Source organism: Amborella trichopoda, chromosome 2 (genome assembly GCF_054954075.1).
Source record: "Amborella trichopoda isolate Santa Cruz 75 chromosome 2, AtrichopodaSantaCruz75HAP2 v2.0, whole genome shotgun sequence".
NCBI lineage: Eukaryota > Viridiplantae > Streptophyta > Magnoliopsida > Amborellales > Amborellaceae > Amborella > Amborella trichopoda.
Genome location: NC_142337.1, coordinates 68,140,102 through 68,211,174, shown reverse-complemented (window position 1 = coordinate 68,211,174; position 71,073 = coordinate 68,140,102). Strand labels below are relative to the sequence as shown.

At 34.1% G+C, this 71,073-nt stretch overlaps 5 protein-coding genes and 1 long non-coding RNA gene across 15 annotated transcripts; 3 read left to right on the top strand and 3 right to left on the bottom strand.

Moving 5' to 3' along the window:
* Positions 1–10,384: 10,384 nt before the first annotated feature.
* On the top strand, positions 10,385–18,170 carry LOC18430090 (pto-interacting protein 1). Of its 4 annotated transcripts, none has more exons than XM_020664871.2 (9): positions 10,385–10,469; positions 11,022–11,158; positions 11,723–11,812; positions 13,914–14,164; positions 14,256–14,382; positions 15,545–15,818; positions 16,388–16,520; positions 16,631–16,717; positions 17,793–18,170. In XM_020664871.2, the coding sequence occupies exons 3-9, from the start codon at positions 11,728–11,730 to the stop codon at positions 17,922–17,924; spliced, it is 1,089 nt and encodes a 362-aa protein (XP_020520530.1). In that variant the 5' UTR covers positions 10,385–10,469; positions 11,022–11,158; positions 11,723–11,727; the 3' UTR covers positions 17,925–18,170. The 4 variants fall into 4 exon arrangements, with proteins under 4 accessions (XP_020520530.1, XP_006840315.1, XP_020520531.1 ...); XM_006840252.4 differs by having other exon boundaries at positions 11,698–11,812; XM_088859745.1 differs by lacking the exon at positions 10,385–10,469 and adding an exon at positions 10,545–10,779.
* A 2,016-nt stretch (positions 18,171–20,186) lies between these two features.
* On the bottom strand, positions 20,187–25,644 carry LOC18430091 (putative receptor-like protein kinase At2g42960). 2 transcript variants are annotated; one of them, XM_088859743.1, is made up of 8 exons: positions 25,229–25,644; positions 23,441–24,085; positions 23,208–23,312; positions 22,783–22,905; positions 22,499–22,669; positions 22,246–22,375; positions 21,206–21,415; positions 20,187–20,724 (listed from the first exon to the last, which is right to left on the bottom strand). In XM_088859743.1, exons 2-8 carry the CDS (start codon positions 24,082–24,084, stop codon positions 20,593–20,595), a joined length of 1,515 nt encoding a protein of 504 aa, XP_088715869.1. In that variant the 5' UTR covers position 24,085; positions 25,229–25,644; the 3' UTR covers positions 20,187–20,592. The 2 variants fall into 2 exon arrangements, with proteins under 2 accessions (XP_088715869.1, XP_088715870.1); XM_088859744.1 differs by lacking the exons at positions 20,187–20,724; positions 21,206–21,415; positions 22,246–22,375 and having other exon boundaries at positions 22,495–22,669.
* Positions 25,645–44,456: 18,812 nt separating this feature from the next.
* Positions 44,457–51,347, top strand: HASPIN (Protein kinase superfamily protein). 5 transcript variants are annotated; one of them, XR_016050315.1, is made up of 14 exons: positions 44,457–44,705; positions 44,987–45,188; positions 45,489–45,585; positions 46,686–47,110; positions 47,431–47,557; positions 47,649–47,746; positions 47,862–47,973; positions 48,111–48,203; positions 48,300–48,391; positions 48,475–48,605; positions 49,433–49,503; positions 49,582–49,634; positions 50,779–50,845; positions 50,969–51,347. XR_016050315.1 is itself a non-coding variant. In XM_011623643.3 (14 exons), exons 1-14 carry the CDS (start codon positions 44,690–44,692, stop codon positions 51,107–51,109), a joined length of 1,695 nt encoding a protein of 564 aa, XP_011621945.2. In that variant the 5' UTR covers positions 44,457–44,689; the 3' UTR covers positions 51,110–51,347. The 5 variants fall into 5 exon arrangements, 3 of the variants coding, with proteins under 3 accessions (XP_011621945.2, XP_020520416.1, XP_088715868.1); XR_016050314.1 differs by having other exon boundaries at positions 46,677–47,110; XM_011623643.3 differs by having other exon boundaries at positions 48,300–48,361.
* Positions 51,348–61,701: 10,354 nt separating this feature from the next.
* LOC148783451 (uncharacterized) lies at positions 61,702–64,198 on the bottom strand. The gene is made up of 2 exons (XR_016050313.1): positions 62,229–64,198; positions 61,702–62,089 (listed from the first exon to the last, which is right to left on the bottom strand). It is a non-coding gene; the product is annotated as an uncharacterized LOC148783451 (long non-coding RNA).
* On the top strand, positions 62,335–65,086 carry LOC18430093 (uncharacterized). The gene is made up of 4 exons (XM_011623552.3): positions 62,335–62,509; positions 62,765–64,246; positions 64,552–64,588; positions 64,677–65,086. Exons 1-4 carry the CDS (start codon positions 62,446–62,448, stop codon positions 64,825–64,827), a joined length of 1,734 nt encoding a protein of 577 aa, XP_011621854.1. The 5' UTR covers positions 62,335–62,445; the 3' UTR covers positions 64,828–65,086.
* A 101-nt stretch (positions 65,087–65,187) lies between these two features.
* Positions 65,188–70,670, bottom strand: LOC18430094 (nuclear envelope-associated protein 2). Of its 2 annotated transcripts, XM_020664782.2 has the most exons (5): positions 70,304–70,670; positions 70,087–70,194; positions 67,056–67,517; positions 66,837–66,938; positions 65,188–65,596 (listed from the first exon to the last, which is right to left on the bottom strand). In XM_020664782.2, the coding sequence occupies exons 1-5, from the start codon at positions 70,475–70,477 to the stop codon at positions 65,429–65,431; spliced, it is 1,014 nt and encodes a 337-aa protein (XP_020520441.1). In that variant the 5' UTR covers positions 70,478–70,670; the 3' UTR covers positions 65,188–65,428. The 2 variants fall into 2 exon arrangements, with proteins under 2 accessions (XP_020520441.1, XP_020520440.1); XM_020664781.2 differs by having other exon boundaries at positions 66,837–67,517.
* Positions 70,671–71,073: the final 403 nt, after the last annotated feature.

Genomic DNA, 71,073 nt, shown 5'->3' with positions numbered 1-71,073 from the left:
TTGCCACCGTGGGTACCCATTCCTGTACTTGCCACTAGTACAGGGTCCTGTTCTCAAAATAGTTCAAAACAATATTAGTTTTTGGTTAAGTTGGGGTTTGTATAAGGTGCCGTAAGATGTAGTTCCAATGTTGAAAAGTTTAAAATTTGATATTAACCCTAATTATGATAACTTGAAAATTGATATTAACCTTAATTATAAAATAAAAAATACCAAAATCAAATAGATCGAGTTGATCTATAAACACTTAAATTTAAGTGGTCAAAAAAAATAATTTGTTATAAGATGCACTATTACGAGGATTTAAAATTCTTTTTTTTTCCTTTATATTCATATATTTCGAGATTGAGATGATCAAGTTGAAGGTTTTCCAACTTTGAAACACACTTTTCTTTTTGAAGTGTACCTTACTTCCAACCTTCAATAAACTTTTTCCTTTTGGTAAACATCAATTATCAACTACAAAAGCATTAGTATGAAAATGTTTTACATGTTTTTCTTTTCCAGTTCTTCAAAAAATGTCCAAAAAATCCTATGATTGTTAACACTAATATGGTCGCATTTATTAAATGAGATACGATATATTATAATTTTTCAAAAGTTTGTTTATGGTATATTTGGCTTGTGCAAAAGTGTTTGTGCCCAATTCCATATTACACAAACATAGACAAACGCCAGGCGTTGGATTAAAATTGATGTTTTCTATTTTTTTACTTGCATTTAATGGATAAAAAACCCTGCTTGTTCAAGATTCCAAATTCCCAGTATGGGGCACTTCGAGAGTATTTTAACAAAGGTTGTATCACATAAGACAATTTATTTTTGGTACATAAAGGTCACAACCATCTATTGCCATCAAATGTGAAATCTGACATCCTAGTTATATCACAAATTTTGTAAAATTTTATTTTAAACTTTGAATTCAGTCAATGAGACCCCCCAACTACGCTATTTCACATTCAGCCATCAAATGCGAGCACTTTGATGGTATATTAGTTGGTTTGACCACCTTGGTGATTTTTTTTGGTGGTTTGACCATTTTGATGTTTTCTTTCTTGAATCTATTGTATTTTGGATAAGGGTGAGGTCCGTATAAAGTTGAGGCCCTAAATAATCAAAATAAGGCGCACCTTCAAATAGCAATCGAAAGATGTCGTTTTAGTGCCAAAAATATTTAGGATGGCTTAAGAATTTATTTTCGTTTCTAATTATAAAATTTAAAGCTTAAAAATAGTGCAGATCAATCAGATTGATGAACACTTAATTATATTAAAAATTGACAATCTAGATAATGTATTACAAGATGCTCTATTCCAAGACTTAGATTCCATTTTTTTTGACCCATGTATCCCAAGGTCAAGATGATTGGATTTGAGGATTTTTAGCATCGAGTAAACTTTTTCCAGTGATTTTTTTCAGGTGTGCCTTAATTTGATTGTATAGAGCATCAACCTTATATAAGTTTTTTTTTTTTTCTTAGGATAACAATTGAATGAGAACTCCAAAATGTCAGAAAAAATTATTAGATCGTGCCCAATAAAATAAACAATATAGATGGCTAGAAGGGGCCCATAAACAAGAATATCTCACAAAGTTTGCCTTCACTTTCCCTAAAGAAGAATAATGATGAGCATATTAAAGCATTCTACCTTTCGAAATCGTCAAAATGAACAATAATTCCAACTTTTGAATGGCCAATTAAGAGAGTCAAAGCCTATCATTTTTTTTTTGTTTATTATCTCTCTCCATTTCTCTAAATTCCCAGCACCAGTTCCTTAATTGTATATTTCTTATTTGTTTCTGACTGCCCTTTTTTTGTATTCCACCACTTATTTAATTGGTGGGTTTAAACATTTAATCGTAGTCTTGTTACTCTCAATAATGCCCTAATTATCGAGCTAAAGCCCAAACCCAAATAATTTTTTGATTTTTTTTTTTTTCCCATCGTGTGTTTTAGTTTCTTTGTGAATCATATTTCTCTTCTTTTTTTGAATGTTAAATCATATTTCCTGTTTACATCATCATCATCATCATAATATTTTTCCAATTAATTGGAGTCGGCTACACGAATCATATAGGTTAATGATTCATGATAAGTTTTGGTAAAATTTTATGTTGGCTATCCACCTAACACAACCCCTTTAGCCCGGTATGGGATAGGTTAATAAAAAAATTAAAATCCTCATCCTTCTTAGAAAGCTATCCATCAAAGAAAAAAGTGAGAACTTTTACCAAATACAAGGTTTGATATGTTCTACACATTCAATATATATTTATGTGAGGGAATTATGTTACTAAATACTCAATAATGAATTCTAAAATTTTGATATAAAAGAGATTAGTGGGTGACAAAGATTAGGTTGTTCAAGTAATATAGTTTTCTTTCCTTCCAAAAATAATTCTTAAAAGGGTAGAGTTTAGGTGTATTGTGGACGGGCCTATTACAATTAGTACACTACTACAGCCTCCTAAAATTCATTTTAGATATAGATTTTGGATTCAAATTTTTACATGTCTACCATCTAGACCACCACGATTATGAATATAAACTAAAAAAATGATATATTTTGCATTTTTTTTTTTGGACCAGTAATTTTAATTCTTCAGAGATCATCATATCTGCATTGTTTTACTTAATTTAAATTTTATCTACAGTGATTTGGGATGTGTTTTGGGTCCTAAATCTCTCAAATTGTTTACCCAACTTAAAATCGATATGTTAAAAATAAAAGACACCAATCGTATCTTTATGGATCTAATAAAAATAGGTGCGGTCTGTATAAGGCCGAGGCTCTAAACAATCGAAGTAAATGCCCATACCCATTTTTTCAAATAGTGTAGGAGTTAGTTTTTTGAAAGTGTTAATGGGGTGGTGTCAGTGCGAAAGGAAACTACAACATGGTGACTACAGTGAGAAGGTGCTATCACTACAACCCCAACCGCTTTCCCAATATTGTTTTTTTTTTTTTGCTCCAAATTGAGCTTAGAGATTAGGAAAGACGGTCTGAAATGTTTTAGATAAGAAAAATAATAATAATATATCTTTGAGGGGGTAGGTCAATTAATTACATGGTCTAGCAAGACCACCTTATAAGCGCCATTCCATAAATTCACAAATTTCTTTCATTAAAATCTATAAATTTGTATGCACCCATGCCTAGACTTAGGAGTGCACATAAAAAAAACTCATCCGGCTGCCGCCCAAGTTTAATCCCATGAACATGTCAAATGATGTGTTTGGTTTCCTAATTGGTGTATTAAGAAAGACTTGTGAAATTAAAATGATAAACAACTTAACAAACACAAAGAAAATTTTGACCTTTCAATAGGTTTATGTGGGGAAAACTTCAGGGTAGGCTATTTGGGTCCTCAATGTGAGGTTTGAATTGTTTGTCTATTTCATAGTATTTTCATCAATAGGTTTATGTGGGGAAACCTTCAGGGTAGGCTGTTTGGGCCCTCAATGTGAGCACTAAATTTGTTTGTCTAGGTCATAGAACTTTCATAAGACAAAGTCCTCATCTAATTTGGATTATAAAATTTTGAATTGTTGGTGAACCCTATTAAAATGAGCATAATTAAAATTATCACCTATAATGCAATGCTTATATACTTTTAACATATAAAAAAATAGACGGTATATCGTACTCTCGCTAGGGTACGGTATATTTACTCCCTTAGGCAAAAAGTTTATTTAGGAGTTTTCTTGATTTTAAATTTTTGGTTCCATTTTAAAATCACTATTTGAATATTTTGGCAACAAAAAGGAAAAATATTTTTTGAGTTCCTAAATACTCGAGTTACCTTTGAGTGTGTAACCCTCCTCCTTGTGTGTGTCTTTTGGTTGTTAGGTTTGGGAGATTACATTCCAAAAAATTGGGGGTCCTAAAGATGACCCTAGTTAGGGTTCTATCAAAGGAAGTAAATATACAGTATACTCCGACACGAATATACATTATCTTGGCTTTAAAATGTATTTTTCAGCATCTTTAACCCATAAAAGAAATCCACAGAAAAAAAAAAAGGGCCCAACATGGATAGGATTAGAAAACTGATTCGCTCAACCCACCACACCTACCGAGCCATAGAAAGCATAATAGTTTTGCATGTGATCCCACGTGCACAGATCAATTTGTCTTTTCATCAATCATGCATCATTTACATGCATGCACCATTCACACATGCGATTCTCGGGGTGGGTTTATGTAACGCGCCCCGACCCCTTATATTACGTATAGTTTTGGTGTTGGAAGTTTATGACTTAAAAACCGGTTTTTAGTCGTCGTTATAAAATTTAGAGCTTTAAAAGCAGTACGAACAGATTTATAAATGTTTGAAAATCTTGAAAATAAATGATCCAGATAATTTGTTACATAATATATTATTTTTAAAGTTTAATATTTTTTTCTTTATATCCCGAAATGGAGATGACCGAATGAGGAAATTTTCCAACCATCAAAATACTCTCTTTCAAGAGTTTTTTTTTTTTTTTGTGGTGCGCCTTTTCCTTTTTTAAAATTTTAAAAGTAAATTTTTTCAGTGCACCTTAATTTGAATAGTTTTTTTTGGTAAATACCTTAATTTCAAGAGCTGCCGCGTTGTATGAACATCTCCCCATATGAATGGATGGTCTGGATTTTCCAAAGAAATACATAATCCCGATCTTGACCGTCCGTTATGTCACTAGGACACCGCGTGTCAATGTTGCGATATTTGGCAGGTAGACAACCTCAAATGCTTTCTAGGGTGGCAACGGCGTTAGCCGGGCATAGTCGTCTAAATACGAAGAAAGTCAAAATTCAAATAAAGCATCAAAGTCGACAAATAATATCCTGACTTTTGCGTGAAATATCCACAATAGCCTTGCGAATTTAGGACAAAAATAAACGCATCATCTTTGTAGTAGAAGTATGATAATAATAACATAGTAAAATTAGAGTTCTCAAGTAACTTAGTTCCAAATAATTTATTTGGAAAGCTTTATATGTTTTTCTACAACATAGAAGTTCTATCCTCCTCCTACCATCCAACCGTTCATTTTTTATCAAGAGGGCCCCTCACCGTTTGATCTTACATCCGACATCTCAAAGTATTTTATTTTTAGTTTTTTTTAATACAATTTTTTTAAATGTGAAGTTTGGTACGTGCCATCTTCTCATTGAGGAGCACCTATAAGAAATATTAACAATAATTTTTTTATTAAACAAAATTACCAAAATACCCTTTGAAATTTTCAAAGGTATTTTGGTTATTTTATTTTATTGAAAATATTTTATTTTATTTTATTTTGCTAGTACGAGTTTAATAGAGGAATTGAGATACAAACTTTGGTGTCAAAATAGTTTATAGAAAAAGATTAAAAATAAAATAGTATAGAGACGTGACATTGTGATTAGGACAATCTTAGCCCTCCATTAAAAAATGGACGGTTGGATAAGGGGGATGATAGAACCTCTACGTTGTAGGGGGAACATAGAAAGCTTTCCCTAATATCTTTACTTTGTATTAATTCTAATGGCTAGCAGCAATTGTGACCTCATCATATCAAAGAGAAATGGTCTCATAGTATACAATTCCTTCACAATATGTGAGGAGCTAATCATAGTGATATAATATATTACGATAGGAAAATTGTTTTGTGCATCCAAGCCTGCACCAATTACTATGCAGGCTCGGAGATTTACACTATCCACCAAAATCAGGTCCCGTAAATAATTGTCCTCTAAAGAAAAAGTAAAATCAATGGTTCAAATATTTTGTTCAAAAATTACCATTTTTACTTTTTAATATTTATTTATTTTTACTTACGAATAATACCCATGTTAAATATTATATATTCCCTAAAAAATACGATTAAATTATATTTCAGAAATAATTTATTAAAGGGCCCGCATTTCTACATGTGAGTCCGTGGACTCCTAGAAACCGTGCCCTTTACAATGACCTGAGTTGTATACAAGGACTCAGTTGTGTGTCACTAATAATCAATTAAGAATTTGTATTTCACATTCTTCATATATGAAGTTCGGAAAAGGCTCTAATGATAATTATGCTGATTCTTCATATATGATATTTTTATTTTCATTTATCTAATGATTCTTTAGATTGCTAGTATTATTTTAAATTATGATATCACATCTTTTAGTGTCTTTTGTAAGGCTAAAAAATGACAAGGGATAAAAAGTCAATAGAATATGGTTGGAAGTAGTGAGAAAAAATATGCATCACTGATAGTAAAACCCTCAGTATAGCAGAATGATGAATCATAATTTGTATAGCCGATCTCAATTATTTGAGAAAAGTTCTAAGGATTATGATGACCTCTGTCTTTTAAATGATGTAATGATAATGTCACTTTACCCGCAAGTTTCATTATATCATGTTTGAGGCACAAAATAGGGTGGGGAGAAAAGTATGACTTACTTAGAGTGTGTTTTTTGTAATTCTGATTAACTTAGTTTCGATTAAGTTAATCGAATTAATATTTCCCATTTTTATTCTTTAGACTGAACGTTTAACCAATTAGACTCTAGCAAGTGAAGTCAAAATTCAAAATCCAAAACTCCTAGTCATATAAAACAATGAGGGCTTAATTTGATATCCAATGATCCCATGGTCTCTAGTCATGTTCATTCAAAAAAATCACTCAACCACTAACTCTACAAGTTATGAGAAATTTTTCTTTGCATAATCTCAAGTTCCAGTTTTTTCACCTTTTTTCCTCGAAATTTTGCAATTAGCTAAACATTTTAATGAATTTTTTTATCCATTAATCTCCTAAATATTTGATTATCCAAAAAGAGTGTGTATAGGAATTTTTTTTTTAAAAAATGACAGTAGGGTTAGTACAAGGAAGGGCCTGGGCCAAACCCTTCCTTGAGCCCAGCCATCCTCCTATAGAACCCTTTCTGGCCCTAACAAGGTTGGGCTTTACTAAAAATGATAGACGTAAAAGGAAATAAATAAATACTCGGGGTCAGTTGGGCAGGTTGGCCTGCCCTATTATGTGTCAATCTTTAGGCCACATTTTATGATTCAGAGTATCAGACTCTTAGTCTTTTAAAATCCGGGCCAAACCGGCCTCGCCGGAGGGCCATTGCCAACTAAATGGAAATACGGAAATGCAACACATTTTCATCCTTTCAATCAATGGTTTAAAAAACGGATCGGTGACCCGGATTGGGTTTCCAAAAAACCGATCCGAATCGGCGAATCGACGATCTGGATCGGGAATCAGGTGAATCGGTCAGAATAAAGCTTAAAAAAAATCCGAAAAAATTATTAAAATTCATTATAAATATTGTTTTTTAGGAATTCAATAAGAAATGATGGTACTCCATTAAGAATTTTTATGTTTTTGAATGAATATGCAAATATTGATATGTTCTTTCCCTGCATGAACCGCCATTCAGCATTTAATTTACATCACACAAAAGGATAAACATATAATTATCATAGAATAAGTATATCAACATACATGGACTACAATAAAGCATAAAATTAGTAACATATGATCTAAAAATAAAATGATAGACGACGTTATTGTTCTTCTTGGTCACGTTGGTGCCATTGATTGAATTCGTTTAACCATTCATTGATTCAATCTAAAAACGAGTCATCGATATTAGCAGGCGTCTGACTATTCTCAAATCTCTGAGTGTTAGTGTTTTGTTGTGTTCCCAATCTAAAATCCCCGAAGATTGTCCATCCTTCATGCTCACCTGCACTGTCGTGCTCATCCCTACACTGTTGCTGTTGGGACTGGATATGTGAATAATATGGCTGGGATAGAGTGGCCTCAGAATCATCATCTCTCTCATTTTCTCTTTGAATAATATGGATTAAAAAAAAAAAAAAACAAATTTTCAAAAAAATCGATCATGGATTAAAAAAAAAAATCACAAATTTTAAAAAAATTCTATCATGGATTACAAAAAAAAATTTGATCATGGATTTAAAAAAAAAAATCACAAATTTTCCAAAAATTCTATCATGGATTACAAAAAAAAATTCGATCATGGATTAAAAAAAAAAAATCACAAATTTTCAAAAAATTCAATCATGGATTACAAAAAATTCGATCATGGATTACATAAAATTCGATCATGGATTACAAAAAAAAACAAAAAATTCAATCGTGGATTACAAAAAAAGAAAAAAACAATTCGATCATGGATTACAAAAAATTCAATCATGGATTACAAAAAACTCTATCATGGGTTACAAAAAAAGCAAAAAACAAAAAATTCAATCATGGATTACAAAAAAAAAAACAAACATTTCGATCATGGATTACAAAAAAAAAACAAACATTTCGATCATGTATTACAAAACATTCGATCATGGATTACAAAAAATTCTGTCATGGGTTACAAAAAAAAAAAAAAAAAACAAAAAATTCGATCATGGATTACAAGAAAAAAAAACAAACATTTCGATCATGGATTACAAAAAATTCGATCATGGATTACAAAAAATTCTATCATGGGTTACAAAAAAGCAAAAATTTCGATCATGGATTACAAAAAAACAAAAACAATTCGATCATGGATTACAAAAAAATCGATCAAGTATTACAAAAAAATCTATTATGGATTACAAAAAAAAAAAAAAAAAAGAAGAAAGAAAATAATAATAATAATAATAATTTCGTACGGGACTCGTCGATTCACTGTTCGGACTCGCCGATTCCGTACAGTGAATCAGCGTGTCACTGTACAGAATCGTCCGGTTCTCTCTAAAATCGGACGATCTCCGATTTTTTAATCAATACGATCCATTTTTTGCGATTTCCGAATCCGGTTCGATTTGGAGTTTTTTAAAACACTGCCTTCAATTATGGGGGGTTATTATAGATATTTTGAGAAAATGTGCACGCCCTTATTATTCATTCTCCTTTGAAAAACTGGGAAAAGGGTCCCACCTCTCCGTCAAAAACACGTACCTTAGACACGCTTCGCCGTCTGGGTAATCCATGCTTTCTCTCATGCCACCCTTAATTTCAGTAATCCACCCATTTCTTCACCTACGTAAGATTAATATTCTCATATTTGGTTTTGGAGTTTTTTTCGGTTAGAAAAATGAAACAAATCGGTGCTTGGATAGGAAAACTTTGGATGTCTATTTTTTAAAGTTAATATAAAAACATTGATATTTATATATAAAAATAATGAAACAAAAATAATAATAAAAATTTATATTGATATTTATTTGCTTCGACTGAAGAGGCACGAAGAGTACTCAAATCTATATGAAGCAGGCCGAAGCAGCTCGAATCTGACTGAAGCGGCGGCACTAGGTTTTACTTCATTTTGGTCTAGGTTTAAAATCTGAAGGCTTCAACCTCTTAAGCCGAAGCGAAACGAGTTTGACAACACTGCTTAGGATGGCCAATTTGAAAACAATGGGATGAATTATATAGTAAAAACAAGAAAACAATTGCCTTGTTGGTTTCTAGATAAAAGACCTTGCATACTTGTTTAAAAGGTTATGTTAGGGTGCTCACACTATGAAGTAATTTATCATTGTATTCAACAGAATTTAGACATTTATATACTATTGTTTTGTATATGGAGATTTTTTTAATAAGGGTATCTTTAGTCATTTGGAGGGTTATGACGTTATCTACATATGTGCGACATCACACACATAGGCATTAAATGCGATTAGTGTGCTCCATGTGGGTGATGTCACACCCATATGTAGATGACATCATACCCCTAATGATAAAAAAGACTCTTACTAAAAAATAATATATGTACAAAATAAGGGTATAGAAATATCTAAATTTGTTGAATACAATGATAAATTACTTCATAATGTGAACACCCTAACATAACATTTGTTTACAAGGTGCAGTTTGCATATGGATGCATCTGTAAGTGTAGAGGTAAGGTGCACCTTCAAATTTTTATATGTTTATAGATCTACTTGATTTTAACTATTTTTTAAATTTAAAATTTTATAATTAAATATAAAAATAGATTTTGAGATAGTCCTAAGAACATTTTACATCAAATTTATATACCATGATAAAATTTAAAAGTGTACCTTATCTCTACACCTACGGATGCATCCGTATGCAAAGTGCACCCAATTTCAAAACCCACTTGATGCATCATTTGGCTTACTATTTGAAATTTGATCAACAAAAAGATGAGCAAATAAAAGAATTAAAAAAAATCTTTACGTTTACCCGTCTTTGTCCGAGAGCAGACATAAGACTCGCGGGGTCCAGATGTCCGATTTTGTTTACAAATATGTCTGATTGTCATTCATCTATGTTTTAGGTGGACATATCGAAATTATGGGTGGCTGGTGTCCGAAATCGAAAAGAATCATTTTTTGGGTATTATATATAAATAAAGATTTCGTTTGCCTTGTCGACTCTGTTTTCTTCGCGTTTCTTTTACTGTAAAATTTGCAGGCTCACAGTACAGAGAACGTTCTTCTTGCCCTAATTTTTTCAGGTAATTTCCATGAGAAAAGCATTATTTTTTAGTATTATTTGTCTTTATTTTTTCTATTTTTCATGAAACAAACCAGGTAAGAAGATCAGCTGTACTGGAACTGTTACTTAATTGACCTTTGAGTTTTTTGTTTTAGGGTTTAGATTTGATTGTTCTCTCATACTTGTGACTACTGATTCTATCCACTGCAAAATTTTGAGTGAATACTAGGTTTTATGGATTTGTTACTTACAGTTAAATCTTTTTTCAGTAGTAATTGAGTGTGAGAAGATTTCAGTTGATACTAGTCTGGAGATGGAGAGATTACAGAGTAATTTTTTTGGGGATTTTGCTGTTATTTACGGCGAATGACACTTTAGAAGCAGCATGTCTGGATATTCTTTGTTTTTCTCTTCTATTTTTTGTTTGATATAGGGTTTGTACTTCTGGAGCTCGATCGTGTAGAACTCTCAAATACACAAAGCCCTATTCTCTCTCTATCTGTACCTATATTTTCTTCTCTGATTATGGTTTATTCACTGGCGTTTTTGTTGTTTACATTTGTAACTCCAGATCTCCTGAATCATTTAGAAGAATCAGGCATCGCAGCTCTGCAAAATTCACTAGGGAAATCACAGTAGAGAAGAAAGGCAGATTGGGTATATTCTGCCGAAAGATATATAGATATATTTATACAGGAGTGGATTCAGGTTTGTTGATGAGTTGAAAGGATTCTTTTGTTGGGCTAATCAATTCTGCAATCTCCAGTGCTATTAATGGTTGTTTCTGATGAGGTGTTTACTTGAGAAATCATACGTCATTCAAATTAAAAAACTGTAGAAATTTTATGGAAAACATAAAAATAAAGGACAATATATTGGGAATAATGTATAAGCTGACTTTGGATGTTTTCAATACTTACGATTCAAATTTTACACATGTTTTGTTGTAAATTATGCAGCATAGACATTACTCATCGGGAAACAATGCATCATAGGCATAGAAAGTTGATCATGTTTCTCTTTAAAGTGTTTAGGCGATATAGATCTGGATTCTCGTTGTTGTAGAACATGGTTACTGGATTGTACTTTGAGCTTCCAATGATTTCTGAAATTCGTTGTGGTACTTTGTTCTGGCTTTCTCTGCATTTGCTCTATTTATGTTTGAGCTACAGCCTTCTACTTTTTATTAGTTATTTATGCTTAAGCTTTAGTGCCATCTAGTTCTTATTATTGGGAAATCTTTTAAGGTTCGGGGTGGTTGACATTTTAAAGGAATCATGGGCTGCTTTAGTTGCTGTGAAGATGATCCTATCCAGAAAGCTTCTGATGGTGGAAACCCCTTTATGGCAAACAATATGGCAGGTGAACTGTTAACTGCAAGCTCTAATTTAATTGTGCGTATAAGTGTAACTAAACCCAGACAATTTACCTTGGTTAGGTGGCTATTTATTTATATTTTGGGCTTTTGTTTGAAGTTAATTACTTTCTTCTTTGTTACACTCAAGCTGCAGAGATTGGCTCTCCTCCACCCAATCTATTAAATGCAGATTAGAACCCACATAAACCAAGACAGCATAAGGGTGGCATACTCTAATACATGTTTACATCCCGCATAGATATAAACAGCTCCCTCAACTATCTGATGTTAACTAGGGACATTTTGTGGGCTTAATTCCTTTAATAAATGTCTGCCAAAAGTTTTGAAGGACTTTGCAGAGAAACCATCACTCCCTAGATGTCCGCTTATGACGTTGGACAGTCTGGGGAGCTGTTTATATCCGAGCAGGATATAAACATGTACCATGATATATTTCCTTCAAATATTCTAGGCTAAAACAAAAACTTGATATTGGACGACAGAAACAAAATGCTAGAGTGAAGTAAGTGGTTATAAATTGATAAAAAAGAAAGGGTGGTTCTTCCTGGTGACTCATTTTCTCTTTTAATAATGCCATCATGTTCCTATAATGTGAAAGTTTACCTTTGGTATGTCACTGTATAGGACTCGATGCCATTCCTAGTGGAACATCCATTTCTCTTCCCAAAACATACCTGTACTTTCTTTGTTATTGATTTTTCTTGTTCTTTGGTTTTGTTTGTAAGCTTTAATAGGACAACACTAGAAAACACCTATAGGTGAAGTTCTACATTACTTCACCTACGGATTTATCACCATTCAAAGTTTATCACACGATCACAGATGTCTGATAGTGTTTGAATTTTAATGTTTTTTTTTAGAAATCATAATGATCTGAAATTTTGTAGGTGTGTGCACCTTAGTGAGACGCACATTAATAAAATATAAAACAAATAATTTGAATGATAAAGATTGAGCAAAATACCCCTATAAAGTTTTAGGGGTAATTTTGTTGTTTTATTTTATGTCTATTATTTTTTTAATATTTTATTTTGGTGCGACTTGGTCATATGTACGCACACGCCAATTCTAGATAAATTTGATTAGTACAATAATTATAAAAATTCAAATATTACCGGATAACTGTGACCGTGTGATAAACTTTAGACGGTGATGAGGTGTAGGTGAAGTACTATAGAACTTCACCTATAGGCGTTTTGTAGATGCTTCCGCTCTAATAAGTTACCAATTCCAAAGGAAAACACTGTTATATACGAGTTATGCCAAACTGTCTACCATCATCAATGGTAACATGAAATTTGAGGCTAATAGTTTGGGTAAGAAAAATGCCCCTGTTGAACATAAGTCGCACATTCCTGGGAATGCTTTACAAAGCTCAATTGTCGGATGTAGTCCTATATATGCTTAGTGCTCTTTCCTATCATGCCATACCTTGTAGAAAGGATAGGCTCAAAGTATGTTTATGTATGTTAAATTTGTAGTGCGTATTGTGGTATTTCATTTCTAAATTGTAGCTTCTTGTAGCCCAAAAAGAATTATTTCATTTATGTGACCATGCAGGAGGTACTATAATTATTTAGCATTATGATTGTCCTTACCACATCTATGATTGTCCTTCTATTATAGACCGATGTATCCTTATCAACTTTGTGGTTTGTCCATTTAGTATATTGATTTGTAAATTCTGTTAATTTTGCCCTAAGAAGAACTTTGTGGTTTGTCCATTTAGTATTTTGATTTGTAAATTCTGTTAATTTTGCCCTAAGAAGAACTTTGTGGTTTGTCCATTTAGTATTTTGATTTGTAAATTCTGTTAATTTTGCCCTAAGAAGATTCACCATTTGATTCTCACCTTGAGAGGACCACAATATTTGATCTTGATGCTTTATTTACTCTACCAAGTCTCCTTTTTGTGTCCTTCTTAGTACTTTTTTAGGTAAATGCCTGTGAATAAAATATCTGGAAGCAATTTCTAGTGTCTGTTACTCGTACTAAATAAATAAAGTAAAATGTCTTGAGAGGATCAAATGTTTCTCTGTATTTTCTCTGGAGTCGGTGTGTATTTATCAGAAGTAAATTATGCAGGCAATGTTGGTAACCATCAAGCTGCAGATGCAGCTCCAAAGGGATCTCAAGTTGTGCAGGTCCAGCCCATTGAAGTCGCTGCTATTTCGGTAGACGAGCTCAAGGAAATAACAGACAACTTTGGGTCCAAGGCTTTGATTGGGGAAGGTTCGTATGGAAGAGTATACTATGGTGTCCTCAAGAGTGGGCAAGCTGCTGCCATCAAAAAGTTGGATGCCAGTAAACAACCAGACCAGGAATTTCTTGCACAGGTTAGATCTCTAGTTTGTAATACAGTGTCCAAGTTCTCTTGGTTGTTTGGAGTTTGAAAATGTTGCTAAAGTTGTTAAAGTGTCTCTGTAGGTATCAATGGTATCAAGGCTGACGCATGAAAATGTTGTGGAGCTGGTAGGCTATTGTGTTGATGGAAACCTGCGAGTTCTTGCCTATGAGTTTGCTACAATGGGATCCCTCCACGACATTCTTCATGGTAATTAACTGTATTCTCACGATTTTTCATTGGCTGCAGGATAATCACTCTGGTTATTATATACCACATTTTATAATAGAATTCGCAATATATGGTTTTTCAAGTCTTCTGCATGTGTGTGTGTATGGAGGGATGGAAGGAAGGAGGGAGATGGAGGCCTACTAATCAATGATGGACCAACTTGGCTTGGCTCTGGAATCGTAAGATCCTTGCTAATGCTAAATATAATTAAACACTATAGTTGAAGGAAATGTTCTGGAAATTTTAAGAAATTAAAGTTAATAAAAAATTTGGGAGCACTGAAGCACTCACCTAAAGCAACTAGAAAAAAGAAAAAAGATGAAGTACCCTTGCCACAAGAATGCTGCTAATGATTTTGTTATCATGATTATATGCATGCCATATGTTTCAACAAAGAACATATTCCTTAGGTAAATTCATAGTGATTCATTTACTCAAGGATTAGTCCATGCTACCACAGGATTATTGAGCATTATTATGGAAATGAATATATATGCAGCATAACTGTAGGAATGAGTTACTGCATAGGATGACCATACAAATTAATATACCTGATTATTCATCATGATTCTTAACCTTATTGCATTTGATCCCGCATTCCACAACCGTATTTGGAAAGATATAGGGGAGATATATGATGTACTGGTCCATTTCACACAAATTTGAAGTTTTGCAATTCAATCAAACAATTTCTTTTGAAGTATGCATGGATGTGTGGTCATCATCATCATCAAAACCTCTCGACTATTTAGGGTGGGCTACATGAATCTTGGTCCGTCATTCTGCTTTATCAAGGGTCATGCCCTCAGTGAGGCCATAAGTCGTCATATCTTTTCTCACTACTTCGAACCATATCCTTTGGGCCTACACGTTGCCTTTTTTGAGTCTTCCACTTGAACCAACCCGCACTTTTTAATAGGTGTTGTACGAGGTCTACACTGCACATGCATGGATGTGTGGTAAGGACGCTTTTACTTTTTTTTATGGCATTAATTACATGGTCGCACAGTGTTTGCTCTCCTTCTACCTTGTTTATCTCCGTTAATTGTTTTGCTAATGCATTTAGGTATTTCTTGAACTTTGTATTCTTTCTATGCTTCCTGCTTCCTGTGACTTTATCGTGGAGTTTGTGTGCATTTAGGCCGGAAAGGTGTCAAAGGTGCACAACCAGGTCCAGTTCTATCATGGGCACAGCGAGTTAAGATTGCTGTAGGAGCTGCAAGAGGACTCGAGTATTTGCATGAGAAAGCACAACCTCACATCATCCATCGTGATATCAAGTCCAGTAATGTTTTACTTTTTGATGATGATGTGGCTAAGATAGCTGATTTTGATTTATCGAATCAAGCTCCTGACATGGCTGCAAGGCTCCATTCCACTCGTGTGCTTGGAACCTTTGGATATCATGCTCCAGAGTGAGTTTCTTATGTTTTACTGAATTTAATATTTTTATCATTCAACGTCTGGGACCAAAATATTTACATATTTTTTGCTTTCCAAAACAGTGTACGCATGAGTGACAATTCGTTTGAACAGATGGGAGCTGCCATATCTGAACTGCATGAATTTTAATCAAATTAAACTTCTTGATGTCAAAGTAGAATGGTTACGTCTAGGTTGTTGATCTGAGATTTGTTTTGGAAGGCTTCCTTTATGGTCTTCCTCATCTAGAAGAGATTACATCTAGAGTATAATTCCTTTTTTTTTTTGAGAGCGAATATTCTTGAATATAGTTCTTGTTAATCATTTGCTAAGATCACTTGCTTTCAGGTTTGAGCTACCTAAGCTCTCTGGAGTTCATCATTTTTCTTGATCATTGCAACATATAGTTTAACTTTAAACTTAGCTTTTAAAGATATCAACTTCTCACCACTGTATGTTTATGTATGCTAATGTATGTAATGCTTTTAAAGTGCAAGTGCCGGATTTTCATATTACCTTGATGAAATTGCAATTACTGAATTTATCTCTTCTGGAGTGGCAGATACGCAATGACTGGACAACTCAGTTCAAAGAGTGATGTTTATAGCTTTGGAGTTGTGCTTTTGGAACTCTTGACTGGCCGTAAACCTGTTGATCACACATTGCCAAGGGGCCAACAGAGCCTTGTGACATGGGTATTTCTCGGACCTTAGGTTTTTTGTCATGTTCGTCTTTATTTCTTGTTTGGGCAGACTGGAGTTTTTTTTCTTGGCATACTTGATTTCTAAGAATAATGAAACTACAGGCAACACCAAGACTAAGTGAAGACAAGGTTAAGCAATGCGTAGACACAAGGCTGGGAGGTGAATACCCTCCAAAGGCAGTGGCCAAGGTAGATGTTCTGTACATTACATCGTAAATTTCTGATGAAGTTCATTAGTGGCCTTTGGGCTTAGGCTTCAGCTCTCCTGTATTCTTTTCTTTGATAATTCCCGATAAAAATGCAATGGATAAACATTCTCTTATTGAGGAAATTTTCCCATGCTGACTTTTTCCGTTTATTCCGAGGAGTGGGAAAATCATTGGCATGACGTTCATTTCTCAAACCTGTGATATGTTTCATGGATGAACTTTGGTTAGTTTACAACAACTTCAAAAAAATAATAATAATTAAAACTTTGGTTGGTTTACCATTGAGGACAAAATCAGCATAAAGCAAGTAAATCAGGGATGTGGTTTACTCTGTTCTTGATTTAATTTTTTTGTTATGATTCTACCACCACTTTATAGCCCTACAGGATGGTTATCGCTTGTATGAAGTCTTTTCTTATATTGAAGGGAGTTACAAAACATGACAAAGTCATGTTATTAGGCGAATGAAGAAGTTATAGGAGTAATTCCAAATGAACTATCCTTTGAAAAATTTATAGAGTTTTAAAAAGATATTTTATTTGAAAAAGCAGTTAAAAGAAAAGACATAATTACTAACTATGACATGTAATTGACGATCCTTAGAAACCATAACCTCCATGCCACAGTAGTGTGCCTAACGTGAAGATCAGATGAGAAAATAATTATACTCCCTATATCTTTATGAGATTTTATACAATGAGGCCATTTGCTTTTGGTAAAAGGAGGTCACACAACTATTTATAACCATCCGATGTAAAATATGATAGCTTAGCTGTGTTACAAAGTTCGAAAAATTTGTTTTGAACTTCGAATTTAAGTCAATGGAATAAATGTAGCTGCCCAATTTCATATCTAATGGTGAAAATTAATTGTGACTACTTTGTATTAAAGGTAAATGGTCTCATTATATACTGTTCTTATGTTTGTAAGCATGAACAGTGAACATCTCTTATCTAGCTCAATTTCTTTTGCTTCAACAGACATAGTGGAAGGAATACATATCAATTGAAGCTTCCTTTTCATGGTGTTTCTTTGTGGTTTCTAATCTGCTACAGATGGCTGCTGTTGCTGCTCTGTGCGTTCAATATGAAGCCGACTTCCGACCAAACATGAGTATTGTGGTTAAAGCTCTTCAGCCTCTTTTGAATGCCCGGCCCGCACCAGCTGGCGACAACCCGAGCTTGTGAGCTTCCTTTCCGACCCCCCCCCCCCCCCCCTTCCAAAAGGAGTCAAAAGGAAAAGAAGAAAAGAATGAGGGAAAAAAAAGGTGGTCTGAGTGTGTTGGGTCTTGTAGATTGTGTACCATTCCATTCACTCTGATTATTTTGTATGAGTTTGTGTTATTTGATTTCTCAATATCAGGCTTGTGACTGGGGACTGTGTAGATGTGCAGGCTTCCCTATGGTTTAATACATTTTTGGTAATTCCTTCAAGTAGTTGTTAGATTATTTAATAAATCGGACTAGGTCATAGGAAGACAAACGAAGAACTTGATTATGATTCCATCTAAATGTTTCCGCATTTTAATCACAAGGCTTGGAAAATCACTGTTAATCACCTCACTGTAAGAGTAACCGACGCGTGTGACCGCATTTTCAGTTTGGCACAGCATATTGACACTTGGACACCGTGTCCATAGACATTGCGGACATGATAATTGGACATTGCGTCCGGGAAAAAGTTTATATAAAGTCTCTAACGTATGCTGTATAGGTACGGTGTACTTTGAAAATCCATTAGTGAAGGTTTTTCGTATGCCGGAAAACTTTCAATTCGGTCGTATGGACTTCGAGATTCATAAACATGAAAAAAAAAGGATTTCTAGTCTTAAAAGTCGTTTATCTTCTACCTTATATATCTTCTACCATATATATGGATCGTTTATTATTTAGATTTTCAAGTGTTTATAGATTTGGTTAATTGTCACCATTTTTTAAAGGGTATGGTTTGTATAGTGCTTAGGCGCTAAACAATCAAATTAGAGCTTACCTTCAAATAGTATCGAGAGATGTGGTTTCAATATTGAAAATATTTGTAATAGCGTTAAGATTTATTTTCATCTTTATTTATAAAGTTTAAAGCTTCAAAAAGAGTGTAGAATCTATAAAAACTTAGAAAATCTTGAAAATTAACGGTTTAAAAATGCGTTACAAAATATATTATTTTCAAAACTTGAAATCCGTTTTTTTCCTTATGTCCATGCATCTTGATGTTGAGATGATCAATTTGAGGATATTTGGATATCAAAACAACCTCTTCTAGTGAAATTTTTGAGGTAGGTTCAAATTTGATTGTTTAGAGCTTCAGTTCTATATAAATTTTTCCCTTTTTTAAACTTTAAATTTCATAATTGGGGGCAACAGTAGATTTTCATATCATTCACAAGGCTTTTGAAACTGCACTTTCGACATAGTTTCGAGGTGCATTTTACTTTAATAGTGTAAGGTTGACAACCTCTACAAGCCCCACCCTTGTGTCCGTACCTTTAGACATCATCATCGAAGTCTTTTTCTAATTAATTGTAGTCAGCTATATAAATTCTTATCTATCATTTTGTTCTACTAAGAGTCATACCCTTAATGAGGTTACATGAGGATATTCGATACTTCAAGATATGGGACCTTAAAAGACACGTGAAGACAAGATCAGAATTTAAACCCATGATTCATGCCAAAGTTATGTTCAATTATAAATATTAGTTATTCGTTTTTTATATATATGAATTTATTATTATAAAATAATAATCATTCGCTTTTTAAGCTGAAGTGCCATTTGTGTGCTGTAGGAAGGGGGATCACTCTAAGAGTTTTGCCCGGGTTTAAGCTACATCAACCTGGACGAGGTTTTATGCTGTCTCTCATGGCTCTCTGTTTTGAGTTTAACCTTCTTAATCAATTTCCCCCCTTTTGCTTTCATCTCATCAATCCCTTAAGATTTATTTTATTGAGGATTTTATTTTTAATATTTTTAATATTTTATTAATTTTATTGATTTTATATATTTTCATATATAAATATATATTTCATTGATATTAATTTTTTAAATGAAATTCCAAAATCTTCTTCCAAATCAACTGAAGTACAAAATTGCTTCGTTTTTCTGACCAAACAGAAAAAGACTTCAAAACAAATACGACAACACTTCCCTTATCCTCATTGGCATGAGGATCCTCTTCATGGCCTTTCATTTCATGTGGCCACGTTCCATTACGTTGTGTCCCTCTATTTTGTTTATAGCCTTCTATTTTATTTCTTCGTAACCTTCCTCAGCCTTTCCTCACAAGTCTTTTTTGCGTTAGTATACTAAAGATCATCATCCAGAAAACACTGATATCTGAGATGTTCTAGCTCCAAGTCTTCAAACAAGAAATTTTTTTTTTTTTTTGAGGGAGGGGGGGGGGGGTGAGGGAGGAGGCGGGAGAGAGAGAGAGAGAGAGAGAGAGAGAGCGCTTCATAAAACAATTCTTTTCGAGAGGAAAAATCCAAGTCACAACCTTTAAGTTTCAATACAATCACAAGAAATCAAATACCCTCCTTTCAAGGCAAAGGGGGTCCAAAGGGGAAGAGTGCCAACCTGGTCATCCTAAAACAATTCTGTACACAAGTATTAAGGGTATATCAAACAAAAAAGGTGGGGGAAAACACAGCAGTTCTCTCCATTATACAAGCCCAAAACAACCTAAATTGATAGCTTCCGCTCGTTTTATCACCCAAACAAGAGAGAGAGAGAGAGAGAGAGAGAGAGAGAGAGGATCCTCAGTTGCCAAGCCTAAAGACAGCAAAAGGATGACCCCAAGTGGGAAGGCTGTGTTTGAGAAAGTAATTTCTTTGTGACTAGGAAAGTCCTCAACCACTCTCACTTGTCTGGTGCTCGATTTCGCTTGCTTTCACCCCTTGAGTCTGGATGATCGCTTCTGTCTGTGTCTGAGTTCTCTTTTAGAGACTCTATCTCGGTACTTCCAGCATGGCTGCGCCTGTGTCTTCGGTCCTGAAATAGTTTTGGAGAGTCCAAATTAAGAATTTTATTACGTTTCTAAGTCGAACTTTCTAAGTTCAATACCTCTCCATGTGCACGGTATTGCATTCTCCTCAATGAGTTTTAAGTCAATTAACAATGACAATGGTTGGTGTGAAATACTACTAGAGAGGCACAATGATCACTTTTGAAAAAGTAAAGGCCATTTCAGGAGTCATTATCATATATATATATATATATATATATATATATATATGATAATAGATAAAAGGTCATTTCAGGAAGTCCCAAGGAAAGGTCGGATGTCAATGTTTTCATTGGTAGATCAAGAAGATCCATGCCAACTCGCTCCCTCCCTCCCTCCCTCACTCATGAACCATATGCTAGTTTTTTTTAGAATAAGAGCAACTAAGCGTTGTCACAAACACATGACAACTGAAAAGTTAAATAGAGAACAAGAGATGCAGAAAACAAATATGATGAGAGACCAAACCTCACGAAGAGGGAATTCCTCAGCCTCAAGCATGCGTACGACTTGCGTCATCTTGGGTCTCTTGTCGGATTCTGGATCCACACATCGTAGGGCAACCAAGAGGGCTCGCTTGAGTGCTCGTGTTGATGGTCGGGTTTCCATGTTGGGGTCCACCACTTCTTCCGAGCGCCTACTTCCAACCATCATTTTCAGCCAATCCACAAGATTTACCTGCAACAACAAAAACACACAGATGGTTATGTCTTTGTCCAACTTGTAACGCTGCATAAAATTATTGTAATGCCATAAAGAATCAAACTTATCAAATTGTAGTAAGAAATCATGGATATGAGTGTGACAGCATAAGTTGCTGTTAGGATTATATGCCTCCTTGGTGATTGAGCTTCTTGACCATAACGAGATGGCTTATTGGGAGCACACCTTACCATGGATGCTTAAGCAAACTTCAAGGAAATCCAAATTTTTTTTATTTTTATTTTTATTTTTTTCACCAGTGTTTTAATAGAATTCAAGCAAGATTAATTTAGACGCAAATACACTAGAAAAATCAGGAGTTGATTGGAATGAGGCAAGATGCAGGATTATATGCCTCCTTGGTATTTGTTACATTAAAGTTTAAATCATGTTAGCATTTAACTTTATTTAAGTAAATATACTAGCAAATTAGGGTGTTAAGGGATGCAATAGGGAAGTGGGGCATATGCCTCCTTTGTTTGTCGTATTTTCCATCATGTCATTACTTTTCTTGGATGTGATGTTTCACGTACAAAACTTCAAGCTGGAGCTATAGATGCTCGAGAAATAGTGCATTTCATAGTCCGGTAGACTAAGGCTTTCGAGATACCACTCAAAACAAACAGCATAAATCACGAAAGGAACCTCATACGGAGATATCATTTGTATGAGCTCACTAATTGAGAAAGTTCAGTGAAATCAGCTCCTCATGCTTTGACTCACCAAGTATTTGAACAATGTTAAACTTCATGCAGATGGGCTCGAGCTTTTTTGTTGAAGTAAATGAGATTAAGCCTTTCATTTACCTCATTAGCAGGACGACCGTAATCAACAGGATCCCTGCCAGTAATTGCCTCTAACAAAACAACACCAAAGCTGTAAATGTCACTCTTCTCATTCAACAACCCTGTATTTGCATATTCTGGAGCCACATAACTGGAAAAAAAATGGATTAGGGCAATTAATTCCTTTACGTTGTGAGCTCTCAATTAAAACCAGTTACTAGGATACCAACAAATGAACATAGATCAAGAATAAAATGCAGTGAGATGTCTTTACCCAAAGGTGCCCATGACCCTGGTTGTAATATGACTCTTTCCAGCACCAAGAAGTTTCGCCAACCCAAAATCAGATACCTTGGCATTGAATTCCTCATCTATTAAAATATTGCTTGATTTAATATCCCTGTGAACAACCTTTGGCTCGATAGCCTCGTGCAAGTATGCAAGACTGGAAGAAGGCGGCAGTATTCATAATTACATTTTGGTCTTCCAGAGCACCTCATCAATCATTAAGAAAAGGGAAAAAATGAGTGAACAAAAAACAACGGTAGAATGACTTACGCCTTTGCAGTACCAAGGATGACCTTCATGCGAGCTTCCCAAGTAAGAAACCCTTGTTGGCGCATAGCCCCATGGAGCCATTGCTCTAAATTCCCATTATTGACATATTCATATACCAGCATCCTGTTTTTTACCCCCAGTAATACAGAATAAGAAAATCAGACACCAGGTATAACTTGACTTCAAAAATGAAAGATATCTATGCAATGAGAAAGTCGCTCCAATAGCAACTCTAATGCACATAGCAGCTAATCCAGACTTATGCATCTAATTAATGAAAATCCTTGCAAATTGATCCCTAAAAATGGAAAACAAATGCATGCAAAAGGTATTAGCATAGGGACAAGTGACAACAAGTCTACACTAAGTGACGAACAAAGCCAAAGAAAGGAACAAAAAAAGGCAACATAATGGCCTGCTCATACCTATGAGTTCCTTCAACGCAATAGCCAAGAAGGCGCACTAAGTTTTTGTGACGCACATGACCAATGGCCTCAACTTCCACTCTGAATTCTTTCTCTGCCTGGCCTCTGAAACACCCAAGAAACTATTTGTAAAACTAAAAAATAAATACACCAGACCACTAAACAAAGTCCAATATGAAAATCAAGCAAAATGCCACTCACGGCATAACAAAAAAAGACCAAATGGAACTTACAAATTGTTAAGGATTTTCTTGACTGCCACAGGTGTTCCATTGATAAGCTGACCTCTGTAAACAACCCCATATCCACCTTCCCCAAGAACATTATCCTTTGAGAACCGACCAGTAGCAAGCTCGAGGTCTCTCAAAGTGAACCAATGACCCCAACCAAGATGAGAAAACTCAGGCAAACCAGTCAATGGAGAAGCGACATTTAATGGATGTGAAGAGGAAGGCTTGTAAACGGTGGCTGAACCACCCTCATCTCCTGACTGTGATCCAGCACCTTTCTCAGTATGATTAAATGAACCTGATCGGCTGTTTATATCTGCATTATCGAATTTTCCCATACCTAAATGCATCATAACCTTGTCTGATTCTTTATCGCTTGATTTGTCATTAACGGTGAGGAGAACCCCATCACGGTGAGTATAATCCCGGGATTCCACTCTCACCTCTTTAATCTCTTTTGAGACTTTTGGAATTTGGGTAATGGGGAGCTTCTCAACTGCTCTTTTTGATTTTCTCCGAGCAGTAAGCCATAAGGATAAGAGCAAAAGAATCAAAACAATGAAGATACCAAGCGCTATCCCAATCACAACCCATAGCTTGAGACTGAAAATAGACGTCTTTTGGGACAATTGGGAATTAAGCGACATCCTGACAAAAGTGAAAGGGACAAATTTCAGATTTCTATTACTGGAATATGCATGAGAGAGAGAGAGAGAGAGAGAGAGTTTTGTTAGATTCATCTTTTCTCAAGTATTGTGTATCAGACATCTGCATTAACTCATAAAAGATTATACATGAATTCTTTACTGCTTAATAAAATTAAAAACCATGGCTGGAGGGTGAACAGGGCAATTAAGAAATGAATGAGCTAATATATGAAACTTCAGCTTTTGAAACAGCACTAAATGGCATCAAGTTTGTGGAGTTCTTTCCAACAAGCAATATGTTTTCAATCCTCGAAAGGGAAAATTGGGTGTTCATTTAAATGACACAAATTAATAGATGAAGAAAGATGTCGCATTAAAGTTTGCAACCACTATAGATACTATTAACTATTAAACAAATGTGAGGAGGTGACCGAAGCAATGCAGCTACAAAACTGTTGGACAGTTTTCTGATATGAAACTGCCGCTATGTCTCCATTCTTATACGTGGCTAATGCAGGCTTAGCAAGAGCAAGAACATTACAGACTATATATATATATATATATGAAAGAGAAAAAATGATACAATTTTCCTTCCCGAAAGAATAACAAATCTTAACAGGGTGGCCAGTAGCAACAAGCATAGATATCTACAGAAGTACATAGCCTTCTTGATCCATGGTTTCTCACTACATTGACAGTCAATTCCCTTCTTGATCAAAAGTATGTTTTGAAATGAGTACACTTCTCCCTCCCCCCTCCCTAAAACATTATTCAGAGTGAAACAATTCATGATGGGATCAAATTCAGATACATCGATCATAGTCTCGAACTATAGACTCTTCCCCAACATCACGAGTCAATAACATCAAATTGAATTCCCACAGAATTTAGCAGCATTATACAACCATTAACACCCAAATCTTTCCCCATTTCCTGAACCAAGTGAATGCAAATAGAGGAAGTAAAAAAAGGAAACGTGAAACCATTAACATACAGAAAACCAAAAATTTCCCAAAGCAACAATCTTATAGAAAAGTTTGGAAGCACCCACCAAGGCCAACGCCAAAAACCTTCAAAATTCAAAGCCAAGGAATACAGCAAAGAAGAACTAGAAGGAAAAATCTAAAAAATCAGAGCTTTATACCTGATTTACTTGAGGCCCAGCAACCCAGATCTCCACTGTAACACCTCCAGAGTGTTGCATTCACCCTCTTATCACAACCCCTTCACTCCCAGCCCATAAAAAACCAAACCCAAACCTATGAGAGATCAAAGCCCCCCAGCCTAATTTGAACCCATCCCATAGCCAACAAACCATGAAAAAGCCCCCATTTCCAAGAAACCCACTTGGACCAGGTGGTTTGGGGGCAGCTGCCAAAGAAACCAGAATGTGGGCCAACTGGTTTGGTTTCCTGAATCCAAACTCAAACAATCCCCTCCCCTGATTCCAAAACCCTAACCCTAAAAGATCTCTCTCTGTGATTTGAGGGCCCTTCGCAAAAGAAATAAGGGACACGGAGGAGAAAAATAAGAAGAAAAGGAGTTATCAGTGGTAGGTGATGATGCCCTAGGTCGCAAACAATGGGGTGAGAGCACAAACAGTAAAAGAGAAGCATAGAAATGGAAAGGAAATAAATAATTAAATGAATTAAACTATGGGTTTTGATGGGATGGTTTATCAGGAAAAGTAGTATTTTTTTTTTTAGTTAAAAACTTATATAAAGCTGAGGTTCTAAACAATGAAATTGGAGCCTAATACATAAATTTAACTAGAAGAAGTTGTTTTTGATGCCTAAATATATTCAAATTGATCATGTTGACATCAAGATATATAAAAAAGATAGAAGAAATGTATTTCAAATTTTAAAAATAGTATATTTTGTAATATATTTTTAAATTGTCAATTTTCAATATTTTCAAGTTTTTATAGATATGTCAATCTACATTAGTTTTAAAGCTCTAAACTTTATAAATAAAAATAAAAATATGTTTTAATATAGAAATATTTCTAGCATTGAAACCACATTTTTCGACATTATTTGTTGGCAGGTTTTATTTTGATTGTTTATAACCTAGGTTTTATACCTATCGCAACCTATTTTTTAAGGTAAAAGGAAAAAAAAGTATTTTTTTTTTAGGTTTTTTTTAAAAAAAATTTGGGCCTTTTTTTAGAGGTCAAAGAGAAAATGGGAAATGATTAAGAGGAATTTGAACAGTGGTTTTGGTTTGGTAAGTCAAACAAAAAAGAGACAGGGAATGGAGCCAATTGGTTTAAAATGTGGCGAATTCCGAAACTGACCCCATTTTTATTAAAAACAAGGGAAGGAGACTTTTTTATTTTCGAGAAAAGGGGGAATAATTACGAATTGCTTTTTGGTTTCAGAAAAATTGAGTGGGATTATATCCTTTTCTAGGAAATGACAAAAATGTAAATAAACTGAGGTTAAGGCTCCATGAGCTTTGTTAATTAAGCATTAAGATAATGACACACCATCCTCTCTCTCTCTCTCTCTCTCTTTCTCTCTAAGTAGTAGAGGCAGATCGTGGAAAATGATACGCTAACCGAGTGGGAATCACCAACTTCTCTCTCTAACAGGCCCCCTCCCCCCTCTCAAATTTCTAGTCCTCCCCCCTCTCTCTCTCTCTCTCTCTAACACCCCCTCTCTACAATAACTCCAATTTGAAGACCCCTTCTCTCTCTCTCTACAATACCTCTAATTTGAAGAAAATGATGTACTACTAACCATTGATGGGTGACAAAGTAGCACATTTTTTTTTTTTACATAAACATCTCTCTCTCTACTCTCTGCCAACATTGTTTTTTATTGTCTATCTCTCCCTCTCTACTCTACTCTCTCCCTCTCCCTCTCCCTCTCCCTCTCCCTCTCCCCCCCCCTTAGAGCAGGTTCCCTTCTCTCTCTCTCTAACCAGTATTGGAAAAGTTGGCCTATATTTTTCAACTTTGTCGATTAACTCAGACTCGAGAACTCGTCGAGTTCAAGTAGTTTTGATTTTATAGGCTACCTATTGGAAGATACTCCTACCGTGCATTTATCGACTGATTTACTTAAATAAATCGAACAATTTACATACTAATCGGCTTATTTGTATGACTAATCAGTGATTTATTAGAAGAAATGAATGATTTCTGCCCTGTTATGGATAAAGCGTGTTAAAGAGCTTTTTGTAGGTCCAATAATGGACTTTGCAGACCCCCATAGGCTCTTTGTTTTTTTAAGTGCGTTGTGCTCCAGTATGGATGTTTTTTTTCTTACTAATGTTGGAAAGAGATGGGAAGAGAATCTCCATCAATTAAATGGACTTTCCGGCAACCGACAAATGGAACATGGTAGAAGTTGCGGAAGACGATGACGACTTCGATAAGGGCAACGATGAAGACAATGATGATAGGGTAACATGAGATGATTGGCGTGAGCCAACTATCGTATAGTGGGAGGTGCCCTAGGCTACTAGGACCTCCACTAGGAAAAAAGAAGGGCTTGGATTAGAGAGTAATGCATAGCCACTACACCCCTAGATAAAGATGCACTAGTAACGGGTGCTGTAGGCTAATTATTCAGGACGATGACAGTGCTGATGAAGGGCAACACACATGCCAAAGAGGCAAGGAGCATGAACAATGTCAAAATCTAGGTGATTATGGCCTAATAATTTCACAAGGTAGTATTCTTACTTAACAATGAGGTACTACCCTATAGACTTTATAAGACACTAATGGGGCCGAGTAAGACTCTGCCCAACAAATCGGCTCTGGCCATGACCAATTACTCAGCCCGACTCGATCCTTCTTACACTGTTTCTAACAACCCCATAACGAGAAGAGTGATAATAAACCTTCAAAAAAAAATGAGGAATTAGCATCTTGTTCTCTTTTGAAGTAGTAGCATGTGACTCCTTTATGATTTTGGCACATCTCCCTGTCTTGTAATAAAGAACATGCTCGGGAAGAGAGAGAGAGAGGATATGTTTTAGGGGCCGTTTGCTGATTATAGAAAGGGGGATGTGCATACACGTACTGTGTGTAATAAATAATGTATAGGTGGAGTTCTTGTGAGGAATGAGAAGCCGTTGGCTTTTCTATTTTTCATGATTATAATTTATTTTTTCTCTCAAGTTTCCTTAAATGAATTTTCCCTGTTGGCTAAAACAGTTGTCATCAATTTATGACATGATGGGGCTTTCTTCAAATTCTCAAAAAAACAAATTTATATTTTAATTTTTTTAGTTCGCCTTAGATAGGGGTGGCAACGGTTGACCCAAACCCGGACCTGACCGAGCACAAATTCACCGGATCTGGACCAAATATAGTGTGGGACCCATATCTAGACTCGGACCTGACTGGACCTGATCGGATCCGATCTAAAAAATTAAAATATTTATGTATTTAACTATATTTTATTCATTAAGACTCAAAAAATATTATCGGATCCAAATCCAACCTATCGGCTTCAATTTTGAACCCATACACAAACCCGGATCGGGCTACCCCTCGGGTCCCTGTCCATTCCCACCCCTAACCTTATATATCTGCCCAAAAAAGATATTCTCTTATTTGCTAATTTTAGAAGACAAAAGGGGGGGGGACCTTTCAACTTAAAACAAAATAAAAAGTTCAAAATGGATATCACGTGTTACAAATGGCTTGTCCATGAAGATATTTTGGTTCAGCAAAATAAGAACCACCAAACATAGCCATGCTCCTCCATCTGATAAATTAGATGGAAAATGAATTTCTAAGATTTTTGATGGACATTTATAATTACTTTAATATCTGTTTAATTTTCCAGCAATGTAGTCTAAATTTTGTTTATGGATGAAATGAATTCCATTATAAAATTATTTGGCGGGAGTAATTAACCTCTCTAAATTATCTATTATATTTTGTTGGAAAATTTACACTAGTATTCTCTATAATTGGCACAATTAAAATTTTCTCAATATTTTATATTTTACGATCTCATCTCCTGTTGACCTTTTTACTCGGTAGAGTGCCACCGGTTCGGATCGGGCGGGCCGGTTCTAAACTGGTGTCGTTATAAGGGGAATCGTCACTTCTAAAACAATTTTTGTATAAAAAAAAAAATCAGTTTGGAACTAGCAGTTCTGAAATTTTTTATCACGTAGCTTCAGGCGTCAAACTTGATGGTTTTGCGTAAAAGACACTGTAGTACATACAACCCACTAGTTTGGAACTGCCAATTTTGAATAGTTTTTAGAACTGGTAGCTCCAAAGCAATGATAAAAACATTGGTTTGGAGCTAGACAGACGTGGTGTGCATGAACCAATAAAGAATTGTTAGTTCCTTACTAGGAGTATTTTGAAATAATACAAGAAAAAATAGACTTCAATGTAAAATATAAGATATCGGGAGAACATTTTTTTACCATGCGAAATATTGTTTGAATTTACCTAATTTATGAAGTGATTTAAAAAACAGTTCGGTGACCTAGGTCGGCCACCTAAAAAATAAGTCTGAATTAGTGAATTTGTTGTCCGGATTGTTGTTTTACTTTGTGAAATAAATAGTGAACCAGCCAAAAAACAGTATGGATTGCCGTTTTACTGTAGAGAATCTTGCCGTTTTACTGTAGAGAATCGTAGTTTTACATGTGGAACTACCAGTTGCATTCTATACTCGGTTTTCCTATATAATATGCAAAATTGGAACAAGGAGAATGATTATGAAGTCTGACCGAGCGATTCCTTGTCGACCCGACATTTTTTGCATCACTGGTTTCATGGATGAACCTAATATAAGCCATCATCAACTCACATTTCCTATCCATATCATTATATGTTTTGAAAAATAGATTTTGGATAAAACATTTAAGAAATTTAAACTGAAGATAGACACTTTTAATTTTGGAAACTTTATCAATCAATTAAGATTGTCGTTCATGAAAATTTTAAGTATAAAATTGTCATTTGTTTAAGTAATTGAATGCTAATGTTCATTTTATTTGCCTGTATACAATGCAAGGGGCGGTATGGTCATTTTGGAATAAGCAACATATCCGTTAGGTAGTCGGCGCCAAATATCAACTTCTGGCCTAAATATATTAAGATTTTTTTTTTTTGTTTTTTTATTTATTATTGTAGCACACGGTCCCTTTTTCTTTACTCTTCTAGTTTTAGCTATCTATTGTTTTCCATAAAAATATGGCAGAGGACTTATTGTGAAAGCAAAGCTAGTGCCTATATTGTCATCTCTTCAATTTATGGAAATTGAATCAAAAGTAATTGGGGAAAATAAACTATGAAAATAATATATCCATTGAATGTGAAAAAGGCTTCTATTTTTATGGGATTGTGCACAATGAAATCATTTACATTTGATACAAGGTGGTTACAATTACTTACGACCATCCAATATGAAGTTTAATAATTTGGATGTGTCACAAAGTTCGAGAATTATTATTTTTTAAGTTTAAGCTTGGTGGAATAACTACAATCACCCAATTTCACATCCAATGCTCAATATTAATATCTCGCCTTGTACCAAAAGTACATGGTCTCGTTCTATACTTTCCCTATTTTTATCTATTAACCATTAATAAAAATGACAAATTTGGACATTTAGATCACCGTAATCTACCATAAGTATGCATGAAAATACTTTTCATGAAGTATTTTCACCTAAAAAAAAATCACAGTGATTAGGAGTGGGAGTATTTTTACACCAACTAGTTGCAAATTGATGTGAAAAAATTCATCGAGACTAATAGGTATGAAAACACGTCCACACATACTCATCAAAAATATTTTCACCCCTACCAAACATGCCATTAGGGTAAATGTCTTTCCTCTTCAATGCATGTGCTCATTATAGGGAAAAGTTGGACACATACCCACCCTCCATTAACAATGAAAACTAACAAGTTTTCATTGGCCTAATGAAATCCATGAATGGTATGGATCATACCTTGTACTACTCGACTAGGATTTTTTTTTTTTTTTTTTAAACAGTTGATGCATTTATAGGAGGTGAGTTGTTTGTGTTTCGAGATATGTGCCTGTATATATGTTACCTATTTAATAGTTAGTCATGATTAGATGGTCAAGATTAAACTGACTACAATGTTATACATTAATTATAACTTGATAAAAATAACGACATTCAATCGCTAACATTATTATCAACCAATCCTAAGCGTCGAGTCAATATATATAAGTACATAGCTATCCAAATACATATCAGAGTTATCAAGATTGAACGACACTGGCCAATTTGAAAACTCGGACTGATCGGTTTGATTGTTTGAATTGCCGATGGATTCATTGGCCTATCTAGTTAAAAAAAAATGGCATAACAAAATCCATGAATGGTATGGATCAAATATCAAACTATTCAACTTGAATTTTTATTTATTTTTTACCATTGATGTATTTATCAGGGGGTGAGCTTTTTTTTTTTTTTTTAGATTGTATACAATGAGACCATTTACCTTTGATACAAGGTGGTCACAAGTACTTACAACCATCCGATGTAAAATATGATAGCTTGGGTGTGGCACAAAGTTCGACAAATTTTCTTTTGAAGTTTGAGCTTAGTCATTGGAATAATGTAGCCACCCAATTTCACATCTAACGGTCAAGATTAATTATGACCACCTTGTACCAAAGGTAAATGATCTCATCTTATACTTTTCCTTTTGTTTTTTGGAGATATGTGTATGTAGAAATGTAATAGTTCAATTATTATCAAAAAAAGAAGTAGAAATATAGTAGTTCAATCCCGGTTGAATGGTTGAGACCAAGCTGACTATATTGTCACACATTAATTACAATTTGATAAAAACAATTAACTTTAGGTATTGACATTGTTGCTGACCCTCTCACATTTCTCCAATTAATATCTCACATACATAGTATCAAACTGCATATCATAGCTATCAAAATTGGACTCCACCAACCAATCAGTATTTTTATTTTCTTTTATATTTCTAAAAATCTTATCCAACTGATTCAATTAAAAGTCAAATTCATTGTAATTCGACTAAATCCATCACTGATCTAGTTCGGTCATGATGCTAATGCTACATAAGGAATATATGTGTATGGTGGGGATAATAAAGACTTCCATTTATTGGCCATTTAGGGAACGGTTTGTATAGAGCCTATGCTCTAAACAATCAAATTAGGGCCTACATTTAAATAGTGTTGAGAAATGTAGTTTAAACACTGAAAATCTTTGTGATAGCCTTAAAATATATTTTTATATTTATTTATAAGTTTAAGGCTTAAAAAATAGTGTAGATCAATAGACCTATGAAAACTTAAAAATCTTGAAACTTAACAGTTCAACAATGTATTACAAAATGCACTATTTCCAAAACTTAAAATGCATTTTTTTCTCATATATTTGTATCTTGATGTCGAGATAATCAATTTGAAGATATTTGAACATCAAAACAATCTCTTATAGTAAAATTTTTGAGATAGGCTGTTTAGAGCCTCCGCTCTCTATAAACTTCTCCCTTAAAGGAATTCCAAGAGAAACGTAGGTGGCTAATTCCGTTGTCTCTATCTTCCACGGTGATCGACAAGAGCCCCTAACTAACCAAAGAATAAGACGGTGCCTTGTATTAAAAGCATAAATCTGGCCTAAATAAACAATTATTGATAAAAGACACTTCTCGAACTATGCTTTTACTAATATATTGTTAGATTAGATTAGATATGACTTTTTAGGTTTTATTTTACTCATGTGTTAAGTTGTCATATTTAAAATTAAAATTAAGAGTGTTGCTTTTTAGGTTTTATTTTGCTCATGTGCCTCTAGAAATGGGATTATCGACAAAGAGATAATTTATCTTTTGCAGGTGAATGTCACAATCATTTTCACTCATTAGACGTCAAATTGGATGACTCTGGGTGAGTCATGAAGTCTGAAAAATTTATTTTTTGGAACTTTGTGTCTATTTAATAACACTCCTACAACCACTCATTTTGAAATTCCAGGGATAATAATGATCGTGACCTCCATATATAAATAAATAAGTAGTTTCTTTATAGACAATCATTATCAAAATATATAGCAAAGGTGCCCATATTGTCCATATTCAAGAAAGAGTATTCTTAACAATGGCATTTTGGTAAATTTAGCTTACTTAGGTGGCCCAAGTTAAATAACAAAAATACCTGTAGATTGCTTAGAGTTGCTAAGTTGGGTGCCCTAAACCCAACAAGGAATTATCATTGTTGTATAGGATTAGCAATACGAAACTCTTCTTTCTTTTTTTCTTTTTTTTTTTAACCCCGTTTTAAACCTTTAACTGAATATGACAACCAGGGGTATTTTGTGAATTTCTTGGGCCATCCAAGTGTGGCCAAGTTACACAAATGTCCCTGTTTCCACGGTTCACAATCCTTAACGAGGGCAAGCTGATCATTTTTTACCAAAAAGCAACATTTCTGATGTTGAATAGGATCATTAAGTTTGCAGCTCCAATCTTTTAAAAAATCGCTGTCCCGGTTTCAAAAAAGCATCTAACTAAGCATCTCGACTTCAGTAATCATGGATGTCAAAAACAAAAAATCTTTAAAGTCTTAAAATCTTTTTATCTTATAACACTTTATCTAGACCTTTTATTTCTAATTATTCAAAAATTGCACAATTTCTAGCATCGGAATTTCACAACCAACACAAAAATAAAATTTAAAGCCATTATAAAAAATTTCATATTTACATTTTCCGTGAGTTTTTAAGCTAAGGTTACGGTCTTTTTTTTTTTTTTAACCAAACCCATTAAACATATCACAATAGATATATCAATATCATTATATCCTTCTTTCTCCCATAAAATCCTTGCTTCCATGCCCCTTTTGAGGTGACCTCTCATGCCCCACTATTTGACAAAGAAAACCCTTTGAAAATAACATTTTCCCTTGTCTATCTTATGAAACAGGCAAAGCATCCAACCCACAAAGCCTTGGACAAAATGGCTCATCCCCCACAAAAGTAATTGGTAGATCAGATTTCCTCAAAAACCACATGTTGTAAAAAAATCAAATAAATGGAATAATTCTTGCATTTATTTTTAGAATAATATTGGGTCAACAAAGACAAGCCAGCCCAGACAAAGTGTATCACATGAGATTGCAACGTGTCAAGGCTTTGAAGAAGAAGACGTTGCTTGCTTGCTTGCATGTTTTCTCTTCTATTTGTGTCAACATGAAGATGAAGATGAAGATGGTGATATGTGTTTATTTAACATGGTGAAGGAAGAGAAATAGGCGTGAGCTTGGCCATTTGTGAATTTTTCATTGCTCAATAAGGAAAGGGCTTGAGAATGACTTCACGTTTATGCAATGTGCCTTCGCATTTTAGCAACCATCGTAGTCACCATGATAACAACGACCCAGTAGTTTGACTTGTTTGGTGTCTTGATCGGTCTGACTCATGGTAAAAATCAGGCTTGCTCGAGAACCAGGTAAAATTAAGTGTGAAGTTTGGTACATTTGTGAATATATTCTTATTGTTCAATTATTATTTACTTATTTATTTTATAAAATCTAGTTTAACCAATTCAACCAATAATTGGACTAATTTTGATCGGACCAAACTCCCCAACGGTTCGATGGCCAGTCCGATCCTAATGATGCGAGCAACCACAGTTAGACTAGACAACATGGTTCGATTGGTTGGATCGTCAATCGGTGCTATGGCTGGTGCGGTCTAAAGTTAAATTTTGGTTTGGTGCAAAACTAATTAAAATCGATATTTGACCGGTCATACCGTTCTATTTTAATCAATTTTAATAGCTAAAAATGAGTGGAGAAATTTTTTTCTATCATTTTTTTCTAAGCTATTGTTCTTATTTTCAAAATTTAAAACAAATCCGGTCAAACGGGTTCGATCGACAATTGAACCGATTCTGGTTGGACTATACTCTGTCACAAGGGATTGCATTGAATCTGCCAAAAATTCAGCGAGTTTTTTTGGGTAATTCAACAATGGGATCCAAACTTCAATAAATTTATTACTAAGTGGAATATCGGTAAGTGATCTTATATTTCATATATTTCTTTGGTTCAATAAGAGGATTCCAAAAATTGGTCAAGAATGTTGCCTTTTAGGGTGGATCGCACACCCATATATCCGTGTCTTGATGAGTCCGAATTGGTGATCCAAATTTTTTAAAAAAATTGTAATTAAAATAAACTAAAATTTAGAACATAGATTTATGAGGAGGTGATTTAAAGGGAATTAATAAAAACATTAGATGGGCCTTAAAAAAAGGGAAAAGTTTATATAGAGATGAGGCTCTAAACAATCAAATTCGAGCCTACCTCGAAAATTTCATTATAAGAGGTTATTTTGAAGCCCAAATATTCTCAAATTGATTATCTCAACATCAAGATGCATGGGCATGAGAAAAAAATGGATTTCAAGTTTTGAAAATAGTGTATTTTGTAACGCATTTTTGGACCATCAATTTTCAAGATTTTCAAGTTTTCATATATCTCTCAATCGACACTATTTTTGAAGCTTTTAATTTTATAAATAAAGATGAAAGTATATTTTAAAGGCTATCAAATTACCTGTCCCATCTTTATTCCTTCCTAATAAATGACCTTCCCCTGAGGTCTTCTTTCTTAATAAATCTCTCCCTCCCCCACACCCCATACAATTATCTCTCTCTTTCCCTCTCACACCTTTATTTAAACGTTTTACATCTTTCTTAAATTCTCACTCTTATTTCTCTTATATATATATATATATATATATATATATATATATATGTATGAAGGTGGCACTTTTGGGGGTATTTTAGTTAATCTATATTTTTGAATTATTTTCTTTTATATTTGTATTAGGTGAGCATCATTAAAATGTACACACACTCCAAATTTCAAGTAATTTGGAATAGTATAAAAAAAATAAAAATTAAAACATTACTAGACAACTGTGATAGTGCGATGAAATTTGGATGGTGATGAGAGTAAACGAAATCACTGCTCATTTTAGCCTATAGGCATTCGACAGAGTTTTTCATATTTCATCACATGATCACAGTTGTCTGGTAGCGTTTCAATTTTCATTTTTTTTTCTACAAATCCAAATTATTTGAAATTTAGAGCGTGTGTACATCTTAGTGATGTGCACCTAATAAAAATATGAAAAAAAAAATCATAAAATATAAATTGACCAAAATACCTTAAAAAATGTCACTTATATATATATTATTAAGCAATAGGGATATCCTCTCTATTTTTGTGCCAAGTGTCTTATTTTTTTCTCTTCCCTAATGAATCACTTCCCTACCGACACGATGTTCTCTCTTCTCTATCTCCCTCTTACACCTTTCTTTGAATCTCTTCACCCAGTTTTGTGCCTCGTGTGTCGTGTCTCATCTTTCCTCATTCCTAATAAGAAAGGGATACCCCTTCTATTTTTGTATCAAATGTTCTTCTTTTTTTTTCCTTAATAAATCACTCCCCCTGCTCACACAATTTTCTCTGTTCTCTTTCTCTCTCTTACACTTTTCTTTAAATGTTTTACGTGTTTCTTAAATTCTCTCTTTTATTTATATCATCTACAGTTTCCCTCGCTATTGTTTATCTCTCTCTCTTTCCTAATATCTCTCTCCCTCTTATTTTCCTCAAATATCTTCTCTCTTATTTATATCATCTATAGTTTCGTCTCAAAGGTTTCTCTTCTCCCTCTTTCATGAAATATTTCTCCGATTTATTTTCCTAAAATCTCCTCTCTTATTTATATCATCTATGGTTTCCTCTCAACAATTTATCTTCTCCCTCTTTTATAAATTTTTTGTCCTTATTTTCTTAAAATCTCTCCCTCTCAAAGGTCTCTCTCAACGGTTTCTCTCTATTTTTATTTTCTTTATCTTACTGTAACTTTAAAAAACGTATAACAAAAAAACCATTATTTATCTCCCACTCTCTCATTTAATAGTTCTCATAGTTCACTCGTCTTTTTCTCCTTTAATCTCTCTCTCAATTTTTTCCACCCAAAATATTTTCATCATCTCTCACCATAAACCCTCATGCCGAGCCCAACAGCCTATCACACCCCACCTTATCTTATGAAAAAACAATGTATTTATCCTTCTATCAACTTCATTTATTTAGTAATCTCTCACAAGGATTTTTTAGTGAGTGAGGATACTATGTGATCCTTCCACACCTAAGTGAGAGCTTTTTTAGAGATCTGTGTAAAAAATTAATGATGATTATTTGGGGTCCTACTCACATGGGTATGTAAGGGTCTCATAGTGTCATTACTCTTTTTTAGCTCGAAAATTTTTTCCTAAGAGAAAAAATAAAATGTATGCTATTTGTCTCTATCTCTATGTAGTATATTTTTCAAATTGTAGTATGATTTTTTTACATATAGAAAGTAAGTAGTTTGATCTCTCTCTCACAGGTCATAAAACTCAATTAGACTGAAAAAATTTAGGATTTAGATTCTTTAATAGTCTAATTTTTTTATTTATAAACTTCAACATAATAATAAAATAGTAGTATATTTTTCATATTATAATATGATTTTTTTACATATAGAAAATAAGTGGTTTTATATCTCTCTCACAGGTCAATAAAACTTAATTAGATTGAAAAAACTAAGGATTTAGAGTATTTGATATTTCTAATTTTTTTATTATAAACTTGAACATAGAAAATAAAATAGTAGTATATTTTTCAACTTGTAATATGATTTTTTTACAAATAAAAAATAAGTTGTTTGATCTCTCTCTCATAGGTCAATAAAACTCAATTAGATTGATAAAACTAAGGATTTAGATTCTTGAATAGTTCTATTTTTTTTTATAAACTTGAACATAGTAATAAAATAGTAGTATATTTTTCAAATTGTAATATGATTTTTTTACATATAGAAAATAAGTGGTTTGATCTCTCTCTCAAGTTGTGAAACTCAATTATATTGAAGAAACTAAAGATTTAGATTATTGAATAGTTCAATTTTTTTGTTATAAACTTGAACATATTAATAAAATAGTAGTATATTTTTAAAATCATAATATGTCTTTTTTACATAAGAAAATAAGTGGATTGATCTCTCTCATGTCGTGAAACTCAATTAGATTGAAGAAACTAAGTATTTAGATTATTTAATAGTTTTATTTATTTTTATTATAAACTTGAACATAGTAATAAAATAATAGTATATTTTACAAATTGTAATATGATTTTTTTACATGTAAAAAATAAGTGGTTTGAACTCAATTAGAATGAAAAAACTAAGGATTTATATTTTTGAATAGTTTAAATTTTTATTATAAACTTGAACATAGTAATAAAATAATACTTATTATTAATATATTTATTTTATTTTTACTATTTTTATTTTGATTCCCTATAAGATATTTATTTATGTTATTGTCTCTTCTAGCTTTCTTTTGCTATTTTCCAGTTGTATTATGCCTCTATTATGAAATAATATTTTAAATTTATTTTATAAATTATTTTTAGCATATAAAGCAGAGCCCATGGATCTTCAATGCTAATGGAAAACCTTATTGGTTATTATGTTAGATTATATCAATTTTGTTTCTATCTCAATTTCACCTTTTTAGATTTTAATTATATTTTGTTAAATTTTAGTTTTTTATGAATATTTTAACATTACATTAGTTTTTTCATGGCAGTGATAGGTTTCTCTAGCTATTTTGTAGGTGTATTATTGCATATGTGGAACTATTTATTATGATACAAAATTAAAGGGAAAATTTGATATAGAAACAAAGTCGATTTATCATTTAATATAAGAATCCAAACTAAAAATAATCACTTTTCTCTAGTATCCAAGATCAATGGGCCTTACATTAGAAGATAAAAATAAAATAATAATAATAAATTAGTATTTTTTATTATTATTATATTTTAAAAATATAATAATAATAATAATACTATTAATATTACTAATAGAAATAAAATGAAATAATAATTTTGTTTCTATCTCAATTTTGGCCTTTGCGTATTTTAATTATAATTTTTATATTTTAAAAGTTTGTATGACTAATTTAATATTACATCAGCTTTTTAATGACAACACTATGTTTTTTAATGTGATTCAACATATATAAAATTTGATTCTTTATTTTTTTAGATACTTGAATATCTTTTTTTTTTAATTATGAATTTTGAATTACTAAAAATCATTCATAGCTAATATGTTGTGATCCCATCTCCTCCAATTTTTCTTATTATTTTTCATTTGTACTATTTTCCTCTTGATTCTTCTATCTAAAATAATATTAGAAAAAATTGGTCGCATGCAGTATTTTTTTTATGACAAATAGTATATCTGAATTATTTCTTCTGTTCATGCTTTTTAAATAAATTTTATACTTCTCGAGTTAATGCAATAAAAAAAACAAGACCTATTGAAAATGCACATCCCCCATTAATAGGCATGCATTTTTTGTTAAGCTTGATTTATCTCTCTTACATTAAAGTCATTATTTCCCATACGTAACAAAAAACCCTCAAGCTAATAAAAAATATACATATTTTTATTTATGATAATTTATTCCTCTCACTCAAGTTACTATTTCACAAGTCTATTGTTAATGAGTAGCTTGTTAAGAAAATAAATATATGTTAATCTTACTTCTCAGCCCTCAATCTCTCCCTCACTCACTCTTTCCTTATCTATTTTTTCTTTAAATCTCTCTCCCGTATCTTATTCTTGAAATTACGTATTGATCAATATATATAAATTCTCATTATTCTTTTGTTTATAATAAGATTAATGCTTATTGAGTATGCCTTAATGAAGTAATATATTAGATATAGACATTAATAGAATCTAATGTCTTAAACTAATTTATTGGATATTTACATTAGTAAGACCCAGTATAAATTTATTTATATAATTTAAATTATTTTCTAAAAATGATATTTATTATTTTAATTGTATGTCAAATCAATTCGTGTTAATTAATAATACATTAAAAATAATATTAACTATAAAATTTATTATTATTTCATATAATATTAAATTGTGAAGATAAATACATTAAATTCTCTCTCTCTAAGATCATGTTTTATTGAATTTTTTCAATGATAAATATATTTGAGTGATTAATATTAAATATCACGTGCAATGCACAAACATATTGTTAATATATATATATATATATAGGATATTTTAAACTTGACAACCCTTCAAATTACAAAAGTCCAAGATAGAAAGAGTTGTGAAGGGTGGATTTTTTTAAAAAAGTTACTTTTGTGGAGTAAAATTATAAATATCACTACAAGATAAATGATATTTTTGTTATCTCCATAAGCGGTAAAATTGAAATTTTAACTAAAAGATAATGACACTATACAAATAAAATTTCAAGACACTAACTTTCAAAATACTACTGTAGTTTTGTGAAAATTTCAAATTTGCTCTTGCTTATCTATTTAAATAAATTTTTAATAAAAATCAATAATTGTTTTGATAAATACACCTGTCACAACTCTTTTTAACTTAAACCTTTGTAATATATATATATATATATATATATATATATATATATATATATATATATATATATATATATATATATGATCAATCCATATCAAAATTGGCCGGATTTTAAATCCCTCTTAATGGGTGAGGAGCGCCGACAGGCAATACATGAGAAACAATAAGGAAAGAGGGTCAAGGAAAGCGGCACCTTTCTCAATTTATTGTGCTATGCAGGTGCACGCTTTTGGCGTGGGAGGACCATGATCCTCACAAGGATACGTTTTAGGTGAGGATACACTTTTTGGTACCTGTTGTTTCCTATTAGACCTGTCATATATGGCCAAAATGTCACATAAAGTGAGGTGTACATTGCTATCCCTTGAAAATAGTCTAAAAATTCATGACATGTGTGTACATGTTGGGGAGGGTTTAGGATCATATGGGGATTATTATTATTATTATATTATATTACATATTTTTTATTTTTTATTTTATTTTTACTAAAGTTGATTACTTTTTATTTCTTAATCAAAGGAATTATAAAAAATCATTCATAGTATTAGAAATTCTAATCATCAGAAAAGAAACACCACTCTTAGCCAATAGATCAGCAACCTCATTAGCTTATCTATTAATGTGATTGCAGGAGATAATCAATAAGCTAGCCAAATCAATCACCTCCAACCAAAATGACCGCAACATTCAAGGCACACATTCTCTATTACACCACTTTGCAATTAGACCTCTTTCCTAGGATTTACCATGGGGATGGAGTTAGATGCTTTAGTCTGTTAATATACTAGACCGTCACGATCATGAATTTAAAAATAATCTATCTATTTACCAATTTTATATTATTTGTAGATATCAAGTTCATGAAGGTAAGATGAAAATATACTTAAAAAAAAGTTTATATACGGGTGAGACTCAAAACAATCAAATTAAGACGCACCTCAAAATTTTCACTAGAAAAGAGATTGTTTTGATGCCAAAAAATGCTCAAATTGATCATCTCGACCTCAAGATGTATGAACATGAGAAAAACTGAATTTCGAGTCTTGAAAATAATAATGCATCTTGTAATACAGTTTCAGACTGTCAATTTTTACGATTTTCAAGTGTTCATAGATCTGCTTGATCTACATTATTTTTTAAGTTTTAAATTTTATAATTAAAAATGAAAATGAATCTTCAGGCCACCACACATATATCCGTTATTGAAACATCATCTTTCGATAATATATGAAAGTGTGCCTTACTTTCATTATTTAGGGCGTCGGCCTTATACAAAGCACACCCATAAATTTATAATGATTTGAGATATGCCTAGAGGCCTGAATCCTTAAAGAACACGACTCATATATAAGTGGACTCACAACCCTACTCATTAGGAATGGCCAGCCCTATGTATCCAATGGGACCTTTCACCAAAGATCCACCTAAAAAGTGACCGAAGTAGAAGTGTATTATATTTATATAAGGGCGGGCTTGGCCCAGGCTCAGTTCTTGAAGTCAAATTGGGCAGAGCGTCATCATCATGAATTTGAACTGTACTTGCGCCAGGCGCATGTCTGTGTATAGTTTCGGGCCTGGATCATGCCTGGCCGGCATGGCATATGGGCCCCAAATGTATTCTTCATCCTACCATCATAATCTCTTAGGGAAATTATGAGCAATTTTTTTTTTTTTTTTTGTTTCTATTGGGTATTTCAATGGTAGGAATCAACCTTTAAATAGTATTGTATAAAACTCTCTCTCCTAAAAGTGCAATATGCCAGCAAAAGCTTGGGGATGAGATGAGACCCTTTCACCCTCATGTACCCCAACAAATGGACAAAAAGTAGAAGTAAGGTCGGTCTAATCCTTTTATCCCACTTTAGAACAAATTTGTACCATTCAAATAAGGTAAACTTTGTAGATCATTACAACCTTTTGTTTTCTGCAAATAATATTGCATCTATGTATAATTTTTTTTAGAGTAGAACATGAATACAACAACAATAAACCACATTTACTTTCAGATTTTCAGACCTATGGTAAGTATGTCTTTCATTGTTAAATGGGGAAATTTTATATGAGGGTGACCCTTTAAAATGTCAGAATTAAAGTATAAATCCTTAAAAAAAAAGGTTGTTTTGATGTTGGAAATACATTTAATTTATCGTATCGACAATGAGCAGTATAAATATGAAGGAAAAAATAAATTTCTAGCCCTAAAGATAATACATACTGCGATATATTATTTGAACCATCAAATTATAATATATTCATGCATTCATAGATCTACTTAATTTGAGCTATTTATGGAATTCAATTCTGATAATTAGAGATAAAAATAGATCTTGCACCATTCTAAGAATTTCATCACCAAAATTGTATCCTCGTGACAACGTTTGGAGGTGCATTTTAATTTGATTGTTTAAGATTACAACCTCGTACAAACCTCACCCTTGTTAAATTCAACAATTCCTATATAGGAAGTTGGAAACATTCCAAAGGTGATCCACCTATTGAAATATATGTACGCCAATGTGCAACAATCTTATGCTAATGACACTAATTAGGGTTTTGAAAACAAAAAACTTATTTGGCACTAATTTGCGGAATTTATCCGTATATCATATGTAAAAATTGTAATAAAAAACCCCTCAAATTTTTGTATATAATGAATATATCCTTTTTGTGTGTTTTTTTTTTTTTTTTCTTTTCAAATTGACCCTCACTTTGGAGATTGATAATCCGAATCTATCAGTCATTTTTTTTTAATTGATTTTTTATTTCGGATATTGAAAATCTAAAGTCACTATTAAAAAGTTGCATGGAAATCTTAATCATAATGTAACTTCAAATACTAAAAAACCGTAGTCAATAGTGACTCCAAATTTCATCCTTCGAGGTGATTACTTATTTTTTCCTAAAATAACTTAAGAAAAAGACTATGGATATTGAAGATATGAAGTCATTTGTGACTTCAAACATTCAATCTCTAATGGCTGGGGTAAACTTGGAATAAAAAAATAATGAGCAAAAAGGATATTCATGTAATATACAAAAATTAAAGAGGACTTTTGCAATATTTAAATAAGATATACATATAAATTTCTTTAGTAATTTCGTACTTTGTCTGAATTTTATCTTAGGATGAGGTTTTTATAGGGACTAGGCTCTATGAAAATAAAATAAAGCCTCACCTCAAATCCTTCAGAAAGAACTTTCGGCAATGAAAATCTCCATGATGGTTTTAAAATCAATTTCCAACATCGATAATGAATTTTGAAACTAAAAAAATATTAAAGATCTTGGAGATCCATGCACAATTAATTTTAGGGCGAAATATACGGTCTAGATAATTTGTTACAATATACACTATTTTTAGAGCTTGGAATCCTAAATTTTTCCCACAACCATGATATTAAAGCCAATATTATCGATGTAAAGGCTTTTCAATACTCAAATTGCAAATTTCAATGAGTTATGAGACGAGGTTTTACTTATTTTAATAAACTGTAGCCCTATCGAACTATTTTCCTTTATCTTAAATATGCAAATTTCAAATTTTATTGTTCTTGTCAAGTGCTCAAATACAAAAATCAAATTGTCAAACCAAAAGAGAGCCTCCAAGATGAATTTGATAGTAGGAGTTATTTACAAAGAGACAATTTATCTTTTGTACATAGAGTTCATGATCATTATTGTTCATTAAATTTCAAATTGAGTGGTTGCAATAATGCATTAAATAGACATAGAGTTTCAAAAAAAAAAATATTGATCTTTCTGACCTACCTCGAGCCATCTAAATTGACATCTAATGAGTAAAAATAATTGTGCGTTGTGATTTCCATGTATAAACGATAAACCGCTTATTTGACAAAACTACCAACACATCAAATACAAAAAATCGGTCTATTTACGCGTGTAAGTTAAATCGGTCTTTAGATTAAAAATTTCGGTCTCTAAACAACTGGCACGACGAAACTTAATATTTCCCGCCCATTTCCATATTCAAATAGGCAAAAATTATTTTGCCCTATTTCCCCAGTGAGAGAGAGAGTGAAAAGAAGGAGAGGCATGTGAATCTCTCTCCTCAATTTTCCTAGAGAGAGAAAGAGAGTTTTTGGGAATTGCTATATACAATGGCTTCTACATCAGGTATCAAAATACAATTCTCCAGGCTTTGTATTATCTGTGTTTTGTTTCTTTCGTCCTTTGCTTTGCACAATGGCTTATGCCTCCTGCAACAGAATTGCCATAGCATTTCCTTGAACTTCATGAAAATCTAAGTTTCGTCACTCCCGTTCTCATAGATTATTGAAGCTTCACGTCACCAATCCTCTTCTCTTTGTCATGAAACACTAGAATTATATAATCATTTCATATTCTCTTTACGCGTACTGATTTTCTCACTCTATTTATGGTTTTCCTTGTCGAAGGAGGTGACATTTGGTCAGAGGTAATGGTCACTGAAGAGAGAGAAGCTAAAGAAATAAATGTTGTTTATAGAAGAAGAAAACCTGCGAATATCAGCCAATGTCCTAGGGCAAATGCCCTAATTTCCCAAATCAATGAGAAAAACCCAGTGAAAAGGATGGATAGTTGGAGGAATAGCTGGATCAACCGTTCTCTATGCGCAAGGTCAGTAATTTCTCCTATATTTATTCATTTTCAACTGAAGAATATTTCAATGTTTTGAAAATTTATCACAATTTGTTTGATAATTTATTGAAAACAATTGTGCTTGATTTCATTATACAGCTACATTATATTACAAATTTAACTGATTTATTTTTTCATATGGTTTGCTTTTATTGTATCAAGCTATCAATAATTTGAAGATTCGTATGTTTTATTTTACTTGTGTTGGTGCGAGTGGGCATGTTTTTTGTTCTCTTGAATGCTAACTTTGATTTATTTTTTTAATATGTGCATCGTTAGAGGGAGGAAGAGTATGGTTGTGTCTGGGGTTGCAAACGTAGGGGTTCAACCCATCAGAGAGGAAGGAAAGAAGAAATCAAGACCAGCAGTTCGTAATGTACACTTCATTTACCTCTGTTTTTGGCTTACCACTTTGCTGAAAACCTAGAAAATGTCCGTTATAATTTTTCTTTTTCTTTTTTATATTTTTGGGGACGGCAGGGGGCGGGGTATTTTCATACCATTAAATGTGAATGATTTTACGACTCATGTTATTATGTGATACACAAGGAAAAGATTGACTGTCTTAGCTATATTTCAGAGGTCCTTTTGATTCTCCTTTGCATTATTTCTCTTTATGATCACTAGCTTCCATTCTTCTTTTGTCAGTCTCGTTTGAAGAAATGAACAATGTGTTTGCTTGTCTCTATACTGAGATATTTCTCATTTTCAAAGGACAATGGTCTCACATTTTCAATGGGAAATTTTAAGAAACAGGGTCTTGCAGTCTTCTGGTTATCTGGTCAACACAGTTATTATTTTCCTTATTTGCAGACTGCTGCATATCTCCAACTGCCTGCGTTTAATTTTTTCATAAATGTCAATGCACTCCTCATTTTCCATGATTAACCATAAGTAACCGTGTTTTGACTACCTTTGTTCTTTCCCCTTTAATTTCGCAGATTTTTTTTTATTATGTAAGGCAAATTTATTTAAAAGCACCCAATAGTTGAACTTTTCATATCTTGGCCATTTCTTTTGATCATAAGTTAGAGTAGTAGTTATTTTTGGTGTGTTTTAATAAATTTTCATTATCTCTACTTTAACTCACATGATGATTTAAAATCAAGTTTAAATCACATGCTTTTGAACAATGGTAACTGAAGCTCTTGCCATTAGGCCACATTAATCTCTGGAAACAGTAAGTCACTCACGCACACCCATACACACACACACACACAAACAACAACATTTTGAAAATCAGAGTTCTTTAGAGAATGGCTCCATAACAAGTTGTGTTGACTATCCAATTTTTCGAATTCAGAACTAATTTCCCAAGTCAGGTCAGTTCACTATTATCACCTGCAAACTTCATGCTCGTGTTGGTGATTTATTTACTACTGTGTATTGCGAGTTTAATTTTCCTTTTGTTCATTATTTGTTTAGATTATTGGGTTGCTACCTTTGATTCCTAATGGATCTCATTAGTTGTTGCAGAACAAAATGGTACAACCTTCTCCGGACTATGTAAAGAAGTGGGTTTCATACTTTGAAGAGGTTGATGCCTTCACACTGGATGAGGAAAGTGCATCCCCCAAAGTGAGAGGTCGTTGGCAAAGAAACTCTGAGTTGCCCCAATTTGGTTTGAAGGGCAATGGTGAAACCTCTATGCTCAGCATTGTTGAAGGTTTACGCTTGAGTTGGATTGCGAGGGCTATTGATGAAATTCAACTTCATGATAATGAGGCTGAGAGCCCAAAACCTGATTCCTGTTATAAACAGTCCGAAATGCCTGATGAAGAACTGGCTCTGGTACCTGTGGAACCAACAAAAGCTTCTGAGATTAATTCATTTACCAATTTGCTGAAGCTTTGTGGGCAGTCTTCTCCTCAAAGTTTGTCAGAGGTGATTTCCAAATACAGGTAAGTCCTTTCAACTTTCAAGATAAACGACCACTAAGCATCATGTTGCGATGACTTTTTATCTTTTTGGGAAACGTTGAGACAGTGGCTGTGGCACTTGCATTTGACTGTGGATGCCCACAATTTGAATTAAAAGCTCATTGTTCGTGAGTCATCAATTTTTTCAAGATTATTTTACCCCTTATCCTCTTCTCTTCATTTTCCCTATCTTTGCGTTTCTCATTTCCCCTTCACAAAATTCACCTTAGTTTCAATATATTTGAGGTTTCACTTTTAAAATGCTTGAAGAATCTGATGAAAATGGATCTTTCTTATGACAGTTTAAATAAAAATGATGTAATTAAGATTGGTGAAGGCACGTATGGAGAAGCTTTCAAGTGTGGTGGTAGTGTCCTCAAAATAGTACCTTTCGGTGGTGATCTCCAAGTGAATGGAGAAGTACAAAAGGTAAATACTACCCATTTTAGTTATATTACAAGTTTTTGTGTCAAGGACTTCAATAATTTTTTTGATGACACTTACATCCTTACTTCATCAGGGATCTGCAGAACTGTTTGCTGAGGCTTTTCTCTCCCTCATTATTAATAGTCTACGGGGAGGCGACACATCATGTCGCAATTTTATAGAAACCAAAGAGTATGAAATTTTTTACATGAAATTGCTTCACCATTTCATTGTTAGCCATAGTGCCCTGCCTTCAAAGGCTTCATTATCATGCCCATATTTGAACGACTTAATTTATGGTTTAAAGGATACGGGTGTGCCAAGGTGCCTACAATGCTACTTTGATAGGTGCATGGGAAGATTGGGATATGAATCATGTATCAGAAAATGACCCTCCAACGGCTTTTCCGGGAAAACAGGTAATTTCAATTCAGTTGATCTAAGCAGGTTGTCTCCAGTTTTATATGATCATTGGACTGGTGGAGAAAAATTATTTTATCAAATGCTTTTCAAACTTCCTTATTATTATTTTCAGAACTAACCCAAGTGGTTTCAGTGCTATGTTGTCTTTGTTCTAGCTCATGGGGGTCAAGATCTTGAAAGCTTTGTGCTTAGAAGTTTTGAAGAAGTACAGAGTTTGCTGATACAAGTAATGACTAACGACCATTACTGTGTTACTTTTTAATGTATTGTTTTTTCACTGTGCATGAGCAGGCTAATTTTTCCTCATTCTTTTTGAACGCAGGTTACAGCTTCCTTAGCAATAGCTGAAGTGGCTTGCGAGTTTGAGCATCGTGATTTGCATTGGTCTATTTATCTATCATAATTTTCCATTGGGTTTGTTCAAAATTGTAAACGTGTTGTTCAAAGTGTCATCTAGCTTTGCTAAGTCACTGATTGATATATAAATCTGGATGCAGGGGAAACGTCCTTTTATCTCGAGATGAAACTTCAACATTAGAATTCAGCCTTCAAGGAAGAAAAATGTGGGCCAAGACTTTTGGGCTCTCAGTATCTATAATCGACTTCACACTTTCTCGAATCAATGCTGGTATGCTGAACTTTTAATTTTATTATTTTCTGATATTCTCAAACATAATATTGTAAATTTCATCTTCTGTCGGATGATTCAAAACTCGAGGATGTTTTAGGTTGTTTCTCCTCAGTTTTAAGCGACTATAGCTTTTGCAGCCTTCGCAATCACTATGAGCGAGAGACACCTCTATAATGTTTACACATATTGGTTAGAATTCTGTATATTTTTAAATTTGAATGAGTAGATGCATGCCCACAGTCTTTTTTATGGATTCTAGCTTCTGGATTTGCTAAAGTTATCTTGTTCCTCCATTTCATGCCCCTTCCTATTCTTGTGACAACCAAAAACATACAAGATGGTATTCTTGGTGATCCGGCCGGATTTTTTAATATAAAATCCCAAAAATAAGGGATTTTTTGTAACGCATTTTTGAATTTTTTATTTATTTCTTTATTATCATTTTGGCAAAGATTGGAGAGTGTTTTGGCCATGAATACTTTATTTTTACATTTTCCCGTCTTTTTTAAAAAATTTAAAAAATTCCCTTGGGCACAGATCGATTATTTTACATTTCATTTTTTCCACTAATTTTCAACTTCATTTGGAATTTCTTTGTTTAATCATACTTTAAATATAGTTTTCATTTTTTTAGATTTGTTTTCTTATTTTTTAATACTTTTTTGACAGCTCGGGACTTGCCTGGTTAGGCCGGTGCAACCGGCTTGTTTAGCGGTTACTCAGAACTGGCCCTTGGCCGGTGTCCGAGATCGGTTCCATTTTTCAAATACTGAACTTGACATTTGTCATGAATAAATTGTTTCTCTTAAATGGTGGTGGTGCAGGAGATACTATTCAGTTTCTGGACTTGTCTGCTGATCCTGAGTTATTTAACGGTCCCAAAAGAGACAAGCAGGTAATAAAAATTCAGTTAGAAGGCTTGTCTCCAATCTTCTTGTTTTTCACAGATCTCCTAACTTAGATTTTATTGCAGTCAGAAACATATCGAAAGATGTTGGAGGTCACAGAAGGATGTTGGGAAGGAAGGTATCTCTAGTGAGATTCAATAATTAGTTGCTTGAATTATTCAAATAAGGAGTTGCATATATCATAAGATTTTTTCTGCAAACTAAAGAAATTAAATTTCTTATATTGGGAATTATTTTTGTTAAATTTCTTCCTTCTGTTGATAGGTGGAAAATGACAATTATATGAAGTTATCCTTATAATATTCAACTTTGCAAATATGACAAAGATAACCAAGTTAGAGTCACCATATTTTGTGTTTTTAGTTGCCCTTAATTGTACTTTTATCTTTTTGTCTTCAACTCTTCATATACTTTTGCTATTGGTTGTAAGTATGCCAATCAGATCACTTGCGTAATTTATCTCATATAGTTGAGTAACAGGGACATTCCCTCATTTTACAGTCGAATGAATTCATTCTTTTCTCAGCAGTTTCTGGCCAAGCCAAGTTTACAAATACAAATTAATGAGGAACACATACAATTGTTCCCCATATAGACTGTTTTTCTATCTTTAATTTGTTTGGATCAGTGTTTAAAAACCCAATGTTCTGCTAAGTGCCTGCAGGGTGCCAGATCCTGTTCATAAACCTTGGGAACCGTCCCAGTCTCATTGGCTCCCAAAGTTATTGCAATAACTTTTTTATGGGCTTGACTTTGTCTTCTTGTGATTCGGCGAGTCGAATCAGGTGAAAAGGGCGTGGGCCCTGCTCGGGTTTCATACCCAAGAACAAGTACGGATATTGGATTGCTATAGGATTTGTGTTTTACATATTTTTCAGTTTAGGTATTGTAACGGTGTCAGACACATATTGACACACATACCTACAGGTATTCTTCAGGATTCTTCTTCTTGTTCACTATCCATTGAGCACAACACTCGAGGGACTTGATATTCTTTTAGGTTTGAGGAGAAACACATGAACATCGAAAACGTGTATGGATTCAGCTGTGTTGCTGAGTCCTCTTTTTCATGGAATGAGCAATTCCAGCCCCAGACCTGTGTCTGACACTGACACATGTGTCTTTGTCCATGCAAATAGATTAGAATGTATCTGTTCTCCTTCAGAGTAGTGCACATGTAGGATTCCTGCCTAGCTTCAGTTAGAGAGAGAGAGAGAGAGAGAGAGAGAGAGAGAGCTAATTATGCATGAATGGTATGACAGCTTCCCGAAGACGAATGTGTTGTGGCTACACTATTTGGTGGACATTTTACTGACCAAGAAGTCATATGTAAGTTTGCATTCAAAGTCCAAATCTTGCAGTCCTTTATTTTCTTATCTGACTTGAGAAAATATTATTGTTCTTTTTCTAACATTTTCATTCTGCTTCCTATTGTTTCATAATATACACCAGAAACATACTGACAAGGATTTAAGAGATCTTCGATCCTTGAGAAAGCGATTACTCTCATACGATTCAGCCAAAGCGGCAGTCTCTGATTGCTTCTTTAATGAATTGTGGGTTGATCTCATTGAAGGAGTTGTAAACAACTGAGAATGGAGGTTTGAGGTAAGGTATTTCCCCTGTACTATATTTTTGGACCCTTATCATTTTCTCTAAATGTTCACTACTTTTGGAGCATTTTTCAAGCTCCGGTAAATATCTTAGCACCATGTAACAAGGTTATATATTATGAAAGAGTTTAGATTTCACCCCTTGTACAAATACGGGCGTGTAATGACTTATAATCAGAAAAGTATACAATAAGAACTTGGTACAAGTAAGTCAAAAATACTCTTTAACCGATAGTAGTGAAATCAATCAGTTTGGGCAATGCTAGTGCCCAAACTCGATTTCGAAAAGATTTTCTCAATTTTTTTTAATTACCTTAATGGCTTTGTTCCACATTAAAGTGGTTGAGAGTGATTGTGATCTCTTTGTACCAATCGGTAATGGTCATAAAGTTTACAATCCATTTGTATTGTCAATTCCATTTGTTTTTTTCTAGTGGAACAATGGCAACCACAAGCTATTACAGACATCGTGTGTATTGTACGTGTTTGAAAATTAAGCTGCGGAACTCAGGCACTGGGCAGTCCATGTGACTGAGGAAAGTACAATTCAACTCACATGAGTCCACCCCGAGCTCTCCACAGAGCCAAAAAAATTCAATAAGTTTAGATAAAATCCTGAGAAATCGGTAATAATTAGTAAAGGTCACAGAAACCCGAGCCATCGTGCATAAAATTGAATGGCTTGAGTGCATCTCTTCTTTGCACAAAGCTCATAATTTTTTTTTATCGAACTTTGGGAGCTGTCAATAGGACATTCCCAGCTGCCCAATTTCACATGTGATAGGTAGATTGTAAGTTTGTGACCTTTATGACATCTAGGATGTTTGCGCATGCACGTGTTTATAAACATGATTTGTGTATTTATGTGGTTGCTTCCCAAATGTATATAAATGTATTGCTATGTCAGAAGTTGGTACCTAGCCAAAACAAATGAGAAAGAATTTGGGGTTGGTAGCCTGAGCAATGTACACCATGCATAGCTCACCTGTGATAATTCTAGGAACAAATACACAATGGAAAAGTAGACAAAGAGATTATTTACCTTATGAGAAAAATATATCTGTAAAACCTATTTTTAAGTTTTATTTCTCTATAAACCAATCTTATCCATTTTTACCCCAAAATTTTTAGCCCAAACAAACTTAAAAAAAAGGAAAAGTTTCGTACAGAACCTTGATTGCCCATCTTATTTTATGCTAGACCCTCATTCCATTTTTCTTTCAAGCGGTATAAGAAAACCTTTAAGTATTTCACCGTACCCTTTCATCTTTTCTCTCCCATGTTTGTTCACTTTTAGCCATAAAAACTAATTTAAAAAATTGTTTTATTCCATCTCAATCCAAAAGCCTTTTTAACCTTATTTTGCACTTTTTCAACAAATAATTTTTTTTTCAATAATATAATTTTTAAAATGGTACCAATAATAATAATAGTAATAATAATAATAATAAAGTAGTGGCTTATCAATAATGTAATCTTTATATTACTTCTATGATTTGACTAAATAGGGTTAAAAAGAGCTTTTGAATTAAGATGGAATAAAACAATTTGTTGGGGCTAGTTTTTATAGCCAAAAGTGAATAAGCGTTGGAGAGAAGAGATGAGAAGATACGGTGAAATACTTGAGGGTTTTTTTAAGTCGTATGAAAGAAAAATAGAAGGAAAGTATATTGTGAAATAAGATGGGAATTACGGTGAAATTTTTCTTACAAAAAATACTTTTTTTCTATACCCTTCTCTGTCTCTCCATCTCCCAAACCCCTCTCTCTTTTTGTATTCTCTTATTTTTTTTCTCCCAATTCTCTCTTTTCTATACCCTTCTCTCCCTTCCGTTCTCTCTCTCCCCATATCCCAAACCCTTATCCCCTATTTCTCTCTATGTATTCCCCTATTTTTCTTTCCCAATCGTCTCTCTTTTCTATACCCTTATTTTTATTTTTGTTCTCTCTCTCCCCATCTCCTAAACCCCTCTTTCTCTCTTCGTATTCTTCTATTTTTTTTTCTCTTAATTTTCTCTTTTTGTATTCCACTATGTTTTTCTCTCTAAGTTCTCTCTCTTTTTGTATTTCTCATTCTTTTTCTCTCTCACTGTCTCTCTATCTTCCCATGCTGTTTTCCTGATTTATTTCTCCCTATTTTCCAAATCCCCCTCTCTCTCCTTATTTTTTTCTCTTTATGTCCTCTCTTTATTTCCGTACTTCTTATTATTTTATTCTTTTTCTCTCCCAAAACCCCCCTCTCTCACTCCTTATTTTTTTTTCTCCCTGTCCTCTTTTTATTTCTGTATTTTTTATTGTTTTTGTCTCTCCCATGGCTTCCATTCTCTTCACAGCCAACTCTTTTTCTCCCATACTCTCTTCACATCCAACTCTTTTTTTGCAACATAAACGTTTAAAATTTTACGGAGATCCCACTCTCTTCACACCCAACTCTTTTTTTGCGGCATAAACGTTTAAAATTATATGGAGACTCCACTCTCTTCACACCCAACTCTTTTTCTCCCATTCTCTCTTTGGACCTAACTCTTTTTTTGCAATACAAATATTTAATATTATATGAAAAACAGAAATGGAGCACAAAGCTTCAATGTACATTAGTAATTATATGGAGAATAGAGATGGAGCACAAAGCATCAATGTACATCAGTAAAAATTAGAAATGGCTCCAAAAAAACATCCTCTTTCAAAGGTTCTATGAAATTTGTGCATCAAATTGATTATTGTTTGGAGCCAGTATAGAAATGGTTCCCAAAGCACATCCTCTTTCAAAGGTTACCCATAGATTCCCAAAAGACATCTCTTGCAAAGGTTTCATGAAATTTGTGTATCAAATTGATCATTGGTTGGAGCTTTATTGATCATTTGATCATTGGTTGTAGTTTCACGTAATTCTAGTTGCTCATGTTGATTCATTCTTAACATCAAAGTCCTTTTCTCATAACCCAGTGGTTTAGCCAGGCTAAAGCGTGAAGAATAAAAAAAACTGCCAACCACTCTACCCAATTTCAAAAGAGAAACAATAACTGGGATCTGAACCCAATTTCATAAGAGAAACAATAAAAATTGCCAACCACTGAACCCAAGTTCAAAAAAGAGAATAACTTGGATCTGAATCCGAATTTCATAAGCGAAACTATAACTTGATATGTATTTGTGATGTTTTTTTTATATCATAATGTTAAGTGGCTTCCAAACCATACGCCATAAATTAAAAAAAACGCAGAGTATGATGAAGCTCTAATGGTGTTTCAAAGATATTTTAAAGAGCTCGTTTTAGGGGTTTTCTACAATTTTAACCTAGTTTTCAAAAAACTGTTGAAACAATGTAGAGAGAAAAAATGGGGAAATACGGAGAGGAGAGAAATGGGTTTGTGGAGAGAGAAAATAAGGAAATATGAAGAGGGGAGAAATGTGGGTTTGACAGATGGGGAGAGAGAAAAGTGGGTTTAACAAATGGGGAGAGATAACCTAGTTTTCAGAAACTATAGAAAGAATGTAGAGAGAAAAAAGGGGGAAAATACAGGGTGGGATTTGGCAGATGGGGAGAGAAAAAACATGGGTTTGACAGATGGGGAGAGATAACCTAGTTTTTAGAAACTATAGAAATAATGTAGAGAGAGAAAAAAAGGAAAATACGGACAGAGGTTTGAAAGTTGGGAAGAGAGAAAATATGGGTTTGGCAGATGGGAAGACATAAAATGTGGGTTTGACATATGGGGAAAGAGAAAAATTGGGTTTGGTATATGAGGACAGAGTAAACGTGAAGGGAGAGAAGTTTAGAAAAATGCCGTTTTTTAAGTTTGTTTGAGCTAAATAAATAAGTTAAAAACGGGCAAAGTTGTTTTAGGGGCTTGGAACATATAATAGATAAAATCTTTAGGGCAAGGTTTCTATGTTTCTTCTACAACATAGAAGTTCTATCCTCCCCCTACCATCCAGCCGTCCAATTTTGGTCAAGAGAGCCACCCATCATTGATCTTAGATCCGGCATCGCAAGGTATTTTATTTTTAGTTTTTTTTTTTTATACAAACTGTATGAATATGAAATTTGGTAGGTGCCATCTTCTAATTGGAACGCACTTATAAAAAATATTAAATATAATTTTTTGATAAAATATAATGACTAAAATATCCCTTGAAACTTTCAAGGGTATTTTCATCATTTTATTTTATTGAAAATATATTTTTTATATTTTTTGCTGGTGTGAGTTTAAAAGAGGAATGGATGTCCAAAATTTGGTATCAAAATAGTTTATAGAAAAACAAATTAAAAATAAAATAGTGTTGAGACGTGACATTGTGATTGGGACAATCTTAGCCCTACATTCAGAATGGACGGTTGGATAAAGGGGAGCATAGAACTTCTATGTTGTAGGGGACGTATAGAAAGTTTACCCAAATCTTTAGGCTGGCAGATAGGTTTTGAAGCATTGAGGATATGGAGATATGAAACTTAAAAATATGATCTACAAGTATATTTTCCCTTTACTTTTTGTACAAGAGGTCACCTTCACTCTTTGCTCTTGGATTTTAAATTGAGTGGTTGTAAGAGTGTTATTGAAAAGACTTTAAATTAAAAAAGATTTTTCTCGAATTGCGTGACTAACCCAAGCCATTCAATTTGAAATTTAATGAGTAGAAGTGCTTGTGACCGCCTTATAATAAAGATAAATGATCTCATTATATACAACCTCATTTCATTTGGTGGCTCCTTTAACAATTTTTAACAATTGATTTGCTGTTCTATAAAATGTCCAAATTTATTTTCTTTATTTACTTTTTATTGACTTGGAACTCTTGAAGATCCAAGTTGTTTCTTTTCTTTTCTTTTATTTTTATTTTTTCTCCCCTAGATGTTCCTCTCCAAAATCTTTCATATTTGGCATCAATGAACAAAAGAGCCTTAGATTTGGAGCACCTCTTTTTTACATGAAATTTATTTTTCAGAATGGAGGGAACCGATTTAAAGCACTTATACTTCTTCTTGCTTCTCAAAAATGGTATACGAGGTAAGGAAATATTTCAATTGGATATTAAAGGGTTTCTATACTAAGGATACATCTATGAATTAGACAACCCCCAAATAGGTGGAAAAAAGTTATGATGATGATAATGATAATTAGTAGTACTTTTATGAATAGAGAAAGGAAAATAAGGGAACTTGCACTTGCACCCACACCACTTAATCATTTATGCTCCATGCACACATTGATGTTGTTTGGGGGCGAAAAAGCATGCGAGGTATCTATTGAGAAATTCAGAAATGCAATTAGCGATTGATTTAAATAGGAAAAACTTTTGGGGATTGCAATTTACCATGCAGTGGCATGTGCATTGTGCATCAATCAATATTTTTGAAAATTTTCATGGGATCATTTATCTTTTGTATATAGAAGTCATCATTCTTGTCTTTTAAATTTAGAAATAAATGGTCGTAAGATTATCATTGAATAGATACAAAGTTTCAAAATAGAAAATTCTCAAACTTCATGATTCACTCTAAGCCATCCACTTTAACATCTAATAAGGAAATAGCATCCACGTACAAAATGTAAATAGCCTCTTAGTATATAATTCCAAATTTTAATCGTTTACCTTCTCAATTATAATTATTTGTGAACTTTTTTTTTCATGGCCGCCACAAGATTTTGTGGAGACATAAGTTTATTAAATGTCTTTGTGGATGGATAATGGAATGAAAAGTTAGAGCATCTATGAATTTTGTACTTAATATTTTAGAGTGTGGGAAGACCAAAGAAGAATGCAATCATGAAGGACCTGTTCAAGGTGCAGAGATGCCTTCTACTTTGCTTGAAAGAGAGAGAATTGGGAATCAAGAATATTCATTTTCATATAAAAGTACTCTCATAAGATATTCCACTCCCACAGGAGAAGAATATCCATTTATTCCATTCGGTAAAGTCCCATTTGGAATCGATTTTAGGACCCCAAATTTTAAGGATGGAACCTAATTCATAGAGGCTAGATCCATAGTCCATGCAGAAGCTAGGTCTGGCTCATAAGCAAAGAAGGCTTTTGGCTTTTCCTATGGTTCTAAATTCAAGTCACCCATTTTTCTCTTGTGCTCCTTCAGTCGTTCGACTCCATGAAAAAGATGAAGCGCTCTCGTACCTCAAAATTTTAGATAGAAAAAATCCTCCTAAGTATGTTTTTTGACGGAGGGAGTTGAAGCAAACTATGCTCCAGAAAGATAAATGTGTACGTTCTCTAAAATCTTTTTATCTATTTAGTTGGAAGATCTTTGACCAAAAAGTGAGGTAAAATTGTCAATGATGGAAAGATTTATATTCCAATTTGGTCATTGAACATTGTGGATCACCAGAGATGCCCCATTTCTATAGAAGAATATTACAGACCTTTATTCTACTTTAGTCTTAATCGCTATTGGAGTAGGACAACCATAGTCCTTGGATCATCAATGTTCATTATGAAATGATACACAATCATGGCAATAATGGTGAATGATAGACAACATTTGCACATCAGGGGGCCTCTCATGTTTTGTGTGGGCCCATCAATAATCACAATCGATTTCCTTGGACCTTATCTCTATGACCATCAATTTGATTGTGCACCATTTTCTTTTCCATGTGTAATGAGCTAGGTATAAGTACTTGCTGTTTGGGCCTCCTCAGTTTAGCCTTGAGAATTTACCCATTTCGGATCCAAAACCCAAATTTTGGATCTGGGTATGGAGTCAAGATTTGGATCCAAAATTCGAATGTAGATCTAAAATATGAATCCGAATTACTGATCGGATCAAATAAGGGTATAGGTGGATTTGATTCGAATCCAACTCAATTATTAAAATAATATATATTATTTTATATATAAGTTATATATTTTTTAATTTATATATATATATAATATTTTTAACTTTTAAAGACTTAATCCTGATTTTGGATCGGATTGTGGAACTAATCAGATTAGGATCTGGATTCAGATTCAAGTTCGAATTCGGATCTTATGTGTAGTTTTTAGATCCAAATTCGGATCCGAACATTTTCGATCCGATTGGATCCGCATCTAGATCTTGATCCTTTGGATCGATATCGGGGTCGATCTAGACCCAATCTGAAAAACTCTTTACCTTACTGTTCATGCATTTGTTCTGGTTTGTGAGGGATTTAGAGTCTTAAACACATCTTAAATCACTGTAAATAAAGCAAATCTTATGATAAGGGAAGAGCCGAAATGAAAAGTCCCAACCAATGGTTTAAAAAACGGATCGATGACCCCGATCGGCCTTCTAAAAAACCGATCCGGATCGGCGAATCGGCGAATCGGCGATCCGGATCGGGAATCGGGTGAATCGGTCAGAATAAAGCTTAAAAAAAATTCGAAAAAATTATTAAAATTCATTATAAATATTGTTTTTTAGGAATTCAATAAGAAATGAGGGTACTCCATTAATAATTTTCATGTTTTTGAATGAATATGCGAATATTGATATGTTCTTTCCCTACATGAACCGCCATTCAGCATTTAATTTACATCACACAAAAGGATAAACATATAATTATCATGGAATAAGTATATCAACATACATGGACTACAATAAAGTATAAAATTAGTAACATATGATCTAAAAATAAAATGATAGACGACGTTATTGTTCTTCTTGGTCACGCTGGTGCCATTGATTGAATTCGTTTAACAATTCATTGATTCGATCTAAAAACGAATCATCGATATTAGCAGGCGTCTGACTATTCCCAAATCCCTGAGTGTTAGTGTTTTGTTGTGTTCCCAATCTAAAATCCCCGAAGATTGTTCATCCTTCATGCTCACCTGCACTGTCGTGCTGATCCCTACACTGTTGTTGTTGGGACTCGATATGTGAATAATATGGCTGGGATAGGGTGGACTCAGAATCATCATCTCTCTCATTTTTTCTTTGAATAATATGGATTAAAAAAAAAAAAACAAATTTTCAAAAAAATCGATCATGGATTAAAAAAAAAATCACAAATTTTCCAAAAATTCTATCATGGATTACAAAAAAAATTCGATCATGGATTAAACATTACAGCCCACTCTCCATGCCCATCACTACCATGTTAAAAAAAAAACAAAAAACAAAAATGAAATTTCCAAAAATATTTACTAAATAAACCATTTTTGAAGACCTAAAGGAGGTGCTTTTTACTTTTTCTTATTCAAGATTGTGGTTGTCAAAACAAATTTCGAATCAAAATCCAAATCCCCATGTGGAAATGTCTCCTAACCTTTTCCGAGCAAACGTGGTAATGAAAACCAGTCACCATTGTGCACAGGTGTGGGACAGGAAATACGTTGCTTAGGATTGTTTGAATGGTTTCGTAAAGCCTTTGTGTCTCCCTAAAGAAGGGTGTTTGGCACCTTTTTTTCCATTAGAAACTAAGGTTTCCAAAACCCTAAAATAGGCCCATTTTAGGGCTTGGAGGAAGCATCAAAGTGACTCAAGTTGCGGTAGGCAAACTGCTTTCTTAGCCTCTCTCTCTCATACAAAACCTTAGGAAGGTGGATACAGCAGGGCTGGTAATGGGGCATGTAGCCTGGCTCTAAAAAATTAGGGCTCAGGCTACAAAATGTTGCTTGTGGGCTGAGGATGGGGCAGACCAACCTTGACCCTAGCCCTAGTCACTATAGGGTAGGCCCTTGTTGTGTCTGGCCCTTGTCCTAAGTCGAGATTAGGCTAGATAAAAAATAAAATACATCAAAAGAATAAAAAGAACGAGGGGAGGGCCAAGTTGGACCGGGTCATGTTGTGACTATGGCCCGACCAGGCCACGGCCGTCAGGCCATATTTTGTGGCCCAGGCCCTAGTTTTCTAGGGCTGGGCTGACCATGCAGGGCCGAGCCACCCGGCCCATTGCGACCCATAGGATACAGCCTTAAAAGCTAAGAAAGGAATCTTTCCTTTGAATAAAAGAAAGGAAGTCAATTTCAGCTTGGACAACTCCTTTCTTTGTGAGCAATGGCATCTTAAATCGTTTTCAAATTTTTGCAAAGCATTGGACAACATGGTATCTCGAATCCTAACCTTCGACGCAACACCACGTCGACTTCGCATCCATCCATTAAAATATTATCACTTACAAACAAAGCAGCCTCAAAAAAGCCCGCCAACTTTCTATGGACCATCGAAGAATCAAGTTGTCTTTGAAAATAAAGAAAATTTTACTTTTTTTTTTTAAAAGAAGGAAATGGTTTGTGGAAGGATACAACTTACTTATGGAGTAGCTGTGTTATGTTATAAAAGATGTGTCAAATCTTCACTATCTAATAAAAATGGATTAATGCAGCTTATGCAGTGATTGTGTCCAGCTATAAAAGAAATGTCAAAGTTTCACTATCCAACTAAAATGGACTGTGTTGCAGATGCAACTTACTTATGGAGTAATAGTGTTGCGCTATAAAAAATATGTCAAATCTTCCACTATCCAACAAAAATGGATTGTGTCATTGCCTTATATGGACTTTTGAAAATAGGCTAACGTCTTGGTGGTAGTATTAACGAGCCTTATGAAGGAATCTCTAACTCCATTTTTACCAAAAAGTAGGGTTTTTTTTATTTATATGATCTCTACGTTTTTTGGAAAAATAATTTTTTTTAGGTAATTCAGTAGAGAAGATTGTCCCTACCTTTTATGGGAAAAGCATTAATTCCTAAAGAAACGAAACATAATTGCAATGCATCTGCAACATAATACATTGTTCAAAAACCACTCAAAATATAAGAGCGTCTACGAACCTAGTTGGTTTGATTAGAAAACAGGTGGCTAAAGGCATTTTGTTTTTCTATACATTATTATCATCATAGCGTTTTTTCAAATTTGGGATCGGCTACACGAATTTTATAAGTTTTGACACAGTTTTACGTTGGCTGTCTGCCTAATACAACTCACCTCTTTTACCTGAACGTAAGATGGGTTAAAAGAAAGTTTAATATCCTCACCCTTCTTAAACCAAAGTTTCAAAAATATTTTTTTGGATTTTAGCGCAATCACTAGCTGCGTGGTAACATCCACAGGGCTAGTAGAATTACCTTTAAACCAAAGATAAATAATTTTATAATATATTTTTCAATTTAAATAATCCAAATAAACTGCTGGTTGTTAAATTCATTGCCTCAAATATATGTTCCTCATAGCAAGCAGTAAGATATAAGTAGTGGCAAATCATGGTTAAAAAAGTCCGAATAAATTGCGTAGAAAAAATCATGTTTCCATTGCTTATATTCTTTATGGCCTATCCATGCCACCAATTTCAAGCATAAGCTCACAAATAACATGATCAGGCATCAAAATGAACTCTCTCTCTCAATAACATGATCATTTGTCAAAATGAACCCTCAACAAGTCTTATCTTTGTCGGGTGCACTCATGCATAGATAGAGATTCTCACGAATACATAGCAACAGGAAAGGACAATGAATGCTCCAACATGAACTCGAGTAGCCTTTGACCCTTTTTCTAAAAGAGAAATTTTCCTGCTTTTTGACGTGCCATCACCCCCACACCATTTTCAAAAAAACAAACAGTGAAAAAAATAGTGACTGAGATTGTCATTATGTACATAATCAATGGTGACTTGCATCTTATATGTAAATTACTGTCATTTTGCACAACCCATCTTCTTCTCTCTTGAATAATTTAAGGAAGGGGATCAGCAATAACATACATGCGAATATACATTAGTATCATATGAATGCCCCATCCATCTTTCTCACTCTAGAATAATATAATTTTCAAGCCTCGTGCTTCTCTCTAGGCTAACACAATTTTTGAGATCCATCTCTCTCTCTAGAATCATCTTTCTCTCTCTCTCTAGAATCATCATTTTGATTTCCACTAACCCAAGTCAGCAACTAAAGCATAGAGCCGCGCCACCCTAAACCTTTAACTTTTGCTTTTCCCTCCCTTTTTTTTCCTCTCAAAACCCACACTGATCACATTCTGCACACTCAAGAAGTGAGATAACATCATTATCCAATGAACCCATTCACAATGAAAAGGAAAAAATTATAAATAATGAACATGAAAAATGGAGATAACAAAAAGGATCCAATGAATGTATTGTGTAATTCAATCTCACCTTTATATCTTCTCTCTTTTCTATTAATTTTCCTTCTTTTTCTTTTCCCCCTTTTCTCTCTCCCCTGTGCCAGCTTTATGGCCTGCCTTTCTTTTGCTTTTCTACCTCATTCTGGATTCCTTTGCTTTAGGCCTTCAATTCGCAGAATGATAAAACCAATTGGGTCTCTTGCGCTTTACTTCAAAAACTCAGTACTCTGCTTCAAGGAAAAAAACGAATGGGTCATTTGGATGTTAAGTTCCTCTTCTTCATCCTCACCAGTCTCACACTCTGTTGCTCAGGTATGTAGAACCTCTCTCTCTTCTACCATAGACCACAAATGCTTGAAATTTCCTAGAAAGAGTACAAAATGAGTATGATTCAATGAAAACAAATAATGAATCTGATTATTTCTTCCATTTCCTGCTTCTGACTGTCTCCTCGATTTAGAGAGATCATTTTCCAAAAAATGGGGTGTCTTTGTATACTTGAGTGTTGAATATATTTCTTGATTAAAATTTGATGGGCATTTTTTCTTTGAAATTTTAAATACCCAGGATCTCGACTGGCTTTGTCGTATGATGCAAGGAGCATCAGTTCAAAGGCGACTGTTCTCTCTCTCTTGAAAAACAACGAGAAACTTGCCATGAAAACAAGGTTGCTTGTTTCAAGCCCCCAAATCCTAGATGGGCTGTGTAACTGTGCAATGACCTTGGATCTTTTTGTATCCAGAGAAGAAATCAACAACCTGCAGAACTCAGAAACACTAGCAATTCCCTGGATTAAAAGCCATTTAATCAGATTCCTCCCCTGTCTCAATATCAGCAGCATCATTCTGAGTGGAGAAATTTCAAACAAGAAAGAGTTTGCATCACTCTTGTCGACCTTAAACTCCATTAGTTCTGCCCTAGTTCACCTCAAGCTCAATCATGGGATCAAGGTCTCTGTCGCTCTTCCACTGTCATTCTTAGAGGACATCTCCACTGTACCCCATGCACAGCAGAAGAATTTCATGAAAATACTGCAGTTGATCACAGATTTCCTGAGAGATACAGGGTCCTTCATGGTAGTCGAAACCTCAATCAGTAGAAAACTCGAGATGACCAACCATAATTTCCAGTCACTACACTATTTCATCAATCAAATCATGGTTTTTGGTTTTCCATATTCAGAAATTCCAGTCTATGTAATACTTAAGAATTCCCCAGAATCCTATTATAAAGCAATAGAAAAAGCCATCGAGAAAGAAACCCAGAGCGTGCCTCGAATTCATGCAATTTTTAGAGAGATAAACCCAGAGAAAGAAAACCCAAATAGAGTTTTAGTCCAAAAAGAAAATGAGAACTCTGTTTCCAATCGAAGAGAGCTCGATGAAGCTAACCCAACTCTGGTCCCAGTAAACCCAACCACACCCTTGATAACTCCCTCAGTCCCAACTATAAATCCGGTCACTACACCAGGCCCTGTCATCACCAATCCCGTCACTACGCCTGTCACGAACCCAGTTACAACACCTACAACTGTAACCACCAATCCCATCATGACTCCTCCCACAAGTCCAGTAACAACACCAGTCACAACCCCGATCACAGTAACCCCACCAACAACCACTATCCCTTCCACCACACCCATCACAGTCCCGCCTACCACTCCAGTAGTGACACCAGTGACAAATCCAGTACCCACACCTGGCACCAATCCCATCACGACACCAGTTGTGACACCGGCCACACCATCTGGCACTATCCCAACCAATCCAGTGACTACACCGACGACCACAACTTCGCCTGGAGTAGCTGGGCAGGGCTGGTGCGTGGCAAAGACTGGCGCGTCTGACACGGCATTGCAGCTTGCTTTGGACTACGCTTGTGGAAAAGGTGGGGCAGATTGCTCGGCCATACAACAGGGAGGAGTGTGTTATAACCCCAGTACAGTTCGAGACCATGCTTCCTATGCCTTCAATAACTATTACCAAAGGATTCCAACCCCAATTAGCTGTGACTTTGGGGGAACTGCCATGCTCGTTACTACCAATCCAAGTATGTATTTGTCTATGTTTGGTGCTTTTGTATGGGAATTTTTACTCATGTCCAATGGATATGGAAAAACATACTCCATCAGGGTATTGACCATATAATGAAATGGTGGTCAAAGATGGGTATTTAAAAGAGTTCCCACCAACGGAATTATGTCCTGTTCTGTTATTCCCACACTCTCCATGCTGATGCTGACCCTGATGGACAGTGATTACAATCCATTAGGATATAGTGTAGCTTCCCTATTTATAACAACTTCAAATTACCTACACTAATCATATAGTGACAATTATGAACATCTTTTGCAGGTTCTGCGTCTTGTGTCTACCAATCTGCCAGTACCAGGTAAAGTTCCATTATCATTACACATAATCTCAAACTTTGATTGGTGGCTTTTAATAATATACTTGGCTGACTCTGAATATTGCTGCAGCTCAAGCTCATCTGTGCTGAACACAAGCAACCCTACGGGTGCCACAGTTTTCGGAACAGACCCTCCCAGTGCAAGCAATGCTCATTCACTCTTAGCCAGCATGCCCTTGATGCTCAGTGTGCTATCCTTGATGCCACTACTCATAGTTTGAAACAGCTCACCTCAATCCAAGCATTTTGAGTACAGAGATGTGGTAAGAAAAGGCCTACTTCTCATCCTGAAGATCATTGTATTTGATGTAATATAAAAGGCTTCAGTGTACTAACCACGGTCCTGATCAAACTGTGTCCAAATAGCAATGCAGATCCAAATGATTAACATCTGGTTGTACCTGTAACTCCTTGGTAGGTCAAGGTTTCTGTTAGAAGGTCAGCATTTGTAATGAAAAAATGCAGGAGAATCTTTGTTCATTCTAACGGTTTTAGAATGCAGTAACTTCTCACACAAAAGAAAGAGGGGGGGGGGGGGGGGGGGTGGGGGAGACTTAGAAGGAGCAATTTGGTTCAATATCTTGGAGAGAGAAAACCAAAGTCATAATTATATCTGAATCTTCTTTAGTAATGCATGGGTACATGCTAACATTAAAAAGTCCCAACATTCACAGCTACATGTTACATTCTTCATAATATTAAATATAGCTCCCCTGCAGACTTTCATGGATCTTCTTTTTACAATGAGGAAAGTTATATCTGAAATGTTGCATGACAATACAAAATCTATTGAAGGAAAAGATAAACCTAAGTGGGCATTTTTCACCGCTTTGCAAATACCACCAAAACCACCATTGACATGGAAACTATGAATTTGAAGCCAGAGGTCTCCCAAAAACTATGCTTCTCAGATCGTCCGCCCTCACCCTGTTTCATCAGGGTTAACTGCTCCATCAGTTCCTTCAAAGCTTTATCCCTTCTTTCACCCATCTGAAAAGAAAAACAAAATGCCAAGTGTCCTCAGTTCTAAGGCCAAGCATGCATTTACAAGTATGAAAAAAATGTATCACCATGAAATTAATGCAAAATATAAGGAGAATTAACTAAAATCGAATCAGGCCTGAACATAATCCTTTGACTCAATAAAATGAATAAACTTTGTTATGCATGTACATCACATTCTAATGGAGAGAGCAGCTCAAACATGAGATGGCATATGAAGCTAGCAAATACTAAGTGCAAAACACTCAGAAATGCCACCTATGGAAGGGAAGTAGCACCAAGAAGAGTGCACACCTGTGTGTGGATGGATGTGTGTATGTACCTAACACAAAGTACATACGCCAACAACTAAATATGGTCTCATTTTTGTTGAAACTTCAAACACGTCTAGCACTCAGAAGTGCTTGTGCAAGATAATTCCAGAATCATAGCAAGTATGATCGTACATGCGTATACCTTCTGCTGATGTAGCTGCCTCTTAGTAGCCTACAAGTACAAAGGTTGGGTGTACAACAATAAATAACGAAGGAAAGAACACCTTCACATCAACCACTTAATAGTTCCAGCTAGGTTGCATCCTAATTTTAGATCCCAACACCAGTTGTGGTACTAATTCACATTGCCCACCAGATATGCGGTAATTGACAACAATCATTTTCATCATCATCATCATATCCTTTTTCAACTAATTATGGTCGGCTACATGAATTTTAGTCTGCAAATTCTGGACTCATGAGAAGCTTTGGCAAAATTTTATGTTAGCTGCCTATTTAACACAACCCAGGCTTGGGACGGGTTTAGAGAAAGTTTAAGGTCCTCACCGTCTTAGACCAGGTAATTGACAAGAATCCTAACATTAAATTAAATTCCATGGTGGCCCAAATTTCCAACATTAAATAATGCATATTATCCCTAAAAGGCCATTCATTCTTCTGGACAATAGCACCATTTAAAGTTTTATATATACAATTCAAATTTTCAAATTTGCATGCCATTACCTTGTTTTTTTATAGGCACCATGAATCATACTAAAAAGATAATGATAGAAGTAACTACAGAATAACAGAATTAGTTTATACAGGTTTCAGGGGCAAATGAGATCAAGGATGGTACAAGAAGCAATAGGAAGTATTAATAAGAAATCGAAAAAAAAAAACACCACTCAATATATAAAGTAATAATAAATAATTCAGAAAATCCAAAAAACACTGGGGTGAATGTTCTATACCCTTTGGAGCTTCCGAGTTTGAGAACGAGCTTCTTGTAGACAAAATTCCAACTTTAAGACCCTTTTCTTCAGTTCCTGGTCAGCTCTGCGTTGCTTCTCTAACTGGTCAGAGTAAAGGTAAATTGGGATCGAATAAATATTTATAGTATGACAAGAAAAGTTAAATTGCTGATGTGAGAGTGGATAACGTAAGCAGCTGCATAAAAACAAGAAAAATACCTGAGATTCAAGTTCCTGAGTCTTCAGCTTCCAGTGTGCAGACATAATCCTAATTTCATCTCGAAGTCTAGCTATTTCTTCATCTTTTGCACTTAAATGTTTAGTTATATTCTCAAAATTCTTAGGAGATACCTCTTCTAAAAGCTTTCGTAGTTCACAATCCTTGCTATCCCCAGCTTTAGAAACTGCAAGCTTAATCTCACGTTCAATTCTTAAAACTTCATCTCTCAACTCTTTTTGAGAGATTTCTCTCTGTTGTAGATCATGTTGCAAGTTATCTATCTGCTTTCCTAAACGGTCAACCCGAGCCTCATGATCTTGCAGTGAACTGTTTTTGTCATCTACCTCTTGCAACAAAGTTAAGCATTGAAGATGTGCAGATTGAGCAGAGGCTGCACTGGCATCGGCAGTTGCTTGAGCAGCAGATAGCTGTGATCTCAAATCGTCTAACTCCTTATGATACTGCAGGAAAACGAGTAAACTTTCAATAAAGAAAAATAGCCATTATCAACCCTTTGAATATGTTCAAATATGAGAACTGAACCCCCCCCCCTCCCCGGAATGTTAAATGAATGTTAGAACTACAATTAAATCTTCACGATAGCACCAAAAAATTAAAAACAAAAAGAAGAAAGAAATCACATTCCTTTCCAACAAATGCAGTTCGAGTTAGTATTTCACCATGGACAACTTTAATTTTGACAAGCAAATTCATTGGCAAGTAGCAATCTTAGTATCTACTGCTTTTAAACAAGATTGCTTAGCAAACGAAAAGATTTCCAACTTTCTATTTTGGAAGTCTCAAGGCAACACTGTAGGAAGACACCAAATTAAGAATGACCATCAACATAGTATCCTTCAAAAAAGGGAATGGCCATAAAACAGCACCAACAAAAATGGTAATAACAAGGTCACTCGAATAATGTGAACAGGAAGATGCCATTTTCTAGGTTATGTCCAAAAGCATAGAAATTGGGCATATATAACCATTTTACAAAAGAGAATTATATATATATAACCCTGTTGCAACAAATATCATACATAAATCACACAAACAAAATAGCAGCTAACTTACCCAGTCTTTTTTTTTTTGAAATGTTAAAGGTGGGAATGCGGAGGGGCTGCCCTCCACTCTACTGAATTTCCTATGCAAGGTATCAACTACCACGGGTGTTTAAGGACAATATCCCAATTCTTTGACAGCTTGCACATTTATTATTCATTTCTAATCACAATAGGTGGTTTGCCCCATACAATAAGATGTGCAAACATTTGAATATTGGAATTACAAATAAAAAATATATAAAGTGGTCTATAATATTGTATGCTAAATGCAACAGTAGAAAACCGCTCTTGCTGCAAATTTAATAAAAATTTCATGAACATGATCATGTTTATAGAAAGTATCTACCATCCAGAAAAAAGTATCAAACTAAAATGGCCTTTTAGCAAGACCAATAAGTCCATTGACAAACCTAACAAATATCAGAACAAGAACCCCATTTTCAAATTGAATGATTTGGCACACTTCAGCTGCTCTTAATATGTCGGATCCAAAACCCTAACTTCAATATCCTTACCAGTACATAAGCCAATGAATTACAAGAGTCAGTGCATCCTATCCAAAAATTAGGATACCATTATAAAGACCAGTGGTGCCTTTAGTATTGCATACAAAAGGAGCTACCTATAGGCCACATTTGAAAGATTTATGTCCATAACTCTATGGTAATCTTCATTCAAAAGGGAAAATTGCATGCTTAAATGGAATTGTCCTCACACATAAAGTCCAAGACCCCTAATTTAAGATAGTTACTCAGTTCACAGTCCCATAAATTACTAGTCAGCACTGGATAGCCATAAAATGGGATTGCAGTGAGAAGCTAAGCAGTTCCTTGAATACTGCATGCATATAATTATATAAACCTTCATGCTGACTACACTAGAAGCACTGAAAAGGAATGTGACAATATCCCAGTCCTCAATCAAACAGTAATGCTGTAAACAGTTTGAAATATGTTTGAAAAAAATTATAAAAAAATAAATAAAAAGTGGAAATTGTACTCTGAGCATTATTTTTCAAATTGTTTATAATGGATCAACAAGATAAAAAGTTAAGATACATGACCATGAAGAAGGAAATGAAAACAGAAAAGAATAAAAGCAAAACATAAATCCAATCCCTAAAAAGTAATCCAATTTTTTGACAGTTGAATTTCCAATATAAAATACCTGTTGACGCAAGCTGCAAGCTATTAAATAAGGGCCAGAAATGTGAGGATTTAAATGTCAGCTTTACAAGTAATTTCTTCGAACTTTGTCAGTGGGAAACATTTACAAATCGCTTGCCGATGGCAGTATAGAAGAGCATTCAATGAATGAATCCCTAAATCTAAGTCATAGAAAAACCTTCCCCAAATAAACATTATGTCATGTCACAAACACTCCACACTCCACCCACTTATACATCAGTGTTTATGCCACAAATTAGACCAATTAATACATCATTCAAAACATAAAGCCACAGAAAAAAATCACCATGCTGCATCAAATCATCATGCATGAAAAAATCCAAAGGTTTTAGGTCACCTGCACGTTAACAAACCTAACAATAACCATTGTTGTCAAAAAAATTACAAAAATCTAATAGGCCATATTTGTCAAGAATGCCAAGAAAACCATTAGTTTGCAACTTACAAAAAGATCACCACTTTGTTCAATGCGTAAAATTTCTATGCTTTTGGAGATAAATAGAAACCTAGTTACAAGGACAAATAAAAAAAATTCAGAGAAGAAAGCAACAACAAAGGAATTACTAAGGAAGTGGAATAAGAAATTAAGAAGTAAAACAAAGATGCATGACAAACCATAGTTGTAATCTATCCATAATTAAAATTATTATCTGCCATCATACAACATGACAGAGAAAACAACCCAAGGAGATCCAAGAAAATGTTTTCATTAAACTCTAGCAAAATTTACATCAAAGGAAAAGAACACAGTCAAACGACAAATAACCACATCAACTAACATGCTCAGCATTAGATGAAGAAGCCTGCAACTGCCCGTTACGCTCTTCCAATCTTTTCTGCAATCTCTGTATCTCCTCCTCCATGCTTTTTGCCTTAGACTCTGCAGCCTAGAAAAACCCCAGCTATTTAAAACACCATAACCAGTCCAGAACATAATAATAAAGACCATGTTTGCTGAATAAATACTAATGGAAACAAAAAATTCAAAAAAAAAACCTTTCGGGTCTTGGATTCTCGAGCAAACAATTCTTCCTGTGACAACATGCGACTGCGAACATCTTTGAGCTCCGCCGCTAAGGAAACAACATCAGAAGCCATGCGTCTAAAGCTTTGCTTCTTCTCATGGAGATCCTTCAAAAGAGGATCCAACTCTCTCACGGCCTCACCCATCGAATAATTGCCCCAAATACACAGAATGAAAAGTAGAAAAAGAAGAAAATAAATAACCAAAGACCGACCCCTTCTACACTCAATTCCAGAGCACAAGCTCCATAAAAGACAGAGAACAACAAAGAAAGAATAATCCCCAAAAATTGTCCCTTCGTTCTCTCTAGTCCAAAATTCAAGCCCAACAAAAACCAGGGATTCAAAAAAAAAAAAAAAAAATGAAAAATGAGAAAGTTTCCCTTTATCACTCAAGTCCAAAGCACAAGCCCTACGACATCTAAAAAAAGCACAGCCACAGACGACGAGGCTTTGAGTCGTCGGTCCATTGAAAGCCTTGCCTTGACTCCCATACCTGCACACATTTAATTGGGGTAAATTTAACAACAACCCAAAAAAAAAAAAAAAATCAAAATAAAAATTAAAACTACCAGGCGTGTTAAAATCTTGAGCATGCAAGGAACCACCTCGTATAAAAGGTCTTATACTTTCCCATAAATTTTACCCATAACAACAAAAAAAAAATCTCACAAAACCACCAAATATAGTCACACTTGCAGAGTTACAAGAGAAAGAGAGAGACAGAGAGAGGGGGTTGAGAG

What these genes read in the sequence shown, in the direction of transcription:
- HASPIN (XM_020664757.2), top strand. An exon ending in ACTTTCTCGAATCAATGCTG is followed by an intron (nt 48,606 to 49,432) that starts GTATGCTGAACT and finishes GTGGTGGTGCAG; the next exon opens with GAGATACTATTCAGTTTCTG. An exon ending in GTCCCAAAAGAGACAAGCAG is followed by an intron (nt 49,504 to 49,581) that starts GTAATAAAAATT and finishes ATTTTATTGCAG; the next exon opens with TCAGAAACATATCGAAAGAT.
- LOC18430091 (XM_088859743.1), bottom strand. Translation starts at nt 24,084, where the DNA reads ATGTCGCTTAATTCCCAATTGTCCCAAAAGACGTCTATTTTCAGTCTC. An exon ending in AAGAAAATCCTTAACAATTT is followed by an intron (nt 23,313 to 23,440) that starts GTAAGTTCCATT and finishes TGGGTGTTTCAG; the next exon opens with AGGCCAGGCAGAGAAAGAAT. An exon ending in TGCGTTGAAGGAACTCATAG is followed by an intron (nt 22,906 to 23,207) that starts GTATGAGCAGGC and finishes GGTAAAAAACAG; the next exon opens with GATGCTGGTATATGAATATG.
- LOC18430090 (XM_020664872.2), top strand. Translation starts at nt 11,728, where the DNA reads ATGGGCTGCTTTAGTTGCTGTGAAGATGATCCTATCCAGAAAGCTTCT. An exon ending in AACAGAGCCTTGTGACATGG is followed by an intron (nt 16,521 to 16,630) that starts GTATTTCTCGGA and finishes ATGAAACTACAG; the next exon opens with GCAACACCAAGACTAAGTGA. An exon ending in CTCCAAAGGCAGTGGCCAAG is followed by an intron (nt 16,718 to 17,792) that starts GTAGATGTTCTG and finishes AATCTGCTACAG; the next exon opens with ATGGCTGCTGTTGCTGCTCT.
- LOC18430093 (XM_011623552.3), top strand. Translation starts at nt 62,446, where the DNA reads ATGGGTCATTTGGATGTTAAGTTCCTCTTCTTCATCCTCACCAGTCTC. An exon ending in TCTCACACTCTGTTGCTCAG is followed by an intron (nt 62,510 to 62,764) that starts GTATGTAGAACC and finishes TTAAATACCCAG; the next exon opens with GATCTCGACTGGCTTTGTCG. An exon ending in TACCAATCTGCCAGTACCAG is followed by an intron (nt 64,589 to 64,676) that starts GTAAAGTTCCAT and finishes ATATTGCTGCAG; the next exon opens with CTCAAGCTCATCTGTGCTGA.
- LOC18430094 (XM_020664781.2), bottom strand. Translation starts at nt 70,477, where the DNA reads ATGGGTGAGGCCGTGAGAGAGTTGGATCCTCTTTTGAAGGATCTCCAT. An exon ending in CTTCATCTAATGCTGAGCAT is followed by an intron (nt 67,518 to 70,086) that starts GTTAGTTGATGT and finishes GTTTTCCTGCAG; the next exon opens with TATCATAAGGAGTTAGACGA. An exon ending in AAACTCGGAAGCTCCAAAGG is followed by an intron (nt 65,597 to 66,836) that starts GTATAGAACATT and finishes TTTTCTTTTCAG; the next exon opens with ATGGGTGAAAGAAGGGATAA.